At 38.5% G+C, this 72,089-nt stretch overlaps 4 pseudogenes; all 4 read left to right on the top strand.

Annotated features, from left to right (window-relative positions):
* Nucleotides 1-27,933: 27,933 nt before the first annotated feature.
* On the top strand, nt 27,934-28,782 carry LOC149170296 (peptide chain release factor 1, mitochondrial pseudogene; annotated as a pseudogene).
* Nucleotides 28,783-31,535: 2,753 nt separating this feature from the next.
* LOC149170295 (L-aspartate oxidase, chloroplastic pseudogene) lies at nt 31,536-32,003 on the top strand (annotated as a pseudogene).
* A 4,326-nt stretch (nt 32,004-36,329) lies between these two features.
* Nucleotides 36,330-37,061, top strand: LOC149170294 (peptide chain release factor 1, mitochondrial pseudogene; annotated as a pseudogene).
* Nucleotides 37,062-37,215: 154 nt separating this feature from the next.
* Nucleotides 37,216-37,651, top strand: LOC149170293 (beta-phenylalanine coenzyme A ligase pseudogene; annotated as a pseudogene).
* Nucleotides 37,652-72,089: the final 34,438 nt, after the last annotated feature.

Genomic DNA, 72,089 nt, shown 5'->3' with positions numbered 1-72,089 from the left:
ATTTCACTGTCCAATGATCTAGCTGCCAACAAGGATATATAAAAATTATTATACCCTGAGAAAAAAAGAAGAGTTTGAATGTTGGAATGTTATTATGGAAATAACAAGGTATCTTCATCCCGGTGAAGTGGGACACAATGATTAGTTTATCAAAAATATTCATGAAAATCCCCCTTCATCCTCAGATTCAGAGTGACCCCCATCTTCTTGTTGATATTCACTCCCTCACTGTTGCTGACATTCTCCCACTCAATGTTGCAGAAACATTGGATCACTGTTGCTGACATTCTCCCACTCAATGTTGCAGAAACACTGGATCACCGTTGCTGACATTCTCCCACTCAATGTTGCAGAAACACTGGATCACTGTTGCTGACACTCATTTCCACTGGTGTGACAACTCATAGTCAAAAAACGCATAATATTTGATGTTGTAACATATATTATTCTCCAATAATATATCACCATTAGCATTGAGCAGTTATAAAGAACTGGTAAAATTGTGTTTTACATGTTTTGTTATAATTTTGTTGCATTTCCGCTACAAATTTTGTTACATTTATGTTGTTTTTATTCCAATTTATATATTAGATTCATGATTAGACACCAATGTATGCAAGAATAATGCAAGTATGGAACAACCCCATGAAATCTATCTTCCATAACATACAAAATAATCAATGTATTGAAATACTGACAAATTTCCCAAATCAAAAAACATATCCTCACCACCTATCAAACATACATGAACATATTCAACAAAACCATAATACATTAAATACATGTAATACACTAATAAATATTAAAATAAAATTGAAAACAAATGTATCACAACAAACCTGGAAAACCATGCATTTTTGGAGGGAGGGCGACTTCGCTTATTGAGTTGTTCAAACTCAAATGGTTCATATTCATCTACAATGATATTCAAGTCAATTTCCAATCATGCATTTTGTTTGCTTGTTTCTCTTCTCTTTTTGGGGCTCAGGAAACTCTTCTTCCTCTTCAAAGATGACTCAAAAGCACCCTACCCACACGTGAATTCATAATCCATAATATGAAGATTATTGGCATCATCCAACATTTATTTAGCCAAATAAATCAACTCTTCAGTCTTGGTCAAAGTTGTAAGAGGATTGTTTTGAACCAGGTCTATGTAGCCAAATAATGCCTATTTGGCTAACTTAAGTCCTTCAACATTTACATCAACATTGTGACTATCCACGACAAATGTGTTTGCATCTTCACCAAGATTCAATATTCCCTCTATATTTATCTTAGTAGGGCCATTGTATGAATCAGTTGTGCTTTGATGATTTAGTAATTGGTTTGAAGACATAGAATGAGAAGACAACCAACCCACCTTTATGGCATGCTTGCAAATGTTGCCATGAATAGACCATGGGCAATCACAAGTTAAGAAATATGCACGAACGACAAGTGGCAAGATATTTCTTATTAGGTTTAGATTGACTCCTCACCAAAAAAGCATGAGACATTTTCTCATGAGGGCTGCAATCACTATATGGAATTATTTTTTCTTTTTCCATTGATGATTCAAATTGTTTCTCTTTCCTGTAATTATTCAAAAATCCTTCCTTTTTTATAATTTCCTTAAACCGATAATAGGGTTCAACATTTGTTAAAAGAACATGTATCAACCAATCCATCCTACGAGCACATTTATTTCTTCTATCAAATAGAAAGTTTGTCTTTAGGTAACAGTGATATGACTCCACAACATTGTTTTTCTCTTGATTTGCATGGGGAAAATCCTGACAACCTTTTACCCACATCCCTAATTGTAGAAAAGTGGGGTTAATGAATATATTTCATCTGTATGAAAGCCAAAAAGAGAAATGTAATAAAGAATTTGTCAACTTACAAATCTTCTCATCAACAACCCAATTCTTGTGAAAATAGTATAGGAACTTCTCCTCATTAGAAAATTTGTTGAAGAAAGCATTAATTACATTGCTCACTTCAACACTGGAAAAAAACCCATATCATAAACATATCTTTTGCTATTTTTGGACTATTGGCCAATCGATTCACATTTTTTAGCAATGCTTAACATATGTGCCAAACACATAAGATAACATTGCACCTTTGATTCTCTTGCCACATTCAATTCATTTCAAGCATGTTCTTTTTGTAATAAATAAAATTTGTACTATAAAATAAGAAGATTGAAGTTACCTTAAAGTACCGATTTCAGCCAATGCATCATCAACCATGAAGGCATTAACTTTATAACTATGATCAACTTGGTGACACCTATGCATGAGGTGCTCCAACCATAGTGAAATGTCATGTGATGTATTATGTGATGCCACCACCCATGCAACTGGCACCCCACTTTATTGCTCATCAAACACCATAAGTGTGTATAACTGATACTATCACATTAAAAAAACATATGAAGTCAACTTCAACTCATTAATCATTATCAATCATTACTAATCAAATTATTGTACTAGATCAATCATTCTTAATACACTCACCCCATATTTATTTGTGTTGAATGTTGAATCCATGGATATTAGGCTATTATTCAATAGCTTCACCATGGTCTCCAACATCCACTTCATTTGAATTCCAACTATAAAAGGGATCTCTCCACCATTGGGCTTTTGATAAAAGAAAAAATCATCTTGGTGTTTTCTATACCAAAGGTTCACACTCATTTCATCCTTCTTATGCAACTGATACTTTCCTTTCATTAGACGATTATAGATGTTAACAACATCTTTCCTACACAAAAAGAAATCCCTATCTCGAGTTGTGGCATCCATGTCAACATATTTTTTAACATGCATTTTGCAAACCAAGTCAATCAACACTTCCAAGAAGAAACAACTCTCTACATAGGAAACCATGTCCCTTGATAACTTTGGTTGATGCAGGGACCTAGCATGATCCGAAGTGTCATGTTGGCCATGACAAGTCCATTATTAGCTATCTACAAGCTCATACATGTTATATCTTATTATCGCTATCTAAGGGATTTGAACCATAAATTTAACAATGAAATGGCATTGGCAACCCTCTTTTTCACAAATGAGGATCTTTGCTTCATTTCATTTTGTCCTTTTCTACCCTCAGGACCATATGACCAAGCATAGCTGCATAAAAATGTTTGAAAAGTCAATACATGTGAATCCATGAAAAATGATCAAGAATTATTAATACCAACATCTAAACAATGCGTCTCTAAAAAACTTACACTTAATATTGCGAGGAAGCAGTAGGCCTTGAGCCTGTGCGTTTATTTGGTACTCGAGTGAAAGAACATGGAGAATCTCGGTTCATTTCATCTCCTCTAAAAAAGTCTCCAATTTTATTTGAAGGGATTTTTTCAATGTGATCAATCTCCATGTGTTTTCCATGTACTTCAGACCAATATAAATCCTTCCTAGAAAATATAATCTTTTCTTTAGGGTCTTCCACTAGAAGGGAAATAATTGTTTCCCATTTGACTTGCTTTACCATTTTGTGACCCAAGGAGTTGCTGCAATGGTAACCCAAAATGTGCTGCAATAGTGACCCAACGAGTTGCCACAATGGTGACCTAGCGAGTTTCCACAATAGAAAACCAGCAACTTGCTGCAAAGTTGAACTAGTGTGTTGCCACAATGGTAAACCAATGATCTTCCTCAATGGTCAACCAGTCAGATGCCAGAACGGTCCAACATTGAGTTTCCAAAACAGTTAACCAATGAGTTACTGCAAGGTTTAACAAGCGAGTTTCCACAACAATTGACCAGCGAGTCGCCGCAAGGGTTAACCATTGAGTTGCCGCAATGGTTAACCAACAGGTTGCCACACTAGTCAACCAACGAGTTGCTGCAACAAAAAACCATCAAGTTTCCACAACGGTGAAACAACTTGTTGTTGCAACAATGAACCGATGGATTTTTTGCAATCAAGTTTGGTGCCCTCCTAACCCTTGACAAGCAACAACCAGATTTGTGTTGTCCTATTTCTGCTAGGGAACTGGTCAAACAATATAGTATTGTCTACATAAAAAAACAAAGCAACCCAAAAAAGCATTTCCTTTATATAATAGCCTGCATAAATTATATAATTGTTTGCTAATAATATAATAGTCTACTAATAAATTATATAATAGTATAAGCACATAGATATATACTAAGATTTACTTGCAAAATCTAAATTAGTAATGTGGAGGATGAAGGGTTTTACAAAGAATCTAAATTATTAATGTGGACGATGAAGGATTTTACAAATTTTGTTTTAGTAGTGTGGAGGATGAAGGATTTTACAAATTGGGTTTTAGTAGTGTGGAGGATGAAGGGTCCATCCAAATTGGGTTTTAGTAATGTGGAGGATGAAGGGTTTTACAAATTGGGTTTTATTAATGTGTAAGATGAAGGGTTTTACAAATTTGGTTTTAGTAATGTGGAGGATGAAGGGTTTTACAAATTGGGTTTTGACCAGCACCATAAAAAACAACAAGAAAACAAACATTATGCTTTACCCGTTTTTGCACTATGTTTCGTCTTTTTGTGACTCAGAAACTATAATAGGACTACTCTTACTCTGCTCACAAATTTAAGAGTATTGTCAACGAAATATAGGAAATTGATTTGCTTCATTTCGAGATGGTGAACCAGCGAGATATAAATCCCCTGTTTTATTGTACTTTCTTATTATCTGTTTAGTTTGAAAGCATTTTTCCGTTTCAAAAAAAATAAAAATAAAAATAAATAAACTAGAGCTAGAATCTGTGTATCTAGGAAACTGCATGGGTTTTGACATTTCCTATTTTCAACATACGATATGAGTAACGTCGAACATCCCTACTCACATCCCGGTACAAAATAAACACTCGCCTGCGATTTTTGCATGTTCCGATCAATGAAAACACTGTGCCCCTTCTCAATTTTCTTCGTCTAAGGTTGCAGTGGTTTCAAAATGATGTGGGAGAAAACGGAATTCAGAATAACGAAGGAGGGAAAGGGAGGCTTGCCATTAACATGTTTCAGCATGAGTTAGGTGATTTGTCATGTCGTAATCGGCAAGCTTGCAAACAGAACTTTGCGGACGGTAACGCCAATGGTGACCCATACAGAGAGGGAGACAGATGGTAATGCCAACTATGATGCAGACAGAGTTGGGAGTTTACGTCTGGAGACGGAAGGGACCTACATCGTGGAGAGGTTAGTGGAAGGGCCTCGCTAGTGACGAGGGGGCACAAAACATGAAGGGTGTTTCGTCGACCTGTTAGCTTACTCCGTTTATTTTGCGAGCCTGCTCAACACTAGTAAAAATGTCTTTGACACACTTCTGACATGTGTATATAATACATTGGAGGACAATTTTCAGGTTCGTTTGTAGACTTGTTCTTCATCATGAAGGCCCTCAGAGAAATATGCCTCAGATTCAGTCTCTTCTCCATGCTCATACCCATGGCCATCAAATAAGTTAAGATAACATTTCAAGGAAGCTTGCATTCCTCAACATGAAACATGACATTCTGTTGTAGTTTATCCTCGAACAAGCCTATTATAAATTGAGATAGAGAGAAATGTCACACACAAATCACACTCTAATATATTTATTGATCAAAATAGTTACAAATATATAGGACATAAAACATTGACTTCGACACATCTAGATCATGACTACAACTCATACAAAGGAAACAACAACTTCTATATTGACGCATGGAAACTCACACTAACAACTCACAACAACACATGGAAGCATTACTTCCAACACCCTCCCTTAATGCGTACATGGAAAACATTGAAAACACATATTACAACAATAAACATTAGAGTAATTTTGAGGTCTAAAATAGGCCTTCTAAGGAAATTATAAAGAAATAGTGGAAATAATAAAATAAGTCTAGATTACATCATCAAATTTTAGAGGTGAAAAAGAGAAAACTATTTTTTCAACTTGTACTTTCAACTTAGCTCCCTATGGGTTTACTCAAATTTCAAGCGGGAACACTCGTTGGATGCATAATTTGATTCCTCATCCAATGAGTACCCATCTTGCATACTTTCTATGGACCCTACTACACAAAACACGAGGAATACATGAAAAATGTGATTGCAATCACGTTTTTTTTTTTTTTTTTTTTTAATGTATTCCTCATTTTTCATGTAGCAGGGTTCATTAAAAGTATGCAACATGGGAACTCCTTGGATGAGGAATTAAATTTTGCATCCAACGAGTACTCCCGCTCGAAATTTGAGTAAAACCTTAGGGAGATAAGTTGAAAATACAAGTTGAAAAAATAGTTTTATTATTTTATTATTTTTTAATATTTGTACTTTTTTACCCCAAAAATGGTGAATCATCCCCCATGGTTGACATCATCATCTTGAATCTTATTGGTTCTTATAAAGTTTATTTTGGTTTTACAATTTCTTAGGAGGCCCACTTTAGACCTCAAAAGTTCTCTAATGTGAATCTCTGTCAAATTTATCTGATATGGTCATTATTGGCTGATAACAGGTGTCTTTCAAAACTCCTAATTACCCCACATTAATCATCAACCCGCGCAAGTCATTTTATTCCAACAGTGTACACAATACGTGCATGCTATGAATCCAGAGAGTAATGTTTCTTAAAATGAAGTATAAACCTTTGATACAAGAGTAAACGGATGCATTTATAAAACTCAAATTGCAACTGCTAAAGGAAATATTGCATCTAAACATCAAGACTTAATCCTCTGCTGAAATCGTAATCAAATCTCACACAAGCAATTCAATTAACAATAGCATCAGCCGAGAGCATAGTAGCAATAACCAATCTCTTCTTAGCTAATTCAATCTAAATCACACTCAATCTCTACGAAGCAATCCAAATGGAAATGATGTCAATCTGAGAGTTCAATAGCGATAACCAAACTCTTACAACTAATTAAATCAATACGATTCATTGTCTTAACAACTAAATAATTTAATCTACAATAAGCGTAAATAAAATCAAATGACAGTGTTGTAAAACATATAAAGAAAATGTACTACTTCAATGCAGGAAAGCGGTAAATAACAAATATGATAAACTCATAGGAAATGGGAAAACTATCAAACCAATCAAACTTGTGAGAATCAGAAATTTATAACACAAGGGAGTAGTTTAATCCGCCAGAGGTCGAGCCCTTAGCCACCAGTGAATACTGCTAAGCTACTTCAGAGAATGCAAATGAACAACAACGTCAATTATATATTAATCATTGAACTCAAGTCTCATTACAATACGGTTGTGTTCTCCAATAGCACGAGTCTGTAAATTAAAATTACAATTTGAAATAACAGAGATTGATCCCCTTTCTTCCTATAATCTTTTGCTTTTATAGTCAGAAAGAGGTAAAAGATAAATGCGATCCCTTAGGATCTCCCAATCCTGAGGGATTCGCAACTGAATGTTATCTTCAGACACCCTTCATATTTGGCGTTGATCCTCCTAATTCATCCTCCGATCTGACCGCAACCAACATGCCCCATTCATCCTTTGTTGGTTTATGTTGTTCCGTTGTTAGGAAACAACAACTGTTGCTTTCGTCACTTTTCTGCATAAAGAGTAAAAGTTAGTTACGATGGCTAAATCTTAACTGAGAGTAGTTCATCCGTTTCTTATCATAATCCATCAATAAGTTAGCATATCAAGATATGAAAGAGATAAGGAAAGAGGAAAAAGGTGATGGTATTAAGAGTAAATACATACCCATTTCGTAACTCAACATACTCCCCTGCTTACCATGTTTCATGTCCTCATGAAAAGTAAGTAGTTCTTATGCAATGTAGTTAAAGAGTAGGTTGGAGAGGGAGCATCAAAAATTGGTCTAAAACCATGATGTTGAGCCAGAAGCGCAAAGGCGGGCCCTTCCTTTCCTTTAGGCAATTCGCAAATAGCCCGATAACCTTCAGGGGGATACCAAATAATGGGGCTCTAAAACCGACATCCTAACCAATAAGGTTCTTCTCTCAAAATAAGATTGTTATAGGTGACCAAACGGGCCGCAGCTACTTTTGAATTTATGTAATTAAATGGTTCCCTATCTTGCACACTACTAGTGGAGATCATCCATCTGAGTTTAGATGCAGTTAGAGATCTTTCTTGAATGGAGAGGAAATATGATACTCCTTTCTGTACAATCTCCTTGTGAATGGGCCCTAAAGTTTTAATCACCCCTTCTCGTGTCATCAGACTCTTATGGTTGGCAAACATTTGTAAGGGGTGCTTAGGTTCACTTCTCACCCAAAGATCCAATCCATGTTCTTGTCTTTGAAATGCATTATAAGCTTTGAACCATTTGAGTTGGTTAACTGAAAACAAAATAAAGGCCTGGAATTGAACATCTCCTACAAAAGGGTTAGGGTTCTTTTCCACCTCGTTCTCTAATATAAAATTGTGCAGATAAAACTCACAAAGAAGCCTTTGGACCTTTACACCATGTTTCTTGCAGCAATTTATAAAATCTTCAATTGTTCTTAATTCAATTGGTTTACCAGCTCTCACAGCTTTAATTTTCAATAATAGGTACCGTTCTAACAAAAACAAGGCATAATTGGTGGCAGGAGACCTGCATGCCAGGACATCCATATACAGTGAGCAGATGGTGTTTGTCTGACTTATGACTCTGTCTAGTTTGAGCTTGATCTTCTCCATTTTTTCTTCCACCTTTCTGCATCTGTCGAAAGTCTCGCTCTCTGTTGTATTCATTTCCCGAAGCTGTTTCTGTAGCTCTTGATATTTCTGCCGGGAAACGGTTTCTTGTTCAAATCATTCCAATGCGAGTCAAGTTTGTGCCAATTCTTCCTGAAGATTCAGTATAATGGGGTCATGGTGTGTCATGATGTCTTTGGCTTGTATTCCCATCTAAGTGCTTATGCTATGAGAAGGGATATCTTCTGTCTGTATTTCTTTATTGTGCGAGGTCCAAACCTCCGCCTGAGTAGCTACGTCTGCATGCGGTTCCTCTTGAGTGATGACTATTTGAGTAGGCATGGGCTTAATTTGAGTTCCTGTAGCCCTATCTTCATATAATTCTATTTGCACGACCACATTTACTACCTCTGAGGTATTGTTCAGAACCTTTCCTGTTGTGATTTCTTTTATTTTTCTTCGGAGCCTCTTGACCGTCTTGCGAAGATTTTGATGCTCTTTTCTTAGCTTCTTCAATTTCGTTCTGGCTCTATACCTTTTCAGAGGAGTAACTGGTCTGTTGATAGTCTCGTTAATAACTTCTGCCTGTAAAGAGCCTGGTTTTTCACCCTGGATTTGTGCCAATAAGACCGTGTCTCCAGATTGATTATCATATTCCCAAATAATCTTTGTCTCTGCTTCTTCTTCTTGGCCTATGTTTTCTGGGTCTAGACCTTCATGGTTGTTTTCCACTGGGAGCATGTCACCAGATTGGTTTTCTAATTCCTGAATAGCCTCTGTATCTGTTTCTGCTTTGCGGTTTGTATCTTTTGAGGGAGATAGAATTCTGGTATAGCTAGAATTCCCAGGAGATTGGGTTTCTCCTAAGTTAAGATTGAGCAGTCCTTTAGGCTGCATGTAGACATTCATGTTGGCCAGGACCTGGGCCATCCCTGTCTCGAAATCGTGCAACAGATCATCTTGAGAACTCATATTTGGTGTTGAAGGGGATCCCAATTCATTTCTTCATTCATCGTCAGAATGCCTTGCTCCTTCCTCAGGTTCTATTTCAGGGTTATCTTGTCCTCCTAACTCTAGTTGCAAGTATTGTTCACTTACTGGGCTGGGTAATTCTATGGGTTGACTAGCGTTGCCTTGAGGATTTTCAAATGCTCCTTGTTTTGACTTCAACCTTGTGGATCGTCTACGTTTGTGAGGTATTCTTCCTAAAAGGGCAGTGCTCTTTCTTTTTGAAATAGGGTTAGGTGCTGGAAGGTCTTCGCCTCTTTCGAGGGCCAATATTAGATCATCCCAGGTTGATTGTTGTTGGGCAAGGTTATGACTAACTATTAACCTGATCAAACAATGGTGGCTAACTACTATTTATGTGTGTTGAGATAGTCTCAGCCTCTTGGCAGTGTCATGCAGTAATGAATTCAACAGTGCAAGCAAATTAATAGAGCATTTTTGTTTTAAAACTGCTAAAAGTTTGAGTTGTCGCGACCTTACCATGTCTTTACACCCATCACAGGTAATATAGTTCTGGAAAATTCATGCCAATTCTCCCCATGGCTCTCCAAGAGAAGATGACCGAATGCCTTTGCCCTTCTTGATTAGCTCTTGTCCTTCGTCCCTTAAAGCCTCCATAGCCTATAGGGAACAACAAAGCAAAATATACGCAAAAAGGTGTTGTTCCCTATAGGGAACAACAGTTGTTCCTTGTAGGGAACAACAAGGAAAAAATACACGCAGAAAGTGTTGTTCCCTATAGGGAATAGCAGCTATTCCTTGTAGGGAACAACAAAGAGAATACACACGAAAATTTTTGTTCCCTATAGGGAACAACAGCTGTTCCCTGTAGGGAACAACAAAGAAAATACACACGAAAATTGTTGTTCCTATAGGGAATAGCAAAGAAAAATGCACGCAAAAAGTGATGTTCCCTATAAGGAACAACAGTTTTTCCCTGTAGGGAACAGAAAAGCAAAATACACACGAAAAGTGTTGTTCCCTATAGGGAACAACAAGGAAAAATGCACCCGAAAAGTGTTGTTCCCTGTAGGGTGTTATCACTCAGATTTTTCCTGAAGTTGTAAGAAGAGGGAAAGGGGTCCAAGGTAACCACAAACCTACTTTTAGGTATAGAATATAGCCAATATGTACACAGAGAGGGCTCTCTCTTTAAGATTTAGCTTGGTTTTATAAGATATTAGGCTAGTTATGAAAGCTTGGTGGTTTTGATTATGTTTGGTGGTGGAATTCAAGAGCAGATGGATAGGACATAGTAGATCAGGCCATTGGGCTATGAAGTCAACAACGGATGGCTAAACTGGATTTGGATGATTTAGCAAAGGAGGGCTTAACAGGGAAAGACAGTTAAACAAGGAACAAATGGTAACTTGAAAGAATGAAATGGCTTTGAAAGGGATGGAGGGCAGTTAAGAATCCTTCAACATGTTTCAAAAGAAGCGAAAGTGAATGATCACTAATAAAAAAGCAATGAAGAATTTCTTTCTAAATGATAAAAATGATTAAACTAAGAAGCAAAGAGCAGTTAAGAATTCCTTGCCTATGATAGTTTAGAGGAAAACATTTAGAATAAGAACGATTTTGAAGACATATTGCAATTAAGCACTTTCTGAAATATAATTTTTCATTTTAATATTCAGACATGAACACAAGTGAAATAGTAAACCAGAAAACAATAACACATGAGATATAGGATACTTATTTGTCCAATATTTGACACATGAATCCTGTAAGAAATTCCCTTGCTTTATTTCTTCATCCAGCCAGCCATACAAGAGTTGATCAACAGCTTTTCTTTTCCAAAATAATAAGTCTATAGAAATGTCTAAGAATCCACCCTCAATACTCCGAATGAGGGAGTATTTATACAAAAATTTACAATAAAATATCTCATAACAAAGAGAGATATATTCTAGGATGACTAACTACATTTTACATAAAAGTAGAGACAGATGGTCTCGAAGATAGAAGATAGAAGTGAACTGATGGCTTGCTGTCCCTGTTTTTGTGAATGAGCTAGAGGTAGGCCCTATGATTGAGCATCTTGCTGTCTTTGTTGTAATTCTGTGCTGGCTGCTTGTTATGATACTCTTTACCTGTTTGATCCTTGTTCACCCTCTTTTACCACAATTGACTTTTGGTAAATAATGAAAATTTATCTTTTTACCAAGGATAAATCACAAAATCTCTATCATGTTCGCCCACCATTTTTCCTGTGGTATTCTAGTCCTTTGAAGTTTCCTGAAGATCTCATCAGCCTTTGTGTATTTAACAAAATTAGGCTGAACTAGAAACATATGTTTTATTTCATGTTCAACATAGAAAAGGTTCTCTAGACTATCATAGAGAACTTTGTCTGTAGGTAGTGCCTTTGGTGCAGATGCACTAGCTGAAGAGCTGGCCTGTTTGTCTGCATATTGAGCCAAATTGTCGACATAGTGTATATGTCTCATCACTTTATCATTAATTACTAAAGGACTGGGAAGTCCTTTGCTCTGCAAAATGCCAAATTTCTCCATAAAATCATTAATTTCTTCTTGCATTTTCTGGCATCTCCTTTCCAAATTCTGCATTAGGGATCTTTTGGTCAACACCTTCTTGACTTCTAGAATAGTCCCTGTTCTGTCTTCAATGCCCAACTCTTCTAGCTGGTACTTATTTTTACTATTCAAAAAATTTATTAGCTTGATAGCTTCCTCAGGCTTTCCACCTAACGCTTCCTTAGTTCTCTGAATCTCTTGGAGGGCAAGTTGCACCAAATCAATCTGTTCAAAAATTATTTGTATTGATGGCCAAACATCATTTATTGACTGAGTGATGTTGGCCCAGAGAATCTTCCTAATGTCTGCTAAGGGCTTGTCAAAGGTGAGGTCCTTCTCTAGTGATTTCACCTGTTGAGCTAATCCTTTATTCTCCCTCACCTTTTCAGCAAAACTAATTTTGGAAAGATCATATTTCTGTTCTAAGGTAACAAATTGTTCTTTTACCTTCTGCAATTCAGAGACTTGGAGCTTCATCTCCTCCATTGACTTTATTAATTCTTGTGTGCTTAAACTTGAAGTACCTACCTGTGCTATTTCTGCTAGTCCAGTTCTTGTGACTGTACCTGTAACTACTTCTGCTGTGACCAAGGGAACATTGGGTGCCAGTGCTACTCCAAGTGTTGAAGGGACTGTTGTGGAGACCACTGGTATCACATTTTGAGGCTAATAGGTCGATGTTGAGAATGCAACAAGATGATGGAGCTTAGTGGAAAGAAGTCGCCTTCACTAAGTGGGCCCGCAAGCTATTTTTGGCGCAGAGTTTATTTTTAGACTATGTCTATTTTTAGACATATGGATCATGGTCTATGAGTTGCAGGATGCTATTTGTGGATGATTGGTCATGTTGGTAAAAATAGATGGACTTCTATTTTTAGACATATGGGCGGTTTCTATTTTTAGACTGCGAGGCTAAAAATAGAACAGTCGAATATTATTAGCTCATAATAATATTTGGATTATAAACATTATCTTATCCTCTTGGAGCACTTCAGTTTGAGCTACAGATGTGGCACATGTAGCTGTCAGAAGGAAATACGCTTTTCTTGTGGGTCAGTTGAGCTATTGCATGATGGACTTCAGTTAGAACTCAAGTGGTTGAGTTTGGTGGAGTTGATTGAGGAGTTGATGGAGTTGTGTTCAGTTTGACTTGGTTAAACTAGTTGTATTTAGTCTAACTGCAGAATACACTAGTGATGAGTGATGTGAATTAATTGTTAATTAATTCACTAATTATTAACTCATAAAGCAACTAAAGAATACATCAGTTAACTCAGTGCATGGACAGTTTAGTGGAGACAGGTGTTAGAGGTTGAGATTGCTATCAGTTGTGACTATAGTTGTGCATGAGATTTTGCACATGCATGGATTGAGTATTGCCAATGAGGATTGCGTGGTTCAGCAAAGGAAATACGAGTTTGGTTTAGCCATTCATCATTATTCTCATGCAGGATTGCGCAGTGGAGGCAGGCAGACAGTGGATAAGATTTGAACCTGTGATTGATTTAGATCTGAGCTAGTTTTGTGTGTAACAGGTGGAGATAGTACTGAGTACTTGTGAGGAGTATTGTACTATGTATTGTTACATGTTCTCAATCATTATAATATAAAGATAGTGTGGGGTTTTCAGCTATATGCTTTCCCCGGATTACATACTATGTTAATGTGCGCATGCGATTGATGTTTCATTGTTTTTAATGTTGCAAAATTGATGATCAACGTAGAGGAGGTATGTATTGTGCATGTATTCCGCAATAGTGTATAATCGAGATAATCTCTGTGAATAAGTGTCATATTATTCAAAATTTCTACAGTCGACTCTCCCTGCCTACTTTTCAATGTTTTTTCCAATTCTTGTTCAGTCTCCTTCAATTGTTCATTAAGCTTAAGGACTAAGTCCATAAGCTCTTCTTCAGATTTCTTTTGTACAACTTCTGCAGTTTGTGGATGTCTTTATGGTGGCAATTTTAACTGCTTTCTCAAGGCAACTATGTCTTCATCTTTTTTCTTTATCAAGGCCTCTGCTTCCTTGACATCCTTTGGGTTATGACCCAACCCAATAACTAACTCCTCCAAAGATTTAATTCTGTTGTCTTTAGCCTGTGAGGAGGCTCTTTCCAGCTGTAACTGAGCAATTTTATTATTCAAAGAATTTTATAATCTTTGGGCCATCATAGCTTTACCAGTGAATGTTGAATATACCATTTCCCTTGTCTGCTTGTGTAACTCAATTTGGTCCAGGGGGTGGATGTCCTTGGCCATGACCTCAAAATCAGTTTTGAGGTAGTCTGTTATTGACTAAGGTTATTGTACCTTGGGCTTGAAGAAGCTCATCTGCATCTTGCCTTCTTTGATGTCATAGGCTGACATCAACCTAGTTTGATTTTTGGAGGCCATTTTCAAATACTAATCATAGACTTGAGCCCTTAATGGTTCATTTTTAGCTTTTATTTCTTTGAATTTCTTCTTAATATCAAGGTTCTCATTTCCTGGAGGCTTGAAGGATGACACTTCAGCACTTTGTTGCCTTTCTAGTTCCTGTCTCTGTGAGCTGGAAGGTTTTCCACCTGCTGGGAAAGTCTGTTGACTGTCTACACCTTCTTTTCTTTGGCTCTCTGTAGTTTCCTCAAAAAATTCCTCTTCTGAATGAGGATTTAGCCTGTGCCTCTTAGCACCAGGTTGTTCTGATGGACCACTGGCAGGGGTAGCTACTTCCCTGTCTCTCTTTTTGTTCCTTTCCTCATTCAGAGGAGTCTATAAAATTGGGGGCTCTCCTATGTTGACTTGAGTTGGGTGAGCCTGTGTTTGGGCCTGTTTCTGAGAAGTTTTAGGTTGCTTAGACATGCTTGATTATTCTGTTGCCTGAGTGTTTGTCTCTTTCTCTCTTCCCTGTGATGTCTCTGCAAGTGGTGCAATGGTCTCTTGTGAGTGCCTTTGAGAGATATCAGCTGTTGAAGCACTAATCCCTGATGCTAACTTTTGAGAAGTCTCAAAATGTACTTGTCCAAAAGAATCCAGGTCAAGTGTTTTTTCAAGGTCCTTCATTACATTTTCTATATTGACCTGCTCACTATCTTTTTCTACTAGGGTTCCTTCCCTCCATTCATCCATATTAGAAAATTTCTCAATCTCTGGAATTCTGTGATGAAAGTATGGTGATAATCTATTTTTCATCCTTCTATCACAGATGAAACTATGAGGATTATATGGAGTCCAACTAAAACTTTTGTTCAACTTCAGATCATCTTCTAGAATTTGTTTTGCTTCTTTCCATGCTTCCCTAGTGTTGCAGACAAATGGGCCTAAGTGATCCTTGATTCTGAGTTGTGCTTTCTTATTGGCCTTAGTGAAATGTGTCAAATCTGAGTGTATCATCTGTCTATAATATTACAATGCAAACAGTCTCATTAGAACATATTTAGGTAGCTTAAATGGGGAAAGCTCACACCCATATACCCTGATTTCTGTGTGATTTTGGTATAAATACCAATCACCCACTCTGTACTATTTGGAGAGCTGAAGGATCTTTTTAATGTCATCATTAATCCTAGGAGGGGAATTCCCTGTCAGCAAGGTGGTCACTGGGTGGACAAACTGATCAATGAACTTGTTACAGGAATAAGGGCAAGCAAAAGATTTATGGAAGATGGAAGTCCAAAAGATAACAGATCTTGGATTCCATTTAGTATCAAGTTTCTTGACAGAAAATGGGAATTTGTCTGATTGGTGGTAGAGGATGAGGTGATATATGAAGGTGGAGTACTTAAAAACCTTCTCATTCTCCAGTCTCATGAACTGGTCATGAATTTTCTCAGCAATATAAGAGGCATAATCATATTTGACAGTAGGAGGCTGTCCTAGGGTAAAGATAGACATCATCACTAGGGTCAATTCATCTACATATTCACTAGTGTTGAATCCCATGACTGCATATATCATATCAACTATGATTTTGCCTGGACCTGTGAAGAAAACTAACATATAAGGAGGGGGATCTTTAGTTTGATACTTTTGTAATATGAAAATCTAACAGAGGCGATTGAGCTCAGCTTGGGATAATTGAGTTGATTTCTCAAGCAAATTTCCAATGGAAGTGGGGGTGAGGGCCTGATTACGATGAAATTGCAACATTTCATTGATTGATTCAACAGTTATTATGAATAGGACTATTTGGTTGGGAGACATGACTGCTCTGCGGATGGGGTCATAATTTGCATGGCATTGATGGATTATGTCAGGGAAAACATGCACAGAGGGGAGAAAATACATTGGGAGGTTGGATTCCCACAGTCCCATGGCATTGTAGCCATTCAAATGGTTATCTCGACATTGACAAAAGACTTTGAGGTGGTCTTTATCAGTGTTTAGGTCTTTTATTTGGAAATATTTGTCTGCCAGAGGCAAATAGTCTAAATCACGATGAGGGGTGGTAATGGGAGCAACATTTAGGGCTACCGGAGTTTCCATACTGGTTCTTGTGGGTTTCAGGAGGGAAACTGAGGTTTTTTAGGTGGAAATGATGAAATAGCAGGTCCGGGTACTTGAATTTACAAATGCAATAGCAGAATTATGGCGAATTTTGGTTTTTTAATCAATTTGCAGTGAAAACAAGTATTTGCAGGGTTTTCTTGTTGGGGAATTGGTAAATACCTGCTTTTGGGGGACGGGTAATGGAATGCAGGTATTAGGCGTAACTGGATGGCTCTGGGTGGCATCGGCTGTGAAGTTTGGAGTAGGTTGGCAGCTGAAAACTCAAGCTGGTTGACCTCGACGTATTGTTTGCATGGGCGTACAAGTTCACAGAATAAAACAACGAAAATGACTTGTTTTGTTTTATACACAAAGTCAAGGTTTGGCAGGTTTTGGGATTTGGACGGGTGACGCTAGTGGCAAACGACATGATGTTTTGCCGTTTAGTTTGGTGGTGTTAAGCGGTTTATATCGCACTGCTTATGGGGAAGGGGCAGCATTTAGCCTCGAACCAGTGATTCCATAGACTACTCGACACGTGGCAGTAGTACTGTATACAAAACTGCTTTGCGATCGCGCGCTAACGTGCGGTCGCAAAGGGTCGTGTGATATGCACAACAACCATTAGATCTTAGGGACTTGATCAGACGACTGTCGGGGATATGAAGTGATGGGGATTTAATGAAGGTGGGCCCGATATATTTAAGGACTAATTAATCATATTGGGGGTGACGGGATTGGACGGGGAGGCTGTTAATTAACCGTGAGGGTTAATTAATCCCTTTTTTAATGTGGTGGGGGTCAGGGCTGTTAATTAGTTATGGATTAACTAATTAATCCCTATTTACAATGGATTATGGTTATATTTTAACCAAAGGGGCGGGATATTAATATTTCGGGTTTTTTAATATAGTTACAATAATACGGGATCGGGTAAGTTTTATAGGGGATTTATATATTAATATGTTAATAGTCAATATGGCATTATGAAATGGAAAAGCGCTAAGTATAAAACATTTGAAGTGTGTATTTAAACTTAGGCTAAGGTGAAAAAGAGGGTTTTTGTGGAAATATTTTAGTTTTCCTAAGTAAAATAGGATTTTACTTAGGAAAAAACTTATCAAGGGAATGAATGATTTTTATGAAGGGGTATGATGATTAATGAATGGTCTTAAGTACTTAGGCTTTATAAATTATTGGGCCGAGGGTCCGGTCCCTCCAGAAGTCAGAGAAATGCTCTGAGCCCCTCTAATTTGATAGATACCTTGGTACTTAGGGGAAATTAGTGAAAATTTAGGGAAAATGAATAGGGGAGTTAATTATTCTGACTTTGCTTGCTTGATATGTCTTTCATGTACTGCATGCCTTTGCCTCATGATGAAAATAAAATATTTACACATTTACACTTATCATCCATCACCTATTATTCTACAACCATCATCTACCTACCCTACTTACTTTAACCTAGCATTTTTACTTCTTTATTAGGGTGTAGTTAGACTGGAAAACCCTTATGAAACTTGCTTTTTTTTTACATGGTGATGCCTATCTAAGTCTACACTTACTACATCTAAGGGTTAAAATTAAACTGTTGAGCTCCTTTTTTCACTTTACCTATCTACTTATTTGCCAAGATTACACTGTTTGGTCAGATCTTTATTCTCTATTTCTACAACATGAAATTGAAATATGAACTAGCCAAGTTTAAACTGTTTGACTATTCATGAATTGTGGCATAAGTGACAAGTTGCACACAATTGTTTATTATACAAAAGTGAAAAAGTAGTGGCATTTTGACTTGCACACTTTCCTGGTATTTCTTTTTGTTGGGGTTCATTTTCTTTCATTTTTTGACCATCTTTTATTCTTTTTACCCTTTGATTTTTCTTTTAGGGTATACCCTCTTTACATTTTTTAAATTTTTTGATTTTTTACAAATATGGAAAACCTTTGCAACAAGTAAAGGTATGAACATATTACATAGCTCAACAAGTAAATCATGATATATGACACCTATTGGTATAGGGACATAACAGTGGCTCCACTTAGGGATGGCTTTTCCTGGTGGAAAGTCAAGAACAGTACATCAGAGGCCTCTGAATGACTTTGACTGTGCTGTGCAATCTTCTTTTCCTGTTGCTTTATTGTATGTATGACAGTGATACCTCTGAAGCTTAGGGCCTTCTCTTCGGGCTTCAACTCCAACAAGTTACTGTCCAATCAAAACTTTGACATTACAAAGGATATAGTATATACATGTTAAGAATCATGGTAACATCAATAAGTAGGATCAAAGTAATGCTTTAACATCCGACCATTGACTAGTCCTTCTTCAACTTTTTTGACACTTAATCCTTGTGATTGGGTGAATTATTGTAAATAGATAAATAGGAAATATGAACCGTCATCGGGAGACGAACTGAACAGTCTCTCCCTCATGTATATAATGGAGACCTACCTGATGGAATAAGATAGTCAAATTATTTCTGCCTTATGGAGTTACTGCCTAACCTGACATGGTATCAGAGCCAGCTCCGTTTTAGCTCTTGTCCCTTGTAACTCCCTTGTCTGCTCTCATATACCTGCGCTGCTCCTCCATATAATTAGCTGCGCCCTCTGTCTGCCATATTCCATTTATACAGACCTGTGCCTGACATTCACTTGAACGATGCAAACGTTCCTCTGCCATACTCTCTGCTAAACGTTGGTAGCCTGTTCCACGTATTCTGATCTGCTGAAACATTCCTCTGCCTGTTCATCTGAATATGTTGATTGCTCTCTGGTGTCAAAGCGCCTCATATTGCGCTGCTCGTCTATCCTCTCACTCTTCTTTCTTGTCTGCTGCGGCTTCCCTCTTGGGAGGAAGTCTTCTGAACTTTTCACAGTCTCCCTACACCAAATTCATGTGGTGATCGAATGCCATGAATTTTCCAATCAGGTGATGCCCATCCTATATCGTCACCTGCCTTTGCTACTGAACTTCTTGTTTGTATCCCATTACAGTAAGGCCATTAAGGCATCACCTCTTTTGGTAGATGGTAGACGCATTTTTATCGAAGAAAAGTGGTGGTTATCTGATCGAGCGTGCCGTTGCGGTTCGAGCTGCAGAAACCGGGTCTCGCAGCGCGGTTTGGTAGTCAGGGTCGCTGTTGTTAGGCATCTGAGGAAGGGATGAGGTTCGCATTCTTTGGAGTCAATTAGAAAGGGAGCCTTTGCTTGTAAGTATGCAGGTGAATTTTGACAATAGTTGAAGCTAGAGAAAGGCAACGGCATTATGATGATTCCATTTTGAGCAAGCACAATTTTCGTTCTGCTCTTTTGGTCATAAGAGAGAATTTGCCTTTGGGTAAAGCATGCATGCGGATGAATATTGATGCCACAAAAAAAAAAAATTGGTGATAACGCTTACAATTTTGTGGCAACGATTGCTTATTTCTTGAGCTCGTTTGCGCCTCCTGGGGCATTTGTTTGGCTGGAGTGTGTGTTGTTAGGAGTCGTTTGCGTAAAGATTACAATCATGCTTTACATTAAGTCTTCATCTTACTGGTAGTTTCATCTCAATGGCAAATGTGCTAATACATTTTGAATGATTGAGTTGCAACACAATATCTGATAATTGACATTTTGCAAATTGGCACCATTGGTTTTATATGAAAGAGAACAATATTATGAATGGAATTGAGAGTGCAAATATGACTGTTCTACGTAGTGCTTTATGCTGTTGAGGATATATTTTTTTTTTGGACTTAACACTATGCAGATAAATATGAATTAACATTTGAGTTTGTTGTCCAGTCACATCAGAAGTAAATTTTTTCCCATTAAGAGTAAAAGTTTTGCAGCAGAAGTTTTTTTTTTGCTACAGTATGCATTCAATCATATCCATGGTGGGAATAGTTCTCACTGGAAAGGAGAACTATCCTGAATGGTCCTGGATGATAAAACACACCCTCATTTTCAATGAGTTGTGGAAAGGAGTGTGTGTCAGAGAAGGAGACAATGAACCAGTACAGCCTACCTCAGACAAAGAGCTCATCATTTGGTAAAACAAGAACAACAAAGCTTATGCATTAATCGTTGCATCTGTAAATGAAGAGGTGAGTCGCCATATTTCATCATATTCAACTACCTTTGAAGCCTTACAAAAGCTGAAAGAACTCTATGACTCGCACTTTGCACTTGAAGTTGTTCAACTCATGATTAAACTCTTCACTCTTGAACTACAAAATAATGATCCTCTTGCTCTTGCATCTGAAGTAAAGTCTATAATGCATGATATCAAATCCACTAAGGTTGAATTGGATATTCCTCTTATCGCTTTTCTCAAGGAACTTTATCCTACTTACTCCAATTATCTTGAGTCATTGCAAGCAAATGGAAATCTCAAAGATATAACCTTTGACTCTCTTGTGAAAAAGTTTGCTGAAAGACAGAAAGCTTTTGGAAAGAAGACAGCCCCTGAATCTTCTGAAGAGACTGTGTGCCTTGCTCATAAAGAAAAGCATCCTGCTCAAGATTCTACAAGAGGAAGAGGTGGACAAAGAGGAAGAGGAAGATATTTTAGAGGCAGGGGGGCAAACATTCTCAAGGAGAAAAGGCATATTTGCACTGTATTCGCTGCAAAAGAAATGGATCACACGATGCCTCTACATGCAAGCTACCATGGGACAAGATTGAGCAGAAAAGAAACCAACAGAAAGGTAAAACTGATGATATAGACAAAGGTAAAGCACCTGAATCCGCTCACTATGTTGTGGCACAATGTAACATTGGAGTCAATGAAGATTTATTTAATGCTTCACTTGCTTCTTGGAAAAATGATTGGATGCTTGATTCAGGAGCAACCTGCCACATGACTCATAGAAAATATTTTTTTTTTTTAAGATTTCACTGACAATGTTGATGGAGCAGTATACTTTGCAGATCAATCAAAAATCAAGCCATCAGGGCTTGGCACAATCAGGCTTAAACTGCCTGGTCTGCCAGACTTTCTTCTGCATCATGTTCTATAACTCCCACAGCTCAAGAGAAACTTGTTGTCCTTGGTCCACATCCGCCAGCAAGGTCACTCCATTCATATGTTTGATGGCAAGCTTGAGGTAAGAAAAGCATCTACCACTCACTTGTGATGAGGGAAATAGAAGAAGAAAGGCTTATCAAGCTGCAAGGAACCTTTGCTCATGCACAACATTTCTCATACAATTCTCATCATGAAGAAGGTACACTTCCATCAAGTTTATTATGGCATGCTAGATTTGGACATTTGAACTATGACAGTCTCCGCTTGTTGAAGAAAAATGGTGTTGTTGGTTTGCCTACAATTCCTAGGAAACTTAAGCAATGTGATGCTTGCATTCTAGGAAAGCATAGAAAACAGTCTTTTCATGATTCACATTCAAGAGCACATAGAAAACTTGAACTCATTCATTCAGATTTATGTGGTCCAATGCTTGTTCCTTCTGCAAATGGAAATAAATATATCATGACATTTATTGATGACTACACCAGAATGTGTTGGGTTTATTTATTGAAGAACAAATATGATGCTTTTCAAACATTCAAGAATTTTCATAAATGGATTGAAAATGATGCAAAATCTCATATTAGGCCTATTCGCACTGATAATGGAAAAGAATGCACATCAAATGAATTTGAAAACTATCTTCGCCAACATGGGATCAAACATCAAACAATTGTGCCTTATAATCCCCAACAGAATGGTGTAGCTGAAAGAATGAATAGGACAATCTTAAATATGGTACGATCCATGCTCTTTTTCAAGAATGTAAAGATAATGTTTTGGGCTGATGCTGTTCTATGTGCTGCATATATAAAGAATAGATGTCCATCTAATGCTATTAGAAACAAGACTCCTTATGAAATGTGGTATGGACATGTTCCTTCGGTAAATCATCTTAGGCTCTTTGGTTCCACCTGTTATGCCTTGATACCAAAGGTACATAGAAACAAACTTGGTGCTAGAAGTCGTAAGTGTATCTTTCTGGGATATTCAAACACCTACAAAGCATACCGCCTCTATGATGAAGTAAATAAGAAGTTTGTTGTATCTAGAGATGTAATTTTCCTTGAATCATCCAAAACTGACAATGTTGTTGAGCGGCAACTTGATCGCTTGGATAGATTCGCAAAAGCAAAATCATTTCAAGAATTTGATAATCAGATTCCACATCTTGAAGGGGGGATTCCTATACTAGATCAACATGTGGAATCTTCTTTTGAAGAACACTCTCCCCCACATGAAACTCCAACAACGGATGACGCTTTAAGTGATGTAATTCATAAAATTGGGAGACTTAATCTTGATTCAGTCCCAACTAAATCAACAGAGCAGCCTGGACCATCTGAGAAAGGTCCCCCAAAGTGGCTAACAAAGACACTTGAAACTGTTCATCCTGATGAAGTTGGAAAGACAGGAACCAGAAATTCAAACCGGCAAAATGGAGGTGATGTAGATGACTCTAATTCACCTGTTGATATGGATGTTTCTTATGATTGTGAATTGAACTTGTCTATAGATTTAGAACCAACTTCCTTCAAAGAAGCTGCTTCTCATGATGAATGGAAAGAAGTGATGCAAAAGGAGTATGATGCCCTCATAAAGAATGGCACTTGGAAGCTAGTTGATCCTCCATTTGGAACCAAACCAATTGGCTGCAAGTGGGTCTACAAGAACAAGTATAAAGCTGATGTCTCACTTGACAAGCATAAAGCTAGGCTTGTGGCAAAAGGTTTTGCACAGAAGGAAGGGGTCGATTATGAGGAAACTTTTTCCCCCACAGCAAAATGGACTACCATCCAGACACTCTTTGCACTAGCAGCTCAGAATGGTTGGAAAGTCCATCAAATGGATGTAAAAAATTCTTTCTTGAATGGAGATCTAAAAGAGAATGTTTTTATATCCCAACCTGAAGGATTTGTTGTGAAAGGACATGAAAATAAGGTATGCAAACTTGTGAAGTCCTTGTATGGCCTCAAACAAGCACCACGAGCCTAGTATGAAAAACTAACTGAGCATCTTCTGAAACTCAATTTCAAACATTTTGATCTTGATGATGCAACTTTATTTGTCAAGAAAGTTGGCAAAACAGTTGTATATCTTGTGGTATATGTAGATGATCTTTTGATGATAGGAAACAATGAAAGCTACATTGCATCCATAAAGAAGGAATTGGGGAAAATTTTTGAAATGAATGATTTGGGCTATGTTCATTACTATCTTGGCATTGAAGTAACCCAACATCCAAAGTCCATATTTCTTTCTCAAAATAAATACATTGGAGATCTGTTTAACAAGTTTGGCATGACAGAGTGCAATCCTCTTGCTACTCCAATGGAACAAAACTTAAAGCTCACATCTATTGAAGGAAAAGAATTTGAGGATGCAACAAAGTATAGACAGCTTGTAGGAAGTCTCAACTACCTAACTACTACCAGACTAGACATTTCGTATGCTGTTGGAATCCTCTCCAGGTTTATGCAAAAGCCTTGTGAGGGACATTGTTCTGCTGCAAAAAGAGTTCTAAGGTACATGAAGGGAACTCAAGACTTTGGAATCAAGTATACACAGGTGGACGACTTTAGTTTGATTGGATACTTTGATTCAGACTTCGATGGAGACAAGGAAACTGGGGTATCAACTTCAGGATATGCTATTAGTCTTGGATCAGGAGCTGTCTCTTGGAGATGACGCAAACAATCAATTCCAACAGATTCCACAACAGAAGCAGAATACGTGGCAACAGCTGAAGCAACAAAGGAAATTGTGTGGCTCAGGAAAATTCTTGAAGATTTGCAGGTAAAACAAGTACAATAAACTCCACTCATGATTGACAATACCTCTGCAATAAATTTGGCCAAGAGCCCAAAGTTCCATGATCGAACAAAGCACATCAATACTAAATATCATTTGATTCGACATCATGTTGAGGCCAAAACAATCCATCTCCGTCATTGTTCCACAAATGAGCAAATTGCAGACATCTTCACCAAAGCACTTGGAAGGGAAAAGCTTGAACGATTTAGAATGATGCTTGGACTCACCAACATCCCTTCAGATTAAGGGGGGGAATGTTGACACCTAATCCTTGTGATTGGGTGAATTATTGTAAATAGATAAATAGGAAATATGAATAGTCATCGGGAGACGAACTGAAGAGTCTCTCCCTCATGTATATAATGAAGACCTACCTGATGGATTAAGACAGTCAAATTATTTCTGCCTTATGGGGTTACTCCCTGGCCTAACAAACTTCTGTACCATCTAAGTTTTTGAGAAAATATGCATTGTTTCCTTGGAAAGCATAGATGATGTATGGTCCCTTCCATAGGAAGTCAAACTTCCCATGTTTTCCCTTATCCTCTCTTCTGGAATCCCATCTTAACACCTTATCTCCAAGGTAGAAATCTTCTGCCTTGGTTCTTTTATCAAATATCTTCTTAAGCTTCTCCTGCAACACTTGGGATCTCTGGTACACCTCCTCTCTATTCTGCTGTAGATTGATGGTCTGGTTTATCCTTCTTTGGATGTCATTAGGTTCCACTTGAGCTTCTTGGAGTAATTTCATAACAGGAACTCCTAGTGATGAAGGAAAAACAACTTCCATGCCATATACTAACTCATAAGGGTTAGTTCCAATGGATTTTTTGGTTGTAAGTTTGTCTGCCCATAATGCATTTGTTGGTTTCTTGTGCCAAGTCTTCTTGTTCTCCTCCAACAGGTTTTTAATGACGTTAATGAGGCTTTTGTTGGAAGATTCAGCCAATCCATTCCCTTGAGGGTAATAGGCTGTGGAATGGCCTAATGTGATGTGATATTTGTTACAGAAATTGATCATTTTCTTTGATTTGAAAGCTGCAGCATTATCAGTTATGATTTTAGCAGGGCAGCGAAACCTGGACAATATATTGGTCTCTAGGAAACCTATGATCACTGTGTCATTGGCCTGTCTGGAGGAGATGGCCTCTATCCATTTGGTGAAATAGTTAGTGGCAGTGAGTATCCATTTATGTTGGCCTGAAGAGGGTGGATGAATTTCTCCAATGCAGTCAAGAGCCCATTGTCGAAAAGGTTTCTCGGTGGAAATGGGTTTCAAGGGTAAAGGTAACAACTTTCTCTTGCCCTCAAATATTTGACATTTATGGCAAGAAGTTACAAATTCTTCACATCTGCAAACAAGGTTGGCCAATAGAATCTAGCCCTTAGGATCTTATCTGTAGTTGACTTCCAATAGAGGTGTCCACCACAGTCTCCTGCATGAAATTCTTGGAGAGCCTTGTCAGCTTCATCTTTTAATAAAAAATTCAATAAAATTCCTTCATGATTCTTCCAAAAAAGAGTATTATCTAAAATACAAAACTTTGAAGCTTTCATCTTTAAAAACCTATTCTTTGTTCTGGATAACCCTAGAGGAGCCTGCAGGTTTTGTAACACATAAATTACATCAGCATACCAAGGTGAGTCTAAAAAGGCCTGGCTGATTTGTGGAGTCGCCATCTCCTGTTCGTCATCCAGTTCATTTGTGTCCGGGGCTTGACAATTTGTTTCTGCCATGAGATTTTCCAATCCCTATCCTTTTATCAGTTTTGTAGGTTTTATCTCTATATCATACTCTAAGATGGTAGCAATCCATTTACCTTTTTTGCCCTCAATTCCATCCTGAGTTAGGATGTCTTTGACAACTGCATTAGGTACATAGGCTATCACATGAGAGTATAATATGTAGATTCTAAAGTCCTTAATGGCTTTTACCAGTGAAAAAGCTTGCTTCTCCATTATTTTGCATTTCAATGATGCATCTCTAAGTGCTTTACTAAAAAAGGCTATAGGTTTCTCACATCCTTGATCATCCTTTTGTAATAAAACAACTGCTATAGTGTGTTCTGATGCAAATGAAAAAATTATGAAGTCTCTATCAAATTGAGGACTAGTGAGGACCAGTGTTCTGGTTAAGGCCATTTTAATTTCTTCAAATGATTGCTTGGCCTCTACTGTCCATTTTATACTTGAATCCTTTTTAAGCATGTTATTTAGTAATCTAATGAGTTCTGCTAAGTTAGAAATAAATCTTCTCAAAAAATTTATCTTCCCTAGGAAAGCTTGAAGTTCTTTGATACTTCTTGGATGAGGTATCTGTAGAATAGCTTCTATTCTGGCAGGGTCAATTCGAATGCCATCCTTAGAAATGATGTGACCCAAGAACTTACCTTCCTCCAGATCGAACAAGGATTTCTTTGGATTTAAAGAAATACCATATTTTCTGCATTTTAAGAATACTTGTCTGAGATGGTCCAAGTGCTGCTGATCTGATTTAGAAAAAATAGTTAGATCATCCAGATATATAACAATAAAATCATGAATTTCTTTGGCAAAGGCAATGTCCATTGCCCTTTGGAAAGTTGTTCCTGCATTTTTAAGTCCAAATGGCATTTTGATGTACATAAATGTACCCCATGGGGTTGTAAAAGCAATTTTCTGTTGGTCATCGGGATGAACCAGAATCTGGTTATACCCTGTGTTAGACTCAGTCTAGTCAGCCTTCTGTCAGATTCAAATTCACCAAGGTTCATTTCTCATCATTTGCAGTCATCAAATGCCATTTTGGCCAAAAAGAGTCATTTTAATTCTTGAGTCTAGGGTTTGGCCTCCAAAAGTGTGAAATAACGCTTGCAGGCCAGAGGGAGGTTCAGTGAGTTTCTATTTCAAATTGGTTATCGTCAATAATGCGAGATTGATTCTTCTTCAAAACCCTGTTTTGAAGAAGAAATCATCAAATGTGTTTTTGTAATAAATATGTAACATGTCAAAATGTTTCAAATTCTACAATGGCAGCCCTGTTTCGTTTTTAGCAGCGCCACTATCCTTGCAAGTAGACAAAGAAAAGCCATCATTCAAGCTTAGAAATCAGCAAGGAAACCAAAAAAAGAATTATATTAGAAAATGAGAAAAGTGTCAAAGATCAAAACACGAGAAAATGGGTTATTAAGAAACAAAGATCAAAATCATTTCTATATGAGATTTCTCCAAGTTTATTAACCCATTTGTATCAAGAGTTATTGGGAAAATCTCAGGGAAAAGTTAAGAGCAAAACTGGATTTTATAGTAGGGCAGACTGGGCGTTTGCACGCTACGCGGCGCATAAGCTGAGTGGCGTGGCGCATTGGGCGCTCGCGGCGCACTGGGAGCCTGGCCACAGTGCAAATATAACACTGGCACGGCGCACTCACCAGGCGCGGCGCACTGGCTATGCCGCGCGACGCACAGGTCAGACAATCAAAATTTCTATTGTTTCTCTGCATATTGGAGGTCAGAGCAGGCATAAGAGGAAAGGAAGCATCATTGTTTGCTATGGATATATTTAAAATGTATGAAAGGAAGCCAGTGTAGCAATATCAGGTTCGGGTGTTTATGGAAAGCTTAAATTTGAAAGTGGTGTGCATCGTGTGCAGCATGTTCCAAGTTACGGAAAAATCAGGTCGCATCCATACTAGTGCTGCATCTGTTGCCATTCTTCCTCAGGCTGATGAGGTTGATGTGCAATTGCGCAATGAGGATTTGAGAATTGATACTTATCGATCAGGTGGAGCAGGAGGTCAACATGTAAATACAACGAGCAGTGCTGTTCGTGTCACTCACATTCCAACAGGCATTGTCGTAACCATTCAAGATGAGCGATCACAACACAAGAACAAAGCTAAAGCACTGAAAGTTCTATGTGCGAAACTTTATGAAATGGAAAGACAGAGACTCCATTCCAGCCGGTCTAAGCTCCGTTCTGAACAAATTGGCAGTGGAGACAGGTCAGAGCGGATCCGGACATATAATTACCCCCAAGGCCGGGTAACTGATCATAGAGTTGGGATAACTTATCATTCGATAGAAGATATCGTGCAGGGTGAAAGCTTGGATATTTTCTTCGATGCTCTTATTCTGAAACAGGAAATGGATGCAATTTCTTCGTTCAGTGATACCTCCTGATATTGCAATTGCTTCTTGGAATCATCAGAAATGGTCTTATTACATCCAAGTTTTTTTAAACAAGTGATAGATATGGTGCACAACAGACCTATGTTGAACAGATTGTATGGGTCAATTTCTGAGGCGCAGAGGAAGTTTTTCATTGGTATTTCAACAATCCAGAAGCTACGGCTTCAGCTCTGGATGTGCATGGTTGGCTTCAAACAGGCAATCCATGTTACATTGACGATGAAGGCTACCTCTTTGTAGTGGACAGATTGAAGGAGTTGATCAAATATAAAGGCTACCAGGTTGCTCCAGCTGAACTAGAAGCACTTCTACTTTCTCACCCTAAGATTGCCGAGGCTGAAGTATACCGTTTCTAGACAAAGAAGCTGGCCAGGTTCCCATGGCATACATTGTACAAAAACCAGGCAAAACACTATCCGAAACTAGTGTTATTGACTTTGTAGCTCAACAGGTGGCACCATACAAGAAAGTACGCCGCGTAGCTTTTGTGAGTAAGATTCCAAAAACTGCAGCAGGAAAGATGTTAAGGAAGGATTTAATTTGGCCACATCCAAACTTTGATGCCATTGTAGAATTATAAATTTCAATTGCCTGTTAGAAAACAAGTCTACATCGCAAATTTGTCCAAGCAACCATGGAAAATAAGTAAAAATCCATTATCTCCAACATCGTGTTTTTCCAATTATACTAGTGATTCCACCTTCAGCAACTCATTTTTATCTTCAGATGTAGTCTCTATACAGATATAGTTCCTCCATTTGTATTGCTAAAACAAAAGGGAATTCTCATCATGTGGGTCGTGAAGGCAGAGCATGGAAATGGGTTGTTGGCGATCGAGATTTACATGGAAAATCATCAATTGGAGATGAATATTTTCGAACTATTGAGATACATTTCAACCCTGCATATCATACTAAGATGAAGTTAAAGTCCAAAAGGCGTAAAGATTCCAGGAAGCACAAGCACCCAAACTCTCCAGGCAGGAGGGTCGCACGTTTTCTGAATTCTCTGTTCATGATTGGGGGCACCAAGAAGCCAAAGCTTTCGTCATCTTCTTTTAAGCGACTCCCATCCATGTTATTCCTCTGAAAGAAAACCCATCTCCATGTATTCATCTTCTTCTTCAGTCTAATCCAGGTGATACATGAGGATTATATTGAAAAGCACCGACGTTACATGCAAGATGTCATCATACTAGCAAATGACAGTGATGTAATTGCCGAATGTTGAATGTAAAACGATTCATCTGCATATTCATGATCCAAATTGAATGAAAGAGGCGTTATGTCTTAGGTGGCAGTCATTGCATACTGTGGCATTCGATCCAAAGAACATACGTGGCCAACAATCAAGTGCTTTATGTTATTTACAAGTTCCCACCAACACACAAACACATTACACGGCCTCCTACTGGAGTAATAAAGCCAAAGAAGTCTATATGCGAGAATGGTGTAAATACACCAACTCTATGGCATGAAGATAATAGGAGGAAGGCACATGATCAAGAACAGCCACACCATACTGGACCTGCTTCAGCTCCTCATCTAGGAAAAATCTGCTCGTCGTCTTATTGCCAACAGTCTACAATTAAGGAACAGAAGCTCACAGGAGGTAACGCTTAATGTGCAGCATGAAGCTCGTATTGGGGAGGTACCAACATGATTTATAGTCCTAATTCATATCCAAAATGAGAGGATAATCTTGGATTTGAACATAGATATCCTTCAGATAACTCTCAAAAATATAACAGTAGAGTGTATAATGGCAGTCAGAATCGTAGTCAGGGTTATCCAGCCTCTGCTTGTGATTCTTATGGTGGAATATACAATGGCAGTCAGAGTAATGAGCAGGGTTATGTTGTATCTGCTTTCAATAGTTATGGTGAAAGATGTAATGACAATCAGAATCATCGTCATAGCTATGGTAGTTCTTCACCCCATCAGTTCCAGTCTGGTGTCCCTATTGATGAGTACTATGGTTACCAAGGACAAAAGGACATTCAGCGGCAAAATGGCAGAATAAATTCCCACTCATATCAGGATAGCATGACACAAGTCTTCAATACAGGGAACTCTTCCACAAGATTATCTATGATGAATGCAAAGCATGTACTAGAAAACAATGGCCAGTTATCCATTGCAATGCACTCAGGGAGGAATAAAATGCAAAAACAACTTTCACTACTGTCCCAAACATCGCTAAATAACTTCACCTATAAGAAAAGGATTGAAAGATATACATTGGGGATATTTGAAAATATGTGATCTCAGAGCCCTCAACTTTGCATGGCCTCCATAGACAATGAAGAGAGAAAATCCCCAAAGGCAGTTCATGTATCCAAGTCAAGTGCCAATTCAATTAAATATTTTGATTTTTTTTTTTTTTTTTTATCATTGGTAGTGGAGTGGCTGGTCTTAGATATGCCCTTGAAATTGCAAAACATGGGTCTGTGGCAGTCATCACAAAAGCTGAAACACATGAGCGTAATACAAATTATGCACAAGGTGGTGTTAGTGCAGTTTTTGCTACTTCAGATTCTGTTGAGAACCACATTCGGGATACTATTGTTGCTGGTGCATACTGATGTGATAAAGAGACTATAAAGATGGTATGCACAGAAGGCCCAGATAGAGTTAAAGAGTTGATCACCATGGGTGCATCCTTTGATCATGGTGAAGATGGTAGCTTACATCTTGCTAGAGAGGGGGGGAACATTCTCATCACCGTATTGTTCATGCATCAGATATGACAGGAAGAGATATTGAGCGAGCTCTGTTGAAGGCTGTTGTTAATAACCCCAACATCACCATCTGGTGATGGTATTGCGATGGCACATAGAGCATCTGCAGTTATTTCAAATTATGGAGTTTGTACAATCTCATCCAACTACATTAGCTGATGAAGGTCAACCAATTAAATCTCATACACAAGAAAATGCATTTTTAATAAGTGAAGCTGTTTGTGGGGCTGATGGTATTCTTTACAATCAAGCTATGGAAAGGTTCATGCCACAGTATGATTCCAGAGGAGAACTTGCACCTAGATATGTGGTGGCACGCAGTATTGATGATCAATTAAAGAAACGGAAGGGGAGATATGTTCTATTGGATATAAGTCACAGACCCAAGGAGGAAACATTGTATCATTTCCCAAATATTGCTGCTGAGTGTTTGAAGTATGACCTTGACATAACAGAAAGTCCTATACCTGTAGTGCCAGCTGCACATTATATGTGTGGTGGGGTTCAAGCTAAACTTCATGGAGAGACACCTATAATGGGTCTATATGTAGCTGGTGAAGTTGTTTGTACAGGACTTCATGGTGCTTAGTCCGCGATGCAAAGAGTGTTGCAAGTATATTTGTTGTTCTTGTGAAATTGGCCTGGTCACATGGCATTTGGCAATTTAATATGTAGCTTCAACCTCGGTAACAAAAGGAGGAGTTGTACATGTGATTACCAAAAGACTGATTTCTGGCAGTTCTGTAGGTTTTCACAGGAAATTCAATAATGAGCAATTTCATCTTGGTGCTTCATATATTTATTCAAATACTAATAATTACTGAGTGAGAAGAACATCTGGCAGGGCAGTTTTCTTGTATTTGGTTTGCTGAATTTTCCCACAAATTTGACATATATCTGAGAAAAGAGGAATTACTATGGTTTTTTAAAGGATATTTCTATAGTATGTCAGACTAATTGTAAGTACAATGTTCATTCTAAAAGCTGTTTAAAGGAGGAGAATGCATAAATCACAAGGATGCAAGCCTAATTTGTTTGGATGTTTTTAAAAGGCATCTTCTGACCGTGTATATGAGACTCTGCCTTGGATTTGCCTGCCTGCTGCAAGGTAGCTTTGATCAAACTGCCTCTCAATTCCAGGCCTTTTTGAAATGTAATGGGCATGGAATGGCATGTTTCATGCACCATTCATTTATAAAGGTTGCATCTTATGCCCATGCAAAGAAGATGACATACTTTAACAAACGGAAAAGGTCTCCCTGGAATAGAATCAAAAGGTGAAAAGGTCAAAAACCAAGAGGTGAAAAAGGCACAGGGAAGGCAAAAAGTTGGAAACCGAAAGGCCAAAATTTAAATCAGAGAAATCTACCAGGGCAGGGAAACAAGATTCGATTTCCTATTCTTCACTTCAGTTATGATCTGCAGCTACAGTTGTCACCTTTTTATTGGCCATCAAAAAAGTTTCAAGTGAAATAATGAAACGTTGTTCTGTCTATAGAACAGATGGACGGTTCATTTCATATCCTCAGGATTTTAGTTGTAACAGTTCCCCATTTGGATCGATTTGTTTTCTCATAGTGGAGCTTATTTATTGCATTAAAAATCATTTGTAAAGGGTTCTGAGTTCTGAGAAAAAGTGTGGGAAGAAAAAACCCAGCATTATCACTGTACAATTTTGACAGAGAAATAATTAAATGGTACAACTCTGATTTATAAGATCCTTGCGGTATGAGTTTTGGCAATGTGTTTTTCTCTCTGTTTCATATGTATCATGTGTTGTTTTGCAGTCCATTCATGATTGTTTCCAGCTGAATACTTTCAAGTGAGAAAGGTAGAATTCAGTCATTGCTCTGCCTTGAGGAAGTGTTCAGTCTTTATGTGTTTTCTTCTGCCTGGAAAGGATTCATACATTAATGCCCTTTTCAGCTTTCTTAAACAGTATTTTCACCCCATTTAATTTCAATTCGATTGCTAAAATCTCATGCTTATCTCGCCTTATGAAATATCCTGTGCCTTTGGTTAAATCTCTGTTCATGCTGTCCTCGTCCCATACAGCCCAGCAACTTAGTCATTAAATCAAATATCCCTCATTCAAATTCATTTACTAGCCTAAAATCAGTTATCATTTAAGTAATCTAGGACTCTATTGATCATTTTATCGAGATAGACCCAGAGAGAGCCCTCTCTTGTCCTCATAGGGATAGCTATGCGGCTGAGCTTGGTTTGATGTTGCCTCGAGTTTTGCCTTCTTCAGCCTGAGGCAGATTCAAGCGCTAACATAGTGGCGACTCCACTAGGGACGAAATGGTTTACTTGTAGATTGTTTTTCCCTAGTACAGATCTCAAGTTCAGAGCTGATTGTTGATGGTGAACAATGATCAGACATAAGAAGACGACTGAAATCATTCACCCGGCGACTCCATTCACTGAAGAATCCATGCAATCATTCTTCATGGTGACTCCACTGTAGAGGGATCAGTAGCTTTGCGATTTCTTAAGATGGATCGGATTGCAAGAAGATACGCTCCCATGAGCCAAGATCACATCCCAGGTTTTCCAAATAAAATTCCCAAGGTAGATTGGTCAAAGAACTTGCCTGTGTTCAGAAATGTGGAAGGTAATGACGCTGCTCTTCATCTGGTGAAATTTCACATTCACGTGCGTAGATTAAAGATCAATTTTCCTGAAGACTGTTTGATGAAAATGTTTATGGCTACCCTGGAAGATGAAGCCCGATCTTGGTATGAAAGTTTGCCACCTGCTTCCATTTATTGTATAAAGGATTTTCATTCCATATTCTTTGAGAAGTATAAAGAATCTTATCCGTCATTAAATTTAGTTCAGGATTGTTGCAAGCATGCTTATGGTTTTATTGAGAGCCTTGAAAAATACTATGAGGATGATAATTTTATGGACGATGAAATCATGGAAGCATTGTATGAAAATCCATTTCAGCAGTCCACAAAACTCTTAGAGGAAACTTTGCAGCAGGATCAAAATCAGCAAGATAAAGATTTCCCTGTGACTGAAAATGAGGAAAAAAGAAGTACTATTTCAGATCTGGTTGAAATAAATGAGGATACGCAGGAAAATGATGTTCCAATCTCCGAAAATGATGACGATAAACCAAATCGAGAGACGGATTGTGATGAGGAAAAATATGTCGTTCTGGATCTCATAGAAGAGAATTGCATTGTTGAGGCTGCTTCAAATGAAGAAGACAGAGTTACAGGCTTAACTGCCCTCATCTCCTCAGAACACAACCTTCCTACCAAGGTAGTCCAGTCAATTCATGAACAACAAGAGGATATCTTTGTTCAAGTAGGTGAAAAAGTTTCTTTGGATGAATCTTTGGTAGACGGTAAAAATGTCATTTGTGCGCTTCAAGAATCATATGAAGTTTCTCTTCTTATGATTAATGAATGTAATAAGGAACATGAAAACTTGGCTATCATATCATATGAAAATGACCTACAGTACATTCGCACCACCAAAGATCAAAACATTCAGGATTTCCATTCAGATTCTTCTTCATATGTTTCATACGTTGAAATGTTTTTCCACGAAGATATCTGCTCATCTACCGGTTCAGAGTTTTTTGAAGCCCAGGAGCATACTTTTATTGAAGTGCATGATGAAGGAAGATCAGAATTTGAAGCAAAGGACACCTTGTTTCTTCAGCAGGAGGTGGCAATAGCTAATCTTCATGTTTTTCATGATCCAATGGAAAATCTGTTGCAGCCAGCAGTGAAGGTGATTGTTGTAGTGTTCAGTGATGAAGGAGATCATGGTAAATCAGCTTTTTGGAAACCCAGTTACAAGCATCTACTGTTGACCAGAAGATCTGATAGGAAGAATCAGTCAAGAAGCCACCTTCTTGATTAGGTGCATTGGCACTCTGATAAAGTTTTATCGTATATGGCCTTGCAAGAAACACAGGTGGCCATATACTACCACCAATCTTTAAGTTTTAAGTTCAGGTCTTGGTATTTTGAGTTAGTTTGCTAGAGTTAATTTTTTCAGTCATTTCAGTTTGCATTGAGTCAGTTTGAGTCAAGCTTCAGTCAATAAATCGAGTCATGTTGGTTTGTCGGAATAATGGACTCCATAGCCCAATGGACGAAGGCACTGACTAGCTCTCCCAGAGATCTGATGTTCTTGGCACCTCCACGGAGCGGCAGCTGCCATCCCAATTGGAGCCAATGTTAGACTCAGTCTAGTCAGTCTTCTGTCAGAGTCAAATTTACCAAGGTTCATTTCTCGTCATTTGCAGTCATCAAATGCCATTTTGGCCAAAAAGAGTCATTTTAATTCTTGAGTCCAGGGTTTGGCCTCTAGAAGTGTGAAATAACGCTTGCAGGCTAGAGGGAGGTTCAGTGAGTTTCTATTTCAAATTGGTTATCGTCAATAATGCGAGATTGATTCTTCTTCATAACCCTGTTTTGAAGAAGAAATCATCAAATGTGTTTTTGTAATAAATATGTAACATGTCAAAATGTTTCAAATTCTACAATGGCAGCCCTGTTTCGTTTTTAGCAGCGCCACCATCCCTGCAAGCAGACAAAAAAAATCCATTATTCAAGCTCAGAAATCAGCAAGGAAACCAAAAACAGAATTATATTAGAAAATGAGAAAAGTGTCGAAGATCAAAACACGAGAAAATGGGTTATTAAGAAACAAAGATCAAAATCATTTCTATATGATATTTCTCCAAGTTTATTAACCCATTTGTATCAAGAGTTATTGGGAAAATCTCAAGGAAAAGTTAAGAGCAAAACTGGATTTTATAGAAGGGTAGACTGGGCGTTTGCAAGCTGCGCGGCGCATAGGCTGAGTGGCACGACGCACTGGGCGCGCGCGGCGCACTGGGAGCCCAGCCACAGTGCAAATATAACACAGGCATGACGCACTGGCTATGCTGCGCGACGCACAGGTCAGACAATCAAAATTTCTATTGTTTCTCTACATATTGGAGGTCAGAGCAGGCATAAGAGGAGAGGAAGCATCATTGTTTGCTATGGATATATTTAAAATGTATGAAAGGAAGCCAGTGAAGCAATATCAGGTTCGTGTGTTTATGGAAAGCTTAAATTTGAAAGTGGTGTGCATCGTGTGCAGCATGTTCCAAGTTACGGAAAAATTAGGTCGCATCCATACTAGTGCTGCATCTGTTGCCATTCTTCCTCAGGCTGACGAGGTTGATGTGAAATTGCGTAATGAGGATTTGAGAATTGATACTTATCGATCAGGTAGAGAAGGAGGTCAACATGTAAATACAACGAGCAGTGTTGTTCGTGTCACTCACATTCCAACAGACATTGTCGTAACTATTCAAGATGAGCAATCACAACACAAGAACAAAGCTAAAGCACTGAAAGTTCTATGAGCGAAACTTTATGAAATGGAAACACAAAGACTCCATTCCAGCCGGTCTGAGCTCCATTCTGAACAAATTGGCAGTGGAGACAGGTCAGAGCGGATCCGAACATATAATTACCCCCAAGGCCGAGTAACTAATCATAGAATTGGGATAACTTATCATTCAATAGAATATATCGTGCAGGGTGAAAGCTTGGATATTTTCTTCGATGCTCTTATTCTGAAACAGGAAATGGATGCAATTTCTTTGTTCAGTGATACCTCCTGATATTGCAATTGCTTCTTGGAATCATCAGAAATGGTCTTATTACATCCAGGTTTTTTAAAACAAGTGATAGATATGGTGCACAACAGACCTATGTTGAACAGATTGTATGGGTCAATTTCTGAGGCGCAGAGGAAGTTTTTCATTGGTATTTCAACAATCCAGAAGCTATGGCTTCAGCTCTAGACGTGCATGGTTGGCTTCGAATAGGGGATCCATGTTACATTGATGATGAAGGCTACCTCTTTCTAGTGGACAGATTGAAGGAGTTGATCAAATATAAAGGCTACCAGGTTGCTCCAGCTGAACTAGAAGCACTTCTACTTTCTCACCCTAAGATTGCCGAGGCTGCAGTAATACCGTTTCCAGACAAAGAAGCTGGCCAGGTTCCCATGGCATACATTGTACAAAAACCAGGCAAAACACTATCTGAAACCAGTGTTATTGACTTTGTAGCTCAACAGGTCGCACCATACAAGAAAGTTCGCCGCGTAGCTTTTGTGAGTAAGATTCCAAAAACTGCAGCAGGAAAGATGTTAAGGAAGGATTTAATTTGGCCACATCCAAACTTTGATGCCATTGTAGAATTATAAATTTCAATTGCCTATTAGAAAACAAGTCTACATCACAAATTTGTCCAAGCAATCATGGAAAATAAGTAAAAATCCATTATCTGCAGCATCGTGTTTTTCCAATTATACTAATGATTCCACCTTCAGCAACTCATATTTATCTTCAGATTCAGTCTCTATACAGATATAGTTCCTCCATTTGTACTGCTAAAACAAAAGGTAATTCTCATCATGTGGGTCGTGAAGGCAGAGCATGGAAATGGGTTGTTGGCGATCGAGATTTACATGGAAAATCATCAATTGGAGATGAATATTTTCGAACTACTGAGATACCTTTCAACCCTGCAGATCATACTAAGATGAAGTTAAAGTCCAAAAGGCGTAAAGATTCTAGGAAGCGCAAGCACACAAACTCTCCAGGCAATAAGGTCGCACTTTTTCTGAATTCTCTGTTTCATGATTGGGGGCACCAAGAAGCCAAAGCTTTCGTCATCTTCTTTTAAGCGACTCCCATCCATGTTATTCCTATGAAAGCAAACCCATATCTACATATTCATCTTCTTCTTCAGTCTAATCCAGGTGATACATGAGGATTATATTGAAAAGCACCGACGTTACATGCAAGATGTCATCATACTAGCAAATGATAGTGATGTAATTGCCGAATGTTGAATGTAAAACGATTCATCTGCGTATTCATGATCCAAATTGAATGAAAGAGGTGTTATGTCTTAGGTGGCAGTCATTGCATACTGTGGCATTCGATCCAAAGAACATACGTGGCCAACAATCAAGTGCTTTCTATTATTTACAAGTTCCCACCAATACACAAACACATTACACGGCCTCCTACTGGAGTAATAAAGCCAAAGAAGTCTGTATGCGAGAATGGTGTAAATACACCAACTCTATGGCATGAAGATAATGGGAGGAAGGCACATGATCGAGAATGACCACACCATACTGGACCTGCTTCAGCTCCTCATCTAGGAAAAATCTGCTCGGCGTCTTATTGCCAACAATCTACAATTAAGGAACAGCAGCTTACAGGAGGTAACGCTTAATGTGCAGCATGAAGCTCGTATTGGGGAGGTACCAACATGATTTATAGTCCTAATTCATATCCAAAATGAGAGGATAATCTTGGATTTGAACATAGATATCCTTCAGATAACTCTCAAAAATATAACAGTAGAGTGTATAATGGCAGTCAGAATCGTAGTCAGGGTTATCCAGCCTCTGCTTGTGATTCTTATGGTGGAATATACAATGGCAGTCAGAGTAATGAGCAGGGTTATGCTGTATCTGCTTTCAATAGTTATGGTGAAATATGTAATGACAATCAGAATCATCGTCATAGCTATGGTAGTTCTTCACACCATCAGTTCCAGTCTGGTGTCCCTATTGATGAGTACTATGGTTACCAAGGACAAAAGGACATTCAGCAGGAAAATGGCAGAATAAATTCCCACTCATATCAGGATAGCATGACACAAGTCTTCAATACAGGGAACTCTTCCACAAGATTATCTTTGATGAATGCAAAGCATGTACTGGAAAACAATGGCCAGTTATCCATTGCAATGCACTCAGGGAGGAATAAAATGCAAAAACAACTTTCACTACTGTCCCAAACATCGCTGAAGAACTTCACCTATAAGAAAAGGATTGAAAGATATACATTGGGGATATTTGAAAATATGTGATTTCAGAGCCCTCAGCTTTGCATGGCCTCCATAGACAATGAAGAGAGAAAATCTCCAAAGGCAGTTCATGTATCCAAGTCAAGTGCCAATTCAAATAAATATTTTGATTTTTTTTTTTTTATCATTGGTAGTGGAGTGGATGGTCTTAGATATGCCCTTGAAATTGCAAAACATGGGTCTGTGGCAGTCATCACAAAAGCTAAAACACATGAGAGTAATACAAATTATGCGCAAGGTGGTATTAGTGCAGTTTTTGCTCCTTCAGATTCTGTTAAGAACCACATTCGGGATACTATTGTTGCTGGTGCATACTTATGTGATAAAGAGACTGTAAAGATGGTATGCATAGAAGGCCCAGATAGAGTTAAAGAGTTGATCACCATGGGTGCATCCTTTGATCATGGTGAAGATGGTAGCTTACATCTTGCTAGAGAGGGGGGGAACATTCTCATCACCGTATTGTTCATGCATTAGATATGACAGGAAGAGAGATTGAGCGAGCACTGTTGAAGGCTGTTGTTAATAACCCCAACATCACCATCTGGTGATGGTATTACGATGGCACATAGAGCATCTGCAGTTATTTCAAATTATGGAGTTTGTACAATCTCATCCAACTGCATTAGCTGATGAAGATCTACCAATTAAACCTCATACACAAGAAAATGCATTTTTAATAAGTGAAGCTGTTTGTGGGGCTGATGGTATTCTTTACAATCAAGCTATGGAAAGGTTCATGCCACAGTATGATTCCAGAGGAGAACTTGCACCTAGAGATGTGGTGGCACGCAGTATTGATGATCAATTAAAGAAACAGAAGGGGAGATATGTTCAATTAGATATAAGTCACAGAGCCAAGGAGGAAACATGGTATCATTTCCCAAATATTGCTGCTGAGTGTTTGAAGTATGATCTTGACATAACAGAAAGTCCTATACCTGTAGTGCCAGTTGCACATTATATGTGTGGTGGGGTTCAAGCTAAACTTCATGGAGAGACACCTATAATGGGTCTATATGTAGCTAGTGAAGTTGTCTGTACAGGACTTCATGGTGCTTATTCCACGATGCAAAGAGTGCTGCAAGTATATTTGTTGTTCTTGTGAAATTGGCCTGGTCACATGGCATTTGGAAATTTAATATGTAGCTTCAACCTCGGTAACAAGAGGAGCAGCTGTACATGTGATTACCAAAAGACTGATTTCTGGCAGTTCTGTAGGTTTTCACAGGAAATTCAATAATGAGCAATTTCATCTTGGTGCTTCATATATTTATTCAAATACTAATAATTATTGAGTGAGAAGAACATCTGGCAGGGCAGTTTTCTTGTATTTGGTTTGCTGAATTTTCCCACAAATTTGACATATATCTGAGAAAAGAGGAATTACTGTGGTTTTTTAAAGGATATTTCTATAGTATGTCAGACTAATTGTAAGTACAGTGTTCATTCTAATAGCTGTTCAAAGGAGGAGAATCCATAAATCACAAGGATGCAAGCCTAATTTGTTTGGATGTTTTTAAAAGGCATCTTCTGACCGTGTATATGAGACTCTGTCTTGGATTTGCCTGCCTGCTGCAAGGTAGCTCTGATCAAACTGCCTCTCAATTCCAGGCCTTTTTGAAATGTAATGGGCATGGAATGGCATGTTCCAGGCACCATTCACTTATAAAGGTTTCATCTTATGCCCATGCAAAGAAGATGACATACTTTAACAAACGGAAAAGGTTTCCCTGGAATAGAATCAAAAGGTGAAAAGGTCGAAAACCAAGAGGTGAAAAAGGCACAGGGAAGGCAAAAAGTTGGAAACCGAAAGGCCAAAATTTAAATCAGAGAAATCTACCAGGGCAGGGAAACAAGATTCGATTTCCTATTCTTCACTTCAGTTATGATCTGCAGCTACAGTTGTCACCTTTTTATTGGCGATCAAAAAAGTTTCAAGTGAAATAATGAAACGTTGTTCTATCTATAGAACAGATGGACGGTTCATTTCATATCCTCGGGATTTTAGTTGTAACAGTTCCCCATTTGGATCGATTTTTTTTCTCATAGTGGAGCTTATTTATTGCATAAAAAATCATTTGTAAAGGGTTCTGAGTTCTGAGAAAAAGTGTGGGAAGAAAAAACCCAGCATTATCACTGTACAGTTTTGACAGACAAATAATTAAATGGTGCAGCTCTGATTTATAAGATCCTTGCGGTATGAGTTTTGGCAATGTGTTTTTCTCTCTGTTTCATATGTATCATGTGTTGTTTTGCAATCCATTCATGATTGTTTCCAGCTGAATACTTTCAAGTGAGAAAGGCAAAATTCAGTCATTGCTCTGCCTTGAGGAAGTGTTCAGTCTTTATGTGTTTTCTTCTGTCTGGAAAGGATTCATACATTAATGCCCTTTTCAGCTTTCTTAAACAGTCTTTTCACCCCATTTAATTTCAATTCGATTCCTAAAATCTCATGCTTATCTTGCCTTATGAAGTATCCTGTGCCTTTTGTTAAATCTCTTTTCATGCTGTCCTTGTCCCATACAGCCCAACAACTTAGTCATTAAATTAAATATCCCTCATTCAAATTCATTTACTAGCCTAAAATCAGTTATCATTTAAGTCATCTCGAACTCTATTGATCATTTTATCGAGATAGACCCGGAGAGAGCCCTCTCCTGTCCTCGTAGGGCTAGCTACGAGGCTGAGCTTGGTTTGATGTTGCCTCGAGTTTTTCCTTCTTCAGCCTGAGGCAGATTCGAGCGCTAACACCCTGAAAACCCATCTAAAAGTGAGATTCTAGAAGACCCCACTACCCTTTGTAAAATATGATCCATTTTGGGTAAAGGGTAGTTATCTTTTAAAGAAACCTTATTCACATTTTTGAGATCAACACACAACCTTATTTCCCTTGTTTTCTTCCTAGTAGGTACCAAATTAGACACCCACTCTGAAAATTTGATAGGGGCAATAATCCCTGCTTCATACATACGTTTAATTTCTTTTCCTATCAATGGTAATAATACAGGGTTGATTCTTCTGAGTTTTTGTTTGAAGCACTTTTGATTTTCTTTTAGAGGTATGGTATGTTGAATAATAAAGGTGTCATATGATTTCAAATCTTCATAACTCCAGGCAAAGACATCCTGGAATTCTCTCATTAATTCAACATATTTTAATTTTTGATTAGGAGGTAAAGACTTTGATAGTTTTATCAGTTTTGGGTTGTCCTCTATTCCTAAATTGTATTCTTCAATATCTGCTTTTAGTGGTTCCATTTTAGGTTTCTTGGGGATGTCATTGGAATCGAAGAGGTCTTCCAGAGGGGTTGATCCTTTAGGCTGATGATTGTCTTTTAAGTCAATGACCTCTGTTTCTTCTTCAATTATCTCATCAAGGTCCATTTGTTTAAGGTCTTGCACTTCTTTTTGTGTGAATTTTGTGGGATGAAGCATATTCACTGAATTTTCTTCCACAATGTTTGCTTCTACCTCATCTATTTGATTTGAATTAGCTATGGTATCGACATCTATGAAACTGCTAGAAAAATCTTCATCTAAAGTTAAAAAGTTATTAATCTGCTTATCACTATCAAACACTTGCCAGTTCTTTAGATTACGAGGTATGGCTAGTCTGTGTCTAATCTCAGTAGTAAACTAATGATTAGGTTCGAAAGGTAATTTGCAGGTGCTGGAAAACATTGCCAGGCTGTGGGCTTGCAAGTTATGTTTTCTAGGGATTGTAGCAAGCTGAGTTTCTAAAAAAGTATTGAGAATCTCTATAACTGTTCCTCTATAATATCCTAATCTAGGATCCCTAGTTAAATATTTCCCTTTGATCTGTTTAATGATTAATTCAGAATCTCCTATGACAGATACTCTAATTGCCCCTAATATTTTAACAAGTTTTAGACCTAGCAAGAGAGCCTCATACTCTACCATGTTATTGGTGCACTTAAAGTTTAGTCTGTAGCCATGGCCTTCAGCATGATCGTTTTCTAAATTGTACACCCAAACTCCTACTCCTGCCCCTAATTTATTGACTGAGCCATCAAATTCTAAATGTTAAAGAATTTCATGCTCATAATTGGTGTCAGGAGTGGTGGGAATTTGTTTAACAGTGAGATCTGGTTTTTCATTTTCATCTAGTTTTTCTTGGGTATCTGATATTTCTTGGAGCTGAACATTTGATTTTTATTTTTTAATTTCTTTTGGTTCTACTGCTAAAACTTCTCTAGCATTGGAAGGATTGGTTTCTGCATTGTAAAGAATGAATGAATCCATATCAGAGTGTATTGAGTAGACAGGGAAATTTTGTGGTTTTTCCTAACTACTTACTACATATTTCATCAAAGTTTCTCTGTATAGCTTCTTAGGTTGGCCGAAAAATGAGATAGTAGCATAGGACATGTCTAATTGAAGAGATCCCTGGAGCTTAGCACCCCAGGATCTTGACAACAACATACCATATTTTGGTGGCATATCTGCTACCACTATATCCATTAAGATTGTTTTTGTAGGGTATTAAACCAATGAGACACACAAGTCTTTTATTAATCCTAAACATCTCACCTGACTAGAATCAAAAGAAAAGAGATCCTTGTATGGTCTAGTGATGTCAAGGTCTAGTTTTTCCATTATGGACTTGGGCATAAGGTTATGAGATGCCCCAGAATCAAACACGGCATTGTGGAGGATTTTATCATGTATGTTTAGGCTCACATAGAAGGGAGGAATTCCTCCTAATGGTTATCCATTTACTTCCAGACCAAAGATTAATTCAGGCTGGTCATCAAAAACATTAACTGAATCTTCAGTTCCAGTAATTTTGAGTGATCTGTTGATTTGACTTCGGCAGGTTTCATGTTTCGCTAATTCAGACAATGGAACAACAATTTTCAGCTTACCTACCTCAGTTTCTAGATTAAAGGGTTTTTCCTTTTGGACTTTTAGGTTTCGAACAGTAGGATTTTCTCTGTTTTGTAGGTTTTCTGTGTTCTTCTCCTTTTCAGGAGTGGAATTAAAATTAACAGTTTCTCCTAAATCAACTTCTGGTGGTTCTTCCACATTTTCCTTGGAAGGAAGAGTAGTGGAGGGCTATTTATTGTTCAGTTGATTATCAGAGACATCTTCAATTATTGGATTAGAAGGTTTGATCTAGAAAGAATATGTACAGATGTAGTGACTGTCTTACCTTTTATAGGCTGTTTTGGAGCCTTTTGCTTTTTTGCTTCAGGAACATCAATTCTCCTACTCCTTAGGTTGTATTGCTTATGCACCTCATAGATGCTTGTGTCATATCCCTCCCTAAAGTCAAATGATTCACCTGACTGAGTTTGAAACTGTTTAAGGATGTGGGCTTCTTGATCCTCTTGGGTCAAGAAAACTTATTTTTCATTACTGAGTCCCATCAGATTTATTTGAGTGTCTTCTTCAGGTTCTTCAAAGTTTGAGCCTTCTCCATAATTCGCCTGGAAAGGGGGTTTAATGTTTTGTTCTAGACCATTCTTCCCAGTGTTCTGGTTTTGATTTTTTCTGAAATTGGGATTTCTTCCTGTGTTGGTTGGCTGACCATCCCAGGGAGCTTTCCTTTCAATTGTTTCCACTCTATCCCCTAACCTATCCATCCCTTTAATTATGGCATCTAGTTTCTATTCAAAGGGTGAGGATTCTTCTTTCAATGGTATTCTCCTTTCACTCCTAACCTTGGCTCTTTTAGACATCAGGTTGGCTTCAACACTGACAACTATGCTTTGCATATCTTCCAAAGTGTGAGGAGCTCATTCTCTTAGATGGAAGGCCATGTCAGAATCAAATCCATCAGGGAATTTGATTAAGGCTAAATCAGGTGGGGGTCTAAGGTTTTGAGGGATGGCATTATAGATACTGTTGAATCTAGTGCAGTAATCCTGCACAGTTTCTTGTGTTCCTCTCTTTAGGTTTTCATACTCAGATAGAATCTGAAGGGGATCTTTCTTTTTCTCCCATCGGTTCAGGAATTGTCTATAGAGAGTTTCTAGGCTGTCTATACTGTTTGTTGGTAAAGCTCTGAACCAAGTTCTAACTTCCCCAGTTAAACTTTGAACAAATATTCTCATTCGCACATCATCAACATCTATTTCATAAATTTCAAAATAATCAGTCATCTTTTTGGTGTGTTGTTGGGCTGTATAGGTACCAGTACCATCAAATTGAGTGATTTACTTTGGTAATCCTAGGGAATGGCACCAAGGTTTGCTGGTAATACCAGAGGAACATATCTGTTTGCCATTGTAGTAGGTAGTGATGAAACAACAGTTGGGGATGGGATAACAATGGGTGTCTGAGTTGTGGATGTAGGAGTAGAAGGGGTGGTCTGATGTGGAGTGGTTTGAAGTTGAGATTTATGGGGAAATTTTGATGAGCTTGCAGAGGCAGTAGTGATTACAGAGGGATTAGGTGTTCCTTTAGTGATAAGATCAGATTGTAGTGAGTTCTACAAATGTCTATGAATTGACAAATTGATAACTTCAAGCTCTAAGTCTTCGATGAACACTGGATCTGGGACTAAGTCAATTAATTCAGAATCGGATGAAGTCCTATACAATGAGGTCTCAAAGTATTCGTCAAAGGGTTGGTCTTCAAGATAAATCCACCTAACAGGGCAACATCTTGATCTGTAGGTGGGTCGAGAACTGGCAGAACTTTCTTGACTTTCTTGTCTCCTAAGAATTCTGGGGATCAAATTGGGGTTCTCAAACACTTCCGGTGGATTGGGATCAAGATTAGCTCTAGTGTAACAAGTCCTTTCTGAAGCCAGGTTTTTAGGTTTTTCTTAATTGATATCAACAAACAACCTCTATGATTTCTTTAAGAGGCTTTAGATATGAGATTTAAACTTTCTTAAAGATTTATTTGACTAAGGAATTGGTTTCCCCAGTGGAGTCGCCACTATGTTATCACTCAGATTTTCCCTAAAGTTGTAAGAAGAGGGAATGGGGTCCGAGGTAACCACAAACCTACTTTTAGGTATAGAATCTAGCCAATCTGTACACAAAGAGGGCTCTCTCTTTAAGATTTAGCTTGGTTTTATAAGATATTAGGCTAGTTATGAAAGCTTGGTGGTTTTGATTATGTTTGGTGGTGGAATTCAAGAGAAGATGGATAGGACAGAGTAGATTAGGCCATTGGTCTATGGAGTCAACTGCAGATGGCTAAACTGGATTTGGATGATTCAGCAAAGGAGGGCTTAACAGGGCAAGATAGTTAAACAAGGAACAAATGGTAACTTGAAAGAATGGAATGGATTTGAAAGGGATGAAGGGCAGTTAAGAATCCTTCAACATGTTTCAAAAGAAGGGAAAGTGAATGATCACTAATAAAAAGCAATGAAGAATTTCTTACTAAATGATCAAAATGATTAAACTAAGAAGCAAAGAGCAGTTAAGAATTCCTTGCCTATGATAGTTTAGAGGAAAACATTTAGAATAAAAACGATTTTGAAGACAGATTGCAATTAAGCACTTTCTGAAATATACTTTTTCGTTTTAATATTCAGACATGAACACAAGTGAAATAGTATTCCAGAAAACAATAACACATGAGATATAGAATACTTATTTGTCCAATATTTGACACATGAATCCCATAAGAAAGTCCCTTGCTTTATTTCTTCATCCAACCAGCCATACAAGAGTTGATCAACAACTTTTCTTTTCCAAAATAATAAGTCTATAGAAATGTCTAAGAATCCACCCTCAATACTCCGAATGAGGGAGTATTTATACAAAAATTTACAATAAAATATCTCATCAAAAAGAGATATATTCTAAGATGACTAACTACATTTTACATAAAAGTAGAGATAGATGGTCTCGAAGATAGAAGATAGAAGTGAACTGATGGCTTGTTGTCCCTGATTTTGTGAATGAGCTGGAGGCAGGCCCTATGATTGAGCATCTTGCTGTCTTTGTTGTAATTCTGTGCTGGCTGTTTTGCTTTTCATCTTTTTACTAATACACTTTGACATGTTCTGATACTCTTTACTTGTTTGATCCTTGTTCACCCTCTTTTACCACAATTGACTTTTGGTAAATAATGAAAATTTATCTTTTTACCAAGGATGAATCAAAAAATATTTGTCATGTCCACCCACCATTTTTCCTATGGTATCCTGGTCCTTTGAAGTTTCCTGAAGATCTCATCAGCCTCTATGTATTTAACAAAATTAGGTTGAACTAGAAACAAATGTTTTATTTCATGTTCAACATAGAAAAGGTTCTCTAGACTATCATAGAGAACTTTGCTTGTAGGTAGTGCCTTTGGTGTAGATGCAGTAGCTGATGAGCTGGCCTATTTGTCTGCATATTGAGCCAACTTGTCGACATAGTCTAGATGTCTCATCAATTTATCATTAATTACTAAAGGACTGGGAAGTCCTTTGCTCTGCAAAATGCCAAATTTCTCCATAAAATCATTAATTTCTTCTTTCATGTTCTGGCATCTCCTTTCCAAATTCCGCATCAGGGATCTTTTGGTCAACACCTTCTTGACTTCTAGAATAGTTCCTGTTCTGTCTTCAATGCCCAACTCTTCTAGCTGGTACTTATTCTTACTATTCAAAAAATTTATTAGCCTGATAGCTTCCTCAGGCTTTCCACCTAACTCTTCCTTAGTTCTCTGAATCTCTTGGAGGGCAAGTTGCACCAAATCAATCTGTTCAAAAATTATTTGTATTGATGGCCAAACATCATTTATTGACTGAGTGATGTTGGCCTAAAGAATCTTCCTAATGTCTGCTAAGGGCTTGTCAAAGGTGAGGTCCTTCTCTAGTGATTTCACCTATTGAGCTAATCCTTTATTCTCCCTCAACTTTTCAACAAAATTAATTTTGGAAAGATCATATTTCTGTTCTAAGGTAACAAATTGTTCTTTTACCTTCTGCAATTCAGAGACTTGGAGCTTCATCTCCTCCATTGACTTTATTAATTCTTGTGTGCTTAAACCTGAAGTACCTGCCTGTGTTATTTCTGCTGGTGCTGTTCCTGTGATTGTACCTGTAACTACTTCTGCTGTGACCAAGGGGACATTGGGTGCCAGTGCTACTCCAAGTGTTGAAGGGACTACTGTGGAGACCACTGGTATCACATTTTGAGGCTGAGAGGTCGACTCTCCCTGCCTGCTTTTCAATGATTTTTCCAATTCTTGTTCGGTCTCCTTCAATTGTTCATTAAGCTTAAGGACTAATTCCATAAGCTCTTCTTCGGATTTCTTTTGTACAACTTCTGTAGTTTGTCAATGTCTTGATGGTGGCAATTTTAGTTGCTTTCTCAAGGCAGCTATGTCTTCATCTTTTTTCTTTATCAAGGCCTCTGCTGCCTTGACATCCTTTGGGTTATGACCCAACCCAATAACTAACTCCTCCAAAGATTTAATTATGTTGTCTTTAGCCTGTGAGGAGGCTCTTTCCAGCTGTAACTGAGTAGTTGTATTATTCAAAGAATTTTCTAATCTTTGGGCCATCATAGCTTTACCAGTCAATGTTGAATATACCATTTCCCCTGTCTGCTTGTGTAACTCAATTTGGTCCATGGGGTGGATGTCCTTAGCCATGACCTCAAAATCAGTTTTGAGGTAGTCTGCGATTGACTGAGGTTGTTTTACCTTAGGCTTGAAGAAGCTCATCTGCATCTCGCCTTCTTTGATGTCATAGGCTGACATCAACCTAGTTTGATTTGTGGGGGCCATTTTCAAATACTAATCATAGACTTGAGCCCTTAATGGTTCATTGTTAGCTTTTATTTCTTTGAATTTCTTCTTAATATCAAGGTTCTCATTTCCTGGAGGCTTGAAGGATGACACTTCAGCACTTTGTTGCCTTTCTAGTTCCTGTCTCTGTGAGCTGGAAGGTGTTCCACCTGCTGGGAAAGTTTGTTGACTGTATGCACCTTATTTTCTCTGGCTCTCTGTGGTTTCCTCAAATAATTCCTCTTCTGAATGAGGATTTAGCCTGTGCCTCTTAGCACCAGGTTGTTTTGATTGACCACTGGCAAGGGTAGCTACTTCACTGTCTCTCTTTTTGTTCCTTTCCTTGTTCAGAGGAGTCTATAAAATTGGGGGCTCTCCTATGTTGACTTGAGTTGGGTGAGCCTATGTTTGGGCCTATTTCTGAGAAGTTTCAGGCTGCTTAGACATGCTTTATTTTTCTATTGCCTGAGTGTTTGTCTCTTTCTCTCTTCCCTGTGATGTCTCTGCAAGTGGTGCAATGGTCTCTTGTTAGTGCCTTTGAGAGATATCAACTGTTGAAGCACTAATCCCTGATGCTAACTTTTGAGAAGTCTCAAAATGTACCTGTCCAAAAGAATCCAGGTCAAGTGTTTTTTCAAGGTCCTTCATTACATTTTCTATATTGCCCTGCTCACTATCATTTTCTACTAGGGTTCCTTCCCTCCATTCATCCATATTAGCAAATTTGTCAATCTATGGAATTTTGTGATGCAAGTATGGTGATAATCTATTTTTCATCCTTCTATCATAGATGAAACTATGAGGATCATATGGAGTCCAACTAAAACTTTTGTTCAATTTCAGATCATCTTCTAGAATGTGTTCTGCTTCTTTCCATGCTTCCCTAGTTTTGCAGACAAATGGGCCTAAGTGATCCTTGATTTTGAGTAGTGCTTTCTTCTTGGCCTTAGTGAAATGTGTCAAATTTGAGTGTATCATCTGTCTATAATATTCCATTGCAAACAGTCTCATTGGAACATATTTAGGTAGCTTAAATGGGGAAAACTCACACCCATATACCCTGATTTCTGTGTGATTTTGGTATAAATACCAATCACCCACTCTGTACTGTTTGGAGAGCTGAAGGATCCTTTTAATGTCATCATTAATACTAGGAGGGGAATTCCCTATCAGCAAGGTGGTCACTGGGTGGACAAACTGATCAATGAACTCGTTATAGGAATAAGGGCAAGCAAAAGATTTATGGAAGATGGAAGTCCAAAGATAATAGATCTTGGATTCCCTTTAGTATCAATTTTCTTGACAGAAAATGGGAATTTTTTTTATTGGTGGTAGAGGATGAGGTGATATATGAAGGTGGAGTACTTAAAAACCATCTCATTCTCTAGTCTCATGAACTGGTCATGAATTTTCTCAGCAATATAAGAGGCATAATCACATTTGACAGTAGGAGGCTGTCCTGGGGTAAAGATAGACATCATCACTAGGGTCAGTTCATCTACATATTCACTAGTGTTGAATCCCATGACCGCAGATATCATATCAACTATGATTTTTCCTAGATTTGTGAAGAAAATTGACATATAAGGAGGGGGATCTTTAGTTTGATACTTTTGTAATATGAAAGTCTGATAGAGGTGATTGAGCCCACCTTGGGATAATTGAGTTGATTTCTCAAGCAAATTTCCAATGGAAATGGGGGTGAGGGCCGATTACGACGAAATTGCAGCATTTCATTGATTGATTCAACAGTTATTGTGAATAGGACTGTTTGGTTGGGAGACATGACTGCTCTGCGGATGGGGTCATAATTTGCATGGCGTTGATGGATTATGTCAGGGAAAACATGCACAGAGGGCAGAAAATACATTGGGAGGTTGGATTCCCACAGTCCCATGGCATCGTAGCCATTCAAATGGTTATCTCGGCATTGACAAAAGACTTTGAGGTGGTTTTTATCAGTGTTTAGGTCTTTTATTTGGAAATCTTTGTCTGCAACAAGCAAATATTCTAAATCATGATGAGGGGTGGTAATAGGAGAAACATTTAGGGCTACAGGAGTTTCCATACTGGTTCTTGTGGGTTTTAGGAGGAAACCGATGTTTTTAAGGTGGAAATGATGAAATAGTAGTTCCGAGTACTTGAATTTACAAATGCAATAGCAGAATTATGGCGAATTTTGGTTTTTTAATCAATTTGCAGTGAAAACAAGTATTTGCAGGGTTTTCTTGTTGGGGAATTGGTAAATACCTGCTTTTGGGGGACGGGCAACGGAATGCAGGTACTGGGCGTAACTGGATGGCTCTGGGTGGTGTCAGCTATGAAGTTTGGAGCAGGTTGGCGGCTGAAAACTCAAGCTGGTTGACCTCGACGTATTGTTTGCATGGGCGTACAGGTTCATAGAATAAAACAATGAAAATGACTTGTTTTGTTTTATACACAAAGTCAAGGTTTGGCGGGTTTTGGGATTTGGACGGGTGACGTCAGTGGCAAATGACATGATGTTTTGTCGTTTAGTTTGGAGGCGGTAAGCGGTTTATATCGCACCGCTTATGGGGAAGGGGCGGTATTTGGCCTCGAGCCAGTGATTCCATAGACTGCTCAACGCGTGGCGGAGGTACTGTATACAAAACCGCTTTGCGATCGCGCGCTAACGTGTGGTCGCAAAGGGTCGTGCGATATGCACAATAGCCGTCAGATCTTGGGGACTTGATCGGAAAACTGTCAGGGATATGAAGTGATGGAGATTTAATGAAGGTGGGCCCGATATATTTAAGGACTAATTAATCATATTGGGGGTGATGGGATTGTACGGGGAGGCTATTAATTAACCGTGAGGGTTAATTAATCCCTTTTTTAATGTGGTGGGGGTCAGGGCTATTAATGTTGGAAATAATACTGAGAGGGGGGGTGAATCAGTATTATCAAGTTCTTTTAATAAATCTTCCTTATTTATTCTTTGAATTATTTTTGCATGTCAGTACCATAAAATAATGATCATGAACAAAGAAAACAGATAGTCACACCAAAGAACACAAGATGTAAGGTGGAAACCCAATGTGGGTGAAAACCACCTGCTGCAATATGTCTCTATCTTCTTTCAAATTAGAAACTCCTTTTACAATGGTTTTGTACTGGTGCAGTCCTTTACCAGTACGCAAGCTGCAACCTGCAGAGAGCTACAACTCTCTCTCGTTTTCCAGTCTCTCCTGGAAGGGAGCTACAACCCCCTACTTCTTTTCTTTCAAGGACCACTTTTCATAAAATTTCAAACTGGATCCAAGAATATCAAAAACCCATCAACTACACTTGCATCATCAATCTCTGATTTCACCAAAGCCAACCTGCATATAGATCTGCAAATATTTCCTTATAACTTTGCAGTTGTTACATCAGACATACCCAGATCATAACATGTGTAAAATAAAACATGCATCAATAATTCAGACCCAGATTATTAGATTTATAGATCAAGCATATGCCACATATCATAGATCAAAATCATATAGAGATACCACTATTCCAACCTTAAGATTTTGACCCATCAATAGAACTTATCCTTCTCCTTACGCTCAGGTTCCTTCTTCATTCAGATCCAGATCTGCACCAAAACCCAATCACAATATTCCAAATCTAGCACTTTATCAGATATTCGATAATTCAGAAGATGCTTTGCCAAATGATCTCCTTCCTCTTTTATAGTCTTAGGCCTTTCACAATACCACGGGCCAAAACCATAGGATCAAAAAACTGTTGGACTAATACCATGAACCAACCATGAAAGTACGTGAGATCAAAACTTTTGGATGCAATACCACGGGCCAAAACCATAGGATCAAAAACTGTCGGACTAATACCATGAACCAACCATGAAATTGTGTGAGATTAACACTTTTGACGAGGTACCATGGTCCAAAACCATAGGTTCAAATACCAAGGACTAACTACCATGGACCAAAGGTAAGTTCTCCAACATATACGCACTTTTCCTCATAGGTTCAAATACCAAGGACTAACTACCATGGACCAAAGGTAAGTTCTCCAACATATACGCGCTTTTCCTCATAGTTTCAAATACCAAGGACTAACTACCATGGACCAAAGGTAAGTTCTCCAACATATACGCGCTTTTCCTTGCATGAAAGTGCGTGAACTTTTTCTCTACATGAAATAAACTTTTCTCTGCATAAAAGTGCATGAACTTTTCTCTACATGAAATAAACTTTTCTCTGCATAAAAGTGCGTGAACTTTTCTCTACATGAAATAAACTTTTCTCTGCATATAAGTGTGTGAACTTTTCTCTACACTATAATTTATTATCTGAGATGAGTGGGTTGCCATCAAGTACAACATATGTATCATAATGCCAACAATCTCCCCCTTTGGACTTGATGGCAACAACAACCAATCACTCTCCCCCTTTGACATCAAGGGCAAAGGGTTATGCTCCCCCTAAGAACATGCTCCCCCTGACTATAAACTAGATCTGTAAAGAAGAACCATAATCCATGACCATGAAAGAGATAGAGACGTATTGCAGCAATATTCAGACCAGCATCCATGATCTCCTTCTGTACTTCCTCCATAATGCCAACAATGCATGATATGCTCCCCCTGAACCTGTGCCATTCGATCTTTGACCAATCCGCAACCCAGCACATGTATGCATATACTTCAGATGAACCTTGCGTACAACCAACAATCAGAAGAGATTCAACAACAAGATGATGCATCAACAACCCCCAGATTTTGCCTGAGGTATTCAAAGGTCTCCCTAGGCAATGGTTTGGTGAGTATATCAGCAACCTGTTCCTTAGAAGGAACATACTCCAACTTGACCTTTTGTTCAAGCACTTGTTCCCGGAGAAAGTGATACTTGATTGGTATGTGCTTGGTTTTTGAATGCATGACTAGGTTCTTTGAAATGCTAATTGCACTTGTATTATCACATAAGATGGAGATGGGTGGTGTACAAGTGATTTGAAAATCCTGCAAGGTCTGCATCATCCAAAGGAGTTGAGTGCAGCAGCAACATATTCTGCTTCTGCTGTAGACAAGGCAATCGAACTCTGTTTCTTGCTGAACCAAGATACTAATCTGGAACCCATAAAGAATGCACCACCACTTGTGCTTTTCCTGTCATCCACGCTTCTGGCCCAATCTGCATCTGTATAAGCATGAAGTGTGAGATCTGTATCTCTAGGATACCATAAGCCATAGTTTTGAGTCCCTTGAAGATATTTGAAGATTCTCTTTACTGCCTGAAGATGAGTTTCCTTTGGATTTGCCTGAAATCTTCCAACTATTCCCACTGCATGCATGATGTCTGGTCGGGTACCTGTCAAATAAAGTAGACTTCCAATCATAGATCTGTAAGTTGGTTGATGCACTGCTGCTGATTCATCATTTGCACTGAGGTTACATCCTGTGACCATGGGTTTACATACTGGTTTTGCTTCTTCCATACCATATTTCTTCAAAATATGCTTGAGATACTTGGTTTGAGACAAGAAGATCCCTCCTTCATTTTGTTGGATTTGCAAACCAAGAAAATATGTCAGTTCTCCTAGCAAGGACATTTCGAATTCTTTCTGCATCACCAAGGCAAAGCTTTGACTCATAGCTTCTTCATTGCTGCCAAAGATAATGTCATCTACATACACAACAAGTATCAGCAATTTGTCATTTTCAACTTTTATATAAAGATTGATGTCTGCTGATCCTTTTGAAAAACCTTGTTGATGAAGATATTTGTCCAAACGATAGTACCAAGCCCTTGGAGCTTGTTTGAGGCCATAGAGAGCCTTTTTCAATCTGCATACAAGATTTGGATCATTTCCAAGAATGAAACCATGTGGCTGCTCAATGTATACCTCTTCTTCAAAGTCTCCATTCAGAAAGGCTGATTTCACGTCCATTTGAAATACTTTGAAGTTTTGAAAGCTTGAGAGAGCAAGGAACATTCGGATGGCCTCAAGTCTTGCAACAGGAGCAAAAGTTTCTTCAAAATCTATTCCTTCTTGCTGCGCATACCCTTTACAAACAAGTCTGGCCTTGTTTCTAATTACTTCTCCATTTCCATTCAATTTATTTTTGAAGACCCATTTTGTTCCTATAACATTCTTATCCTTTGGTCTAGGAACCAGCTCCCAAGTGTTGTTCTTTTCGATCTGCTCAAGTTCTTCATCCATTGCTTTGACCCAACATTCATCTTTGCTTGCCTCTTTCACACTTTGTGGTTCAGTGGAAGAGAGTAATGCCAAATAGCTTGAAGCTTCTGCAATTGTTCTTCTTGTTTGTACACCTGCTTCTTTCTGTCCCAAAATCTGAGATTCTGGATGATTCTTCTGAACATATCTAGATGGAGTCTTCTCTTCTATCCTTATCTGCTCCTCTGGTTCTTCTTGAGGTTTTTCTTCTTCATCATTCTGTCTTTGAGGATGGCCTTCATCTTCTTCAATATCTTCATGATTTACTTGCCTAGGAATGTATCCCTTCTCATCAACCACTACATCAATGCTGTCAACAATTCTTCCAAGTCTTTTATTATAGCACTTGTATGCTTTGCTGTGTGGAGAATAACCAAGAAGGATGCCTTCATCTACTCTAGGTTCAAGTTTGCCAAGTTGATCATCAGTATTTTTAATATAGCATTTGCTCCCAAAGATTTTGAAGTGCTTTACCGAAGGAGTCTCACCATACCAGAGCTCATGAGGGGTTTGAGTGCTGTTCACTCGGACATTTGTTTTGTTAAGAATAATAACCGCAGCATGTGCTGCTTCACCCCAGAAAGTTGCGGGAGTTCCAGATTCATCAAGCATAGCACGAGCCATTTGTTGGACAGTTCTGTTCATTCTTTCCACCACTCCATTTTGCTGAGGAGTTCTAGCTGTAGAGAATTCTCTTCTTATCCCATGTTCTTCACAGAAATCGAAAAAATCATTTGAGGTAAACTCCCCACCTCTGTCGGATCTAGGACACTTAATTTTGTATCCTGATTCATTTTCAACCAAGGCTTTAAAGGATTTGAATTTTTCGAATGCTTCATCTTTGTGCTTCATAAGTCCTAACCAGACAAACTTGGAGAAATCGTCAATGAATAATATCAAGTATTCTTCTCCTCGAGGTGTCCTTTTCCTGAATGGACCACATGTATCTGTATGTACTAGCTCAAGAGGCATGCTAGCTGATCCTTCCTTTTCCGGAAAGGTAGTTCTGGTTTGCTTTCCAAACTGACATGATTTGCATATGGTGTTGTTTGAAACTTTGATATCTGGAAGACCACGAACTGCCTGATATTTGCATGCTTTCCTTATTTGTGAAAAGCTTAGATGCCCCAACCTCCGGTGCCATAACCAGTGCTCATCATCCTTTGATCACTGTTTTACCGGTATCAAGATCACGAACAAGACATCCATTTGATCTGAATATCACCTCGGTTCTTTGATCACACATCTGGCTGACACTTAGAAGATTATGTTTCAATCCATCAACATACAAAACATTTCCAGCTTTGACCTTTTCTTTTAACTGAGCAGTGCCTTTTCCTTTTATAGTTGCAGGAGTATCATTTCCAAAAGAAACTTTCTTTCCTTTTTCTAGAGCAGAATATGATTCAAGTTTTTCTTTATCACTTGTCATATGCTTCGAACATCCACTGTCAATGTACCATAGATTTTCCTGTCCCTCTGCATAAAATGCTATCCCACATCTTTCTGTTTGTGGTTCCTTTATTCTCCATGTTTTGGTGCTTGAGGCTTGTTCCTTTGTCTACTGAAACCTGCTCCTGCATTCAGAATCTTCATGACCAAAGTTATTGCAAATAGAACATTCAACTTCATTTTCAAGAACCAAAAAGTTGTTATAGGTCCTTTTTGTAATCCCGGTCATACTTCTTTGTTTTTGAGCTTCTCTAGTCATGATCGTTTTATATGCAACACATTGAGTTGTTTTGTGACCAAAGTTGTGGCAAGAAAAGCATTGTCCATTGAAGAAATTTCTGCGGTTATCAAATCTTCCAGCCAAACGATTGTAATTTCTATTGTCATTCATTCTTGAAGCAAATTGAGAGGATTTTACCTGTGGCTAGTTGTAACTTTTGTTCATCCTTAAGACAGATTGCCCCAGATTTGCCTGATAGTCTTTGTTTGTAATTGGTCCCTGCTTTACTTGGTGATCTCCATTGTGCTTTTGCTCATTCCTTCTTGCTGCATCAAGATAACTCTTTGAGGTGGATGCTTGAGAAGTTTCTCCATTATAGCCCAGACCTGTCTTGTTTAGAGGAGAGCGTTGTACATTGATGATCTCATCCAGAGTTTCAAATCCTTTGACAAACTTAAGATTAATAGCCTTTGTTTTCTCAATTTCTTTTCTAAGACCAACAATTTCGCCTTCTAACTTTTCAAGATATTTTTCTTTTTCATCAATTTGAAGTTGTAGAGTATCAATTATCCTATTCTTTTCTTCTATACATGTCTTGAGCCTAGAAATTTCTTCACAAAAGCTATCCACATCTATAGCATCCATGTAATCATCATCTTCAAATGCCATTAAGAGTTTATAGTCATTACCTCGTTCATCTTCGTCACTATTTGATAGACCATCACTATCTTCATGAGTGTAGTAGCTTTTCTTATTTGCAATCTGTTTCTTGTTCCATCTAGCAGGTTCCTTTCCTTTATCCTTATGAGGACATTTTGCAGCATAATGACCTACTCTTCCACAAGCAAAGCATTTAAAAGGTAACTTACCTCTGAACCTTCCAGTTCCCCTTTGAAGATTTCTGTCAAAATTTGATTCTTCTTCTTCTGGCATGTGACTTGCTTCATAATAGTCTCCTTTGCCTAAAGCCTTGAAAGCAGCGTCTCTTCTGTCTGATGGACCTCCCTTTCTCATTTCATAAGCAGTTAGAATTCCGTGTAGCTGAGACATAGTAAGAATTTGTAGATTTTCCTTTTCTTCTATTGTAGACACTTTAGATTCAAACTTGGGGGACAATGATCTTAGAACTTTTTCAACCACAATAGCCTCTTTTATTTCTTCACCCAAGTTTTTCATGCAATTAACAATCTCATCTACCCGAAGGAAATAGTTAGCCACACTTTCATCATTATACATTATGAGATTCTCATACTGAATCCTGAGGGTTTGAAGTTTAGCACGCTTTACCTGTTCATCTCCTTCGTAGCTCAAGACAATCTTGTCCCATATTTCTTTTGCAAATTTATATTGCATAACCTTCACGAATTCTGTTTGAGATAAGCATCCCAGCAGAGTATTGACTGCTTTAGCATTTGCTTCATATTTCTTCCTTTCGGCCATATCTGTAGGAGTAGCTGAAGGAAAAGTGTAGCCTGTATCTATGATATCCCAAACTTCCGTACCAAGAGATTGAAGATAGGCAGTAACTCTTACCTTCAAATAATTGAAGTTTGTCCCATCAAAAATTGGTGGCCTGATTGATGCTTCCCTCTCGTAGTTACTCATGATGAATGATCTTCCTTCAAGCGATCAAGCTTCTCTGAAGGACCTGCTCTGATACCAATTGTTGGAAATAATACTGAGAGGGGGGGTGAATCAGTATTATCAAGTTCTTTTAATAAATATTCCTTATTTATTCTTTGAATTATTTTTGCATGTCAGTATCATAAAATAATGATCATGAACAAAGAAAACAGATAGTCACACCAAAGAACACAAGATGTAAGGTGGAAACCCAATGTGGGTGAAAACCACCTGCTGCAATATGTCTCTATCTTCTTTCAAATTAGAAACTCCTTTTACAATGGTTTTGTACTGGTGCAGTCCTTTACCAGTACGCAGGCTGCAACCTGCAGAGAGCTACAAATCTCTCGTTTTCCAGTCTCTCCTAGAAGGGAGCTACAACCCCCTACTTCTTTTCTTTCAAGGACCACTTTTCATAAAATTTCAAATTGGATCCAAGAACATCAAAAACCCATCAACTACACTTGCATCATCAATCTCTGATTTCACCAAAGCCAACCCGCATACAGATCTGCAAATATTTCCTTATAACTTTGCAGTTGTTACATCAGACATACCCAGATCATAACATGTGTAAAATAAAACATGCATCAATAATTCAGACCCAGATTATTAGATTTATAGATCAAGCGTATGCCACATATCACAGATCAAAATCATATAGAGATACCACTATTCCAACCTTAAGATTTTGACCCATCAATAGAACTTATCCTTCTCCTTACGCTCAGGTTCCTTCTTCATTCAGATCCAGATCTGCACCAAAACCCAATCACAATATTCCAGATCTAGCACTTTATCAGATATTCGATAATTCAGAAGATGCTTTGCCAAATGATCTCCTTCCTCTTTTATAGTCTTAGGCCTTTCACAATACCACGGGCCAAAACCATAGGATCAAAAAACTGTTGGACTAATAAGATGAACCAACCATGAAAGTACGTGAGATCAACACTTTTGGATGCAATACCATGGGCCAAAACCATAGGATCAAAAACTGTCGGACTAATACCATGAACCAACCATGAAATTGCGTGAGATCAACACTTTTGACGAGGTACCATGGTCCAAAACCATAGGTTCAAATACCAAGGACTAACTACCATGGACCAAAGGTAAGTTCTCCAACATATACGTGCTTTTCCTTGCATGAAAGTGCGTACCAAGGTCCAAAACCATAGGTTCAAATACCAAGGACTAACTACCATGGACCAAAGGTAAGTTCTCCAACATATACGCGCTTTTCCTCATAGGTTCAAATACCAAGGACTAACTACCATGGACCAAAGGTAAGTTCTCCAACATATACGCGCTTTTCCTCATAGTTTCAAATACCAAGGACTAACTACCATGGACCAAAGGTAAGTTCTCCAACATATACGCGCTTTTCCTTGCATGAAAGTGCGTGAACTTTTTCTCTACATGAAATAAACTTTTCTCTGCATAAAAGTGCGTGAACTTTTCTCTACATGAAATAAACGTTTCTCTGCATAAAAGTGCGTGAACTTTTCTCTACACTACAGTTTATTATCTGAGATGAGTGGGTTGCCATCAAGTACAACATATGTATCATAATGCCAACAATTAATTAGTTACGGATTAACTAATTAATCCCTATTTACAACGGATTATGGTTATATTTTAACCAAAGGGTTGAGATATTAATATTTTGGGTTTTTTAATATAGTTACAATAATACGAGATTGGGTAAGTTTTATAGGGGATTTATATATTAATATGTTAATAGTCAATATGGCATTATGAAATGGAAAAGCGCTAAGTATAAAACATTTGAAGTGTGTATTTAAACTTGGGCTAAGGTGAAAAAGAGGGTTTTTGTGGAAATATTTTAGTTTTCATAAGTAAAATAGGATTTTACTTAGGAAAAAACTTATCAAATGAATGAATGATTTTATGAAGGGGTATGATGATTACTGAATGGTATTAAGTACTTAGGCTTTATAAATTATTGGGCCGAGGGTCTGGTCCCTCCAGAAGTCAGAGATATGCTCTGAACCCTCTAATTTGATAGATACCTTGGTACTTAGGGGAAATTAGTGAAAATTTAGGGAAAATGAATAGGGGAGTTAATTATTCTGACTTTGCTTGCTTGATATGTCTTTCATGTACTACCTGCCTTTGCCTCATGATGAAAATAAAAGATTTACACATTTACACTTATCATTCATCACCTGTTATTCTGCAACCATCATCTACCTACCCTACTTACTTTAACCTAGCATTTTTACTTCTTTATTAGGGTGCACTTAGACTGGCAAACCCTTATGAAACTTTCTTTTCTTTTACATGGTGATGCCTATCTAAGTCTACACTTATTACATCCAAGGGCTCAGATTAAACTGTTGAGCTCCTTTTTTCACTTTACCTATCTACTTATCTGTCGATATTACACTGTTTGGTTAGATCTTTATTATCTATTTCTACAACATGAAATTGAAATATGAACTAGCCAAGTTTAAACTGTTTGACTATTCATGAATTGTGGCATAAGTGACAAGTTGCACACAATTGTTTATTATACAAAAGTGAAAAGTAGTGGCATTTAGACTTGCACACTTTCCTGGTCTTTCTTTTTGTTGGGGTTCATTTTCTTTCATTTTTTGACCATCTTTTATTCTTTTTACCCTTTGATTTTTCTTTTAGGGTATACCCTCTTTACATTTTTAAATTTTTTTTTATTTTTTACAAATATGGAAAACCTTTGCAACAAGTAAAGGTATGAACATATTACATAGCTCAACAAGTCAATCATGATATATGACACCTATTGGTATAGGGGCATAACATAGCAAACAACAGTTGTTCCCTACAGGGAACAACAGTTGTTCCCTGTAGGGAACAACAAAGGAAAATGCACACGAAAAGTGTTGTTCCCTATAGGGAACAACAACTATTCCCTGTAGGGAATAGAAAAGGAAAACAGGAAAAAAAACCAATAAACAATCATCTCTATTCTTGTAAGAGAATTCAATCAAATAGAAAGAAAATAGAAAAGTAATTTTATTTACAAGTTTCAAAAATAAATTCTTCACTGGACTGGTGCTGTCGAAGAGTTTCCCTCTTCAGCGAGAACTTGTATCATAGAATCTTCGCGTATCTGCTGGCAAAAGGATTCCCTTGTAAGCGGTTTGTGGTAGAGGTGTACTCGATGTCCATTTGCTTTAAAATAGTAGCCAGACCCATCGATGGTGGCTAATGTAAGGGTGCCATTATCGTGCACCTCTTGTATCTCGTAGGGACCTAACAATCTAGTCTGAAGTTCTCAGGAAATCTTGGAACCTAGAATCATACAGAAGTGCCCAGTCACCTTCATGGAATATCTTTTTCTTGATGAGGGCATCATGCCATTTTGCTCTTTGTCGTTGAATCAATGCAGTATGCTGAAGAGCTAATAGTCGGATTTCATCCAATTAATTGATTTGATGTAGTATGTTAACCTGTGCTTCATTCAAATCCAACCCTACTTCTTGGGCTATTCTCAATGTTTGAATTTCAAATTCTATTGGGAAGATAGGTTCTTTTCCAAACACTAGCTGATATGGGGAGTATCCTGTGGTATTCCTCCAATTCGTGTGATATGCCCACAAGGCTTCTGGCAATCGGGTAGCCCAGTCACGTCTATGCGAGGCGACTGTCTTTGTTAGAATGGCCTCGATTACTTTGTTGGTACTTTCTACCTGGTCGTTTGCCTGCGAGTGGTATGGAGATGTGATTCTGTGCAAAATGTGATGATTTTTTAGTGTAGCAGCAATCTTATGGCCTACAAATTGTGGCCCTCCATCTGTAATTATTTCTCTGGGCAAGCCATACTGCACGAAAATTTGGAAAAGAAAGTGGATTACTGTGTCCTCTGTTGCCCTTGGTAATGCTTCTGCCTCCACCCATTTAGTCACATATTCCATTGCAACCAGTATATATGTCTTTTGATTAGATGATGGATTTATTGGGCCAATGAAATCTAATGCCCAACGTTCAAAAGGTTCGATGACTAACTGTGGATGTAGGGGCATCTCGTCAGACTGGCCAGGGCGGCCCATTCTTTGGCAGCTATCGCATGCCTGGAAAAATTTCTTGGCGTCCTTAAAAATGGTGGGCCAATAATAGCCCATCTGTAAGACTTTATGTCCAGTCTTGCAGTCTGCAAAGTGTCCACCACAAGGTCCATTGTGGCAGGCTTTTAGGATATCGTAGATTTTGTCTTCCTTGACACACCTGCAGATATGCATATCGACTCCTGTGTGAAAGAGGTATCCTCCGATCTAGGAGAACCGAGTGCTATGTTGCACTATTAATTTTCTTTCTCTGGGCGTCAGGTGCTTGGGTAATTTTCCCACTGCTAGGTAATTTGCGACATCTGTGTACCATGGTGTTTTCACAGTCACAGCAAATAGGTGCTCATCGAGGAACTAGTCTTCTATTGTCACTGCGTCGTCTATTCTTGGCATACGTGAGAGGAAGTCTGCCACCAGATTTTCCTTTCCTGGTCGATCCTTGATTGTTAGGTCAAATTCCTGCAAAAGGATTAACCATCGTGTCACTCTTCCATTCATAATAGGTGTATTAGCTAAATATTTGATAGCAGAGTGATCAGTATATAAAACCACAGGGTTTCTTGTTATATAGTGTCTGAATTTGTTAATAACATAGATTACAGCTAGAAACTCTTTCTCAGTCACGGTGTAATTCAACTCAGCAGGAGTTAAATTTTTGCTGATGTAGTATATCGCATAGGGTTTCTTGTCTTCCTCTTGGCCGAGAACTGCTCCAATGGCCGTATCTGATGCATCAGATGAAATCTGGAATGGTAAATCCTAGTTTGGGCCCCGTAGTACTGGGGCTGTTGATACTAGCCATTTTAATTCTACAAAGGCAATGTCACATTTGTCAGTCCATATAAAATCGATATTTCTTGTCAAAGCATATAATGGTGCAACAATTTGGGAGAAGTTTTTTATAAATCTTCGATAATACCCAGAAAATCCCAAAAAACTACGTACCTCAGTTTGAGTGCAAGGGGTAGGTAGTAAGAGGATTACCTGAATTTTTGCTGGATCTACCTGAATTCTAGCAGCTGAAATGTAATGACCCAGGATTAGGCCTTCGGTCATCATCATGTGGCATTTCTTGTGGCCTAAGCATAGCCTAGTAGCAATGCATCTTTCCAAGACTTTCTCCAGTGTCTGTAATGCTGGCTCAAAGTCATCTCCATAGGGTGTAAAATTGTCCATGTACACCTCTAATCCCTCGTTTATCAAGTCTGCAAAAATGCTGAGTATGGCTCTCTAGAATGTGGCAGGTGCATTGCACAGTCCGAAAGGTAATACCCTGTAAGAAAACGTCCCCCAGGGGCAGGTGAAGGTAGTCTTATCTTGGTCTTCAGGGGCAATTTGGATTTGGTTGTAGCCACTGAAGCAATCCAAGAAAGAGAAGAATTGTTTACCTTCCAATGTTTCTAGAACCTGGTCAATGAATGGAAGGGGAAAATGATCTTTTTACGTTGCTTTATTAAGCTCTCTGTAATCAACACATATACGCCACTTCCCATTCTTTTTAGGAACCAAAACTAATGGAGAAACCCATTTGCTATCAGATATAGGATAGATGAAATTTACATCTAACAGTTTCTGTAGTTCGTCTTTAACAACATCCTTTAGGTGAGGGTTTAATCTTCGTTGAGGTTGTCGAATGGGTCTCACATCTTTCTTAGTGTAGATGTGGTGCATACATAATTGGGGGTCAATCCCTTTCATATCTGGGTAATCCCAAGCGAAAGCCCCTTTATATTTCCTAAGGAGTTGGATAAGCCTCTGTTGTTGGTCATCAGTCAGGTTTTTGTTAATGTTTAGGACTTTCCCTGGCTCAATTTCAATGGGTTTGTTGTTATAAACAGTTGTTGTTGGTATTGTTTGGTCATTGATATCTTTTAAAGGATCTTCTTCCATTTCGTTATCCAGGGCTACTTCAATCATGTGACATTTTAGATTAGATACAGCAGCTGGGTGGTTAATGTAAGTGTTAATAATGTCATCTTCTGTTTGATTCTTAAATTCAAGAGCATCTGCTACAGTTAGTGGTGATCGAATATTTTCGGTTAAATATGTTACAAGTTGCTTCCTAGTTTTTATTATAGTTAGGCTTGGCTGAGCTGGAGGATATAAAGCTAGGTTCTTCACATTATTTCCTCTTGCTATAGTCATACTGCCTATTCGACAGCTTATATAAGCATCTGCAGTTGCTAGCCAAGGTCTTCCTAATATTAGAGGATGTCCATCTAGCCAGTTTCTAGGATTAATAATCAAGAAATTTGTTGGGTATTCCCAAGAATCTACAGACACCATTACATCCTGTAATGTCCCTTCTGGTTTGATAACTAATCGCTCAGCAAGTTCCAGCAAGGTCGTAGTTGGATCTAAGGCTGTGATGCCAAGTCTCTGACAGGTTGTTGTTGTGAGAATATTAATGGCTTCCCCTAGATCTACTAACGCATTGGGAAAGGAACATCCATTTATTTGTACTATGACAATAGGGTTTCCTGGGTCCTCATATTTCACTGGTATCTCTCTACCTAATAATAAATCAGAAAAAGTTCCGACTATGTGGACAGTTGGTGTTACTTTTATTTTCCTCGTAGGCTTTTTGGTACACAATTCCTTAATGGTTTTTGCATAGATTGGAATGTCTTGAATAGCCTGGAGGAGGGGTATTTTTACACAAAGTTTTTTTAATTCTCCCAGGAGATCGAAAGCGGGATATTCGATTGGGGGAGGTATAATCAATCTTTTTGGGAATGGTGGAGAAAAGGTAATAGTTTGTTTGTGGCTTTTCTGTTTGATTGTATTCTCCCTTTGAGGTGTTTGTTCTACAGGTAGTGGTTCTTCCAATTGTATATTTTTATCACCCTCTGACTCGATTATTCATCCAGATCTCAATTTGAGTTCATTACACTCTCTCAACTCAGTTTCCGGATCCAAACCTTCAATAATTTGTACCGACTGGACTGGTCTGTTATTGGGATTTGTGTTGGGTTGGGCTGGGAGTTGTGGTCATAGATTGGGTTTAGGATTCTGCTGCAATGTGTAAGGTGCTGGTAGCGTAGGTTGAGGCAAGGGGATTGTTCCTACTGGCTGGTTTGTAGGTCTTTGCCAGCTTGATTGCCAGTTTTGGTTTTGTGAAGTGGAGGGGGACCATTGAGATGGATATGGATTGTTCTGCCAGAATGGTGGAAAGTAAGAGGAATTTGGCCAACTATTGTTTGGATTTGACTGATTGGACCAAGGTGGCATAGAAAATGCTTGTGGTGACCAATTAGGAAAAGGTGGTTGGTTCTGCCATGTAGCCCTTGTGTATTGCTGAGAATTATATTGTGAAGGCTGAAAGAATGAAGATGGGTCGGTAGGCATACCTATTTGTCGTGCTTGCCATTGGCGATGCTGATTTAACAGGTAGACTAGTTCCACTTCTTCCTCTGCCTCTTTGAAGACCGCTTTTAATCCTGGGAGCGATGAGCAATTTTCTGTGGCATGTTCTTTAGTGCATATGGCACAAGTCTGTACCATATCCAGCAGACATTCTTTATGACTATGTTTCTTCCTGCATCGAGGGCAAAAAATTACCAGGTTTTGTTTCGCTTCGACTTGCTTCTGCTTGGCTTGCATGATGTTTAATTGTGTTGTCAAGGTTCCCAGGATATCCATTTTGAAATCTTCCAACAGGTTGCCGATTTCAGTATGAGTAGTGCTTCCGCTAGAGATTTTGCTGTCCCTAGTGATCATATCACGTTCTGCTAGTTTCAGTGTTGTACTGCCCCTCGAGCACCTGATACACAAATCAATAATGTTAGCATAGTCTTCTTGATAGATATCACCTTTACCCATAATATTTAATGTCTCTATCCACTGGTCTTTCATCCCCTTAATCATCGTGGTTTTTAGCACATTATCAGGCAGATTTTCGTAGGGAGACCTTTGGAGGTTATATTGGAAACGCTCCACATACTCTTCCAAAGTTTCACTAGGCCTTGCTACCATTTGGAATATCTCATATTTTAGTTCTCTAAATCTGCAATAATCTTGATATTTTTTAAGGAAATCAGTCTTCATTTGATCCCAATCATTGATGGTGCCACCACCCAGTCCCATAAACCAACACAGGGCTGCTCCCTTTAAAGTGGAGGGAAACAACTTTAGTTTCTGGGGGTCGGTAGTGTAATCATAACCTTGACATAGGACGCCGAATTCAAACAGGAACGCATCTGGATCTTCTAAAGTGAGTCCATGAAAGGTGGGAATATTTTGTAGAGGGATAGCTTTCACGGGGGCATTGACAACTGTGTCAACAATAGGATACTGTAATGTAGAGGTCTAGGGTGTTTTTGGATTATTGGCCATTTGATCAGAGATATGCCAGTACCCTTCTGGGATCTCTGGAGCTAGAGAGTTATCCTTGGGATGTCTAGAAGAGGTGGGAATGATCCTAACAACACTCCCTGATCTAGGACACTAGGTGTCCTCTGCTCAATTACTACCTCAGGGGATCTTGGTTCCTCGAAATCCCCTATTTCTCCTTCTCCTTTACGGATGTTGCAAGAATTCCCTTCTTGTGAGGGAATTGGTCGCGAATTTTCAATATCTTGAAAACTCTGTTCAGTCCCTTCAGTTTTATTGTGGACCTCAGCGTAGGCTACATATGGTGAGCCTGTGGCCCGAAGGGAGACAATAGGTTGTCTAGAAACAACGGTTCAGGGACCTACTGATGGCTGGATTCAGATTTTCTTAAGATGTCGTCAATAAAAGTTGATCGTCCAAGGGTCACCGGTCCCTTAGATTTTTCAGGTTTGGGATGTGGGATTGTATTGTTTTCTGGTCTTTTCTTCTTAGTCATTCATGAAAAAATTCAAATGTTTATTTCTACCTTAAATTCCTAGCAATTCTACTAGAAAGCGGGTGGGGGAGCAGGCATTTTACTTGCTCCATATGCAGGTTCTTACCTTTCGTTTTTAATACCCAGTTCTCTCTCAACAGAAAAACATCAAACACCTACTTCACCTCTCTGTAATTGTGCTGAAAAGTAGGCAGAGGAGCAAGCACTTTACTTGCTCGTTACGTAGGTTCTTACCTTCCTTTTTCAATACCCAATTCTTTCCCAACAACAATTATCAGATATACATCACTCTTTGTAAAATGGCGACACTCTCCTCGACAACGCCGCGGGTGATCTGTTTCTCTCGGTGTCTTTGTTTGGCAGCATCCTAAAAACTCAATATGTAAATCAAAAGCAAATAGCAGTTCTGGGTGTATCGTAAATAATATTGCTGTGTCACTTCTTTCAAAAGATCCCGCCCCGGACTGCCCGCAATAAAATCAAGAGGTCGCACATCAACGTATATGAACCAACCATGCATGTCTCTCTCTCTCGTGGCTCTGTCTAGTTGTTGCAGCAGGTAGGTCAAATCAAAAGATTGTTCCTACGCGTTAAGGGTAAGCGGAGGTAGGTCAAATCAAAAGATTGTTGCTTCCGTAGCGCTCAACTTTTCTCGTCTATTCCCTCCCCAGGCGGGTAGGCTCCACTGGGCTGAATGGGAACACAACATAATATCTCTCTTGTCCGGTGACCTCCCCCAAGCATCCATCCACATCTAGCAAGTGAGAAACAATCCCCGGTTCATCGACCAACCAGCAATTGATCGACAGTGGGACTGCGGCCTATCGGTTCTAACCTACCTCCCTAGGCCTCCTGTTTAGCGTAAGTAATATAATCATCAACGGGCACAATCGATAGATCGATCACAGGCAGGTAGGGAAAACTGGACTGAAAGGTAAATGGGTCTATTGGTTCCCAGTGATTCATTCATTGTTGGTAACATATATTGATCTAAGAAATCCAGAAATGAAATCAATAGGTAACACGGTATATGAACGTATATAACGTTCTGTGATATCAGCACCTAGCAGGTACGTTGGAGTATTGTCCTATTGTCGTGAGGTGGTTCCGTAGTAGCCCGTGTTTGTTTGTTGGCTAGGCCCCTGGTGGTGTGCTTGGCGGTCCTGTACTGGTTGAATGGTGGGTCTAGGTCCCTAGGTATTGGTAGACAGGTTGTTGTAGGCCCTCCCTTCCCTGTTGGTGGTGTAGGTGGACTTGGCGGACTTGATGTGTTAGCAGTTGGGAACATGTGTTCTATCGATCGATAAAATCAATCAATCTCATTCCGTGGGAACATCTTTCTTTCGCTGTTGGTCAAATGGGTTTCAAATCCTGTGCCTAGCTGTCTGTGCCATGCCCTGCTCGTTTCAATCGGCAGGTAACACTGGGCTGACTGGTCAAATGGGGTAACATAATCCATCTATCTCGTTCGGTGATTCATTCGTAAAGCCAGCAAGCGGACAGCAAGAGGCGGGTAGGCATGACTGTGTCCTTTCGGTGTTCACATCCCTAGGTCTGTTTGGAGTAAGTAATTAATATCTAAACGGGCAAGCAGCAAGAATAGAAGCAGGTAGGTGGGACTGGGCTTAAGGGGAACACAGGGGAACAAAATAGATCTTGTTATCGTGTCAACTTGGCTAAATCAAAATCTATCTCGTCTGGTGTCAACAGGGTTAACATACCCGAAATAACGTATGTTAACAGCTTGTCTCAATCTCTTCTGGTGTCAACTTGAACTCAATCACTATCTCTTCTGGCACAAACTTGGGTAACATCGATATGTTCGTAAGGTAACAGCTTGTTTCAATCCCTTCTGGTGGTAACGATGGGGTCCTTTTTTCTCTTTCGTTCGGTTCATCGACCAGCGAGCAAGCATAAAGGCGCATAACCTAAAAGCAAATGATGCCCATCACGCCAAACATAGAGAAACGTTCAGAAAAGGTGCGAAGCCGCTTGTCCTTGCTCTCGGAAGAGCAAGCGATGAATCCCTTCCTCAGGCAAGGCATGTTTCAGTCAAAAGAAAATTCATTTTCGTGCTTAACATCATCTTATAACGAGCTAGTCGTAATCAGTGATACTTAATATATGGACACTAGTACAGCTTAGCTTAAACGATTAGAAATCACCAGTGATTCCCTATATGATGAGTTTCAACACCATTACAGCTTCAAGCTTATACAAACCAATACCTTAAGCTAAGTACAAGCAAGGGTAATGCAAGTAATCATGCTTAGTTTATACAACACAGTAACCAATATGAATATGCTTATAAGTAACATATGAATACAACAGTACTCAGTACAGCTTGTACCGTCACATTATTTGACATAATATATGATACATAATAGATACTCATTACACATGCAGTATACAAGCAGTGTTTACACGTGATAGCTAGTTGGTGCTAAAGACTACTACTAATATGATGCTTACTTCACCATTATTCAAGCTTATTGAGTAATATGACCCTGCTTATCCTTATATCATGTTCTATTAGTCATCTCTGATCTACTAGTCTGATTACCCTTATAGATCAACTACCATTACTTGACTTCCATCTTGTACATCATGTACGAGCTCTATAGGGGTACTGACCGGGATAAAAGTTGATATCACTCTTATGAATAAGGGGCTTCATTATAACTACAAGTATGATTGCGTTTGTTCTATCTCTCTACTTAGTACATGATAACACTAAGGATACTAGTATGATTACATATACATGAATGCCGGTATAAGGTGAGTAGAGCCTATTACACCTGTATTGATATAGAAGCAATGATCATAAGTATAACCATAATGGAACAAGCTCTTAATAGTGTAAGTATGATACGAGCTAATGAAGTTGGACTGTTCCAGTGTTTCCCTAAGCTTCGAGTATGGTGATGTTATGGTATTTACATAATATACATTACTTCACTCTAATAGTGTCAAGTATCAAAGCTAGCTTAACTACAAGCCTATATGACTCTAGTTATTCCCATAATTACACCTACTGATGAATCCAAGATGGGCAACATGATTACTAAGCTTCATTACTTCAATTCCCATAGTTATGATGGATACGTCAACAGTACTGGTAAATGGATGACCTGTTGCTTTTGTATTAGATATGCAGATAAGGTTTATTAACAAGAGCCATGTAAGCATATCGATATAACTATTATACAAGATCAGGTTGAACGTATTAAGCACTAGTATCACCATTATTACCTAATTCACTCTATTCACTATGGATAAGCTTATCCCACCTATTTGATTAGTATAGACTCTAGTTACCATGTAAACATGGAGCTTGTTCTACTCTATTCGATTACTATGAAAGGGCATATAAGCTCGTACATCAGTATTCACAGTATAGTGATATAACAGGATAACAATATGGGATTACTTCTATCTATTGATCAGAGTGATGCTAAGCTGGATAGTACTGTTATAATATTCCGTAATCAATCTTCATAGCTTTGTAATCTAAGTGGAATAAAACCTTCTTGTTTATGGATCTGCTTAACTACACTGTAAATAACAACCATAATAAGTGTAATAGTTACTGAGCTCGGACATGTATGGGATTTGGACTACTTGAGCTTACATTATGCATTTGATTCCTATAGCAAAACTAGTATCATCTGGACGGAGTAGAAAATGAACATAGGACTGTATATATATAGGAAGAGGCATAACTAACACGAGAATCAAACTAGTTAGAATGAGTACCATTGTATTTGCATAATATTAGTACACATAAGCTATTCCATAAGAAACACGTATAGGTAATGATAACAAGGGGCTTAACTCTATATGAGATCACACTTATACTGATCTTTATGGGAATACTTACTATGGAAATGATGAGCGTTGTCTTCGAAAGCATAATGACATATATAATGAGAAGGACCGGCTTGAAAGCCAACCTTCTCCCTCCAAGAAAAAGTCTCCTATTCATCGGTCGAACGTAGGAGGGCAAATGCTCTTCGCGCTAACGACTTTCAGAGGATACAATCCGTATTCACACAACATGGTCCAAAAACTCAACACAGGATTGAACATTCGATCCAAACCTCTATATCTTTTTGTGGTGCTCCTGCATGTCTAAGGCCAGACATCTCTAGTCAAGGTACTTGAATAATCTGGATAGGTCTGAATCTCTCTAATGACAATGGAACCGCCCTCAGATCTCATAGTAGATGGGGCAACGGAATATGAAGTGCTCCTTGGTCTCGATCACGGTCGCTTGAAGATGGCAGAGTTGGTAGGTCCTGTCCACCTGAGGGATATGATACTCGGCTTCCACCCGAAGCCAATGTGATCCAACCCAAAACTGGCCAAGAGGGATCTTGAGAGCACGCATCCAATGACGGTGAGTGTAAGATAGATATCTCTGACTTTAAGATAGAGGAATACGTGTCTTTGGATTACTATTCTACACATACATAAACAGACCGGTTCAATCGGTGCAAAAGGATGGGGTGTTCTATTTTAGGTAATAAGTATGTTTAGCGTTTTGATTGACAAAGATGGGTTGAATGGGGAGATGGTGTCTTTTAAAACTCCTAATTACCCCACATTAATCATCAACCCGGGCAAGTCCTTTTATTCCAAGA

The sequence above is a fragment of the Pinus tabuliformis genome, chromosome 4_2, assembly GCF_031772625.1.
Source record: "Pinus tabuliformis cultivar Carrire ecotype Pingquan chromosome 4_2, CPIR1, whole genome shotgun sequence".
NCBI classification, from domain to species: Eukaryota; Viridiplantae; Streptophyta; class Pinopsida; order Pinales; family Pinaceae; genus Pinus; species Pinus tabuliformis.
The sequence above is the reverse complement of the archived record's forward strand: the minus strand, read 5'-3'. Positions and strand labels throughout refer to the sequence as shown.